This window comes from Nicotiana sylvestris, chromosome 2 (assembly GCF_000393655.2).
Source record: "Nicotiana sylvestris chromosome 2, ASM39365v2, whole genome shotgun sequence".
Lineage (NCBI taxonomy): Eukaryota > Viridiplantae > Streptophyta > Magnoliopsida > Solanales > Solanaceae > Nicotiana > Nicotiana sylvestris.
In genome coordinates this window covers 151,631,854-151,703,942 of record NC_091058.1, presented here as the reverse complement: position 1 = coordinate 151,703,942, position 72,089 = coordinate 151,631,854, and the positions used below count along the sequence as shown (strand labels likewise).

At 37.5% G+C, this 72,089-nt stretch overlaps 2 protein-coding genes and 1 non-coding gene across 3 annotated transcripts; 1 reads left to right on the top strand and 2 right to left on the bottom strand.

The window, feature by feature from the left end:
• The first annotated feature begins 34,323 nt into the window (after positions 1 to 34,323).
• Positions 34,324 to 38,179, top strand: LOC104249814 (lipid phosphate phosphatase epsilon 2, chloroplastic-like). The gene is made up of 4 exons (XM_009806311.2): positions 34,324 to 34,701; positions 35,885 to 36,110; positions 37,471 to 37,544; positions 37,715 to 38,179. The coding sequence occupies exons 1-4, from the start codon at positions 34,426 to 34,428 to the stop codon at positions 37,940 to 37,942; spliced, it is 804 nt and encodes a 267-aa protein (XP_009804613.1). The 5' UTR covers positions 34,324 to 34,425; the 3' UTR covers positions 37,943 to 38,179.
• Positions 38,180 to 46,753: 8,574 nt separating this feature from the next.
• Positions 46,754 to 51,391, bottom strand: LOC104249815 (galactinol synthase 2-like). Its single transcript, XM_009806313.2, has 3 exons — positions 51,020 to 51,391; positions 49,907 to 50,227; positions 46,754 to 47,335 (listed from the first exon to the last, which is right to left on the bottom strand). The coding sequence occupies exons 1-3, from the start codon at positions 51,350 to 51,352 to the stop codon at positions 47,003 to 47,005; spliced, it is 987 nt and encodes a 328-aa protein (XP_009804615.1). The 5' UTR covers positions 51,353 to 51,391; the 3' UTR covers positions 46,754 to 47,002.
• Positions 51,392 to 54,889: 3,498 nt separating this feature from the next.
• LOC138886696 (small nucleolar RNA R71) lies at positions 54,890 to 54,995 on the bottom strand. The gene has a single exon (XR_011405739.1). It is a non-coding gene; the product is annotated as a small nucleolar RNA R71 (small nucleolar RNA).
• Between the last annotated feature and the right edge of the window lie 17,094 nt (positions 54,996 to 72,089).

Sequence of the window (72,089 nt, the reverse complement as noted above, 5' to 3'; positions counted from 1 at the left end):
TTTGTCAACATCAGTATTTTTATCGAGGTTTGTATTCTCCTTCAGTTGTTGATTCTCTTCGCAAGTTATTTTTTGCTCAAAAAAATACTTCTGCTGAGATTTTCACTGTACTTCCTTTTCTTTTTGTTTGCTTTGCTTCTTCCTTTGACAGTGGTATTTAGTTAAAATTTTGATTACAAAGGGGGTAATCTTTTATGAATGGGTATGGGTCTCTTTATTTGTGTCCATCTGACTAATTTGTGATGTTAATAATTTCATGTTTTCTTCATTAATGGTATCTTGAGTTTATATTGGTAGCAGTGGAATTTTTTTTAAAGATTGTTCGAACTCTATCTAAGTTGTTCCACCGATAAGAAGCTAAATGTTTTTACATTCTCGAGGAATTAGTACACCAGGAGAAAATTCATTAGAACAACTCTCGAATTAGGTTTTCCATTGTTTGGTTACCTTCTGGTAATGACTCCATCGAAAAATAAATGATAAAACACGACTTGTTAATAGTGAAGGGAGAGGCAACGAGATAGATCTACTTTGATTAAAGGTGAAGGGATGGCGAGATGACAAAATCAACAAGTAGGCTTGATTAGGTGGCCTTGAAACCTCAAAGCATAACCAAAGATTTGAAGATTATAGGTTTGACGTGTCACTAAACAACATTGACTATTTATGTTATTGGGTTCGGAATTCAATATTTATATATATTTAAGAGATATTTTAATACATATACAAGGTTCGGTCAAAAGCCACTAGGTTCGACCAAATCCATAGCTTATATCTTGTCCCGCCTTTGAGATCTCACAATGCATTCAAAGAGAACCAACAAGTTTTGTGTCAATTTCATTAGTTAGAAGCTACATAAGTTAATTTAAGCTCCAATACTTCGAGGAGACAAATCATGAAGCAATTACAAAATACACATAATTAAGCACTAGAACATGACTTTCTAGCAGGAAGTATTAATTTCTGAGTGCTATCATAAATAGAATGCTTTTTAAAGTAATTAGTTTCAGATTTCATTTTATAGCTTCCTTCTGCCCATTTCTTGAACTTCTGTATTAATTTTCTCCTTTTGGAATGATCATTTGAATGACCTCCATTAATAGGGGACTTAAGCAGGTCCCACTGATGAACTCCTCCTCATGATTAAGTCATTTACTTCTGGTACAAATTCTGTGATAATTTCTGTATATTCTTCTCCCAAATTCATTTCTTGATCTTGGTTTTTCTCTTATTCTATATGTTCTTCATTCCTCCTCATTAATTCATCTTTAAGCATGCATTATACCACCTTAAGTATATTAGCTCTTTGTCTTCAGTAATAATCAGTGATATTCTTTAGTATTCAGTCGGACAAAATATTAACTATTATAAACAAGTAACTAAATGTATTCTATACCACAAATTATTTACATAAGACTAATTCTTAAATACTACTATGCCTTTTTGGTTAGAGCAGAACATCTGATGAAATATTCTTGTGTAGATTCTTTTAGATAAGCGTAAGAGCTAAGGTATATGATAAACAATTGAGTATCTGAAATGGTTGTACTTTGAAAGTTATACATGACCTCGTTTATATCATTCCAAGCAAATGGCTACCACTGTGAGGCGGATACAAACAAATGCTTTTAAGCTTTGCTTTGAACGCAATGTTAAAAACATCGAAAAATTGGTCAAATCAAAATCAGATTCTAAAGCTTTTATGTGAAGCACTTTGCAAGTATCATTAAAACAATTAATTGTATACATCATGTTGGGCCTATGATGAGTAGTTTTGCTGTTATTTTTCTTTTCCTTTTGGGAAGGGCCTTAGGGATTTCCTGTTTGCCGATTCAATATGTTCAAGTGGATGTAGTTGGTGCTTCTTTTTCCCCTCTTAGAGTTACCGCTATTGACTTCCATGATTATCGTTAGGCAAAGTTATATGATTTTAATCTTTAATTTTTTTAATATTGAATCCTCTTTCTCGCTTACTACGAATGTTACGAGGGATTACGAAGTCTTTGTGGGTAGATATAGTTGAATGTATGATATAGGTATACTGACGCATAAGATCTACTGACCAAAAAGTGATCTAAAGCTTCTCTCAATTACATAGCTAAAGTTAAGATGAGTCTTCAGTAGAAGTGATTGTCTCCTCAAAGTTAATATAGGCTCTGAGCAGATTTTTTCAGAAGTGGAACAAACTTTTTTCCCTTTCATGTTATTTGCAGTATTTATTGATCTAATATTCTTCTTTTTGTTTAATGTGCAGTAGGTGTTATTTATAGTTGTATAAAGATGAAATTACGTTCTCATCTATAATTTGGTTATGTAGGATAAACTATACGAAAATATGTATCATTATCTGTCACTTAACTCGTGCTACTTTCAACTACGTGTGCACATTTTATTTTCAACATGCACATTGTTTTGCATGCTTTTACCTGGATAAAAAGAACAAAAAATCAAGTCATTTTGTCTCTTACCCACTAAGTTTTCCTATTGTTTCTCAGTGTTATCCAGTTTTGGTGCCTTAATTATGCAAAGTGTCTTTTCGTAATTGCATTCGGCATCAACTGATCATTATTCAGGTTACATTGGTTCTAATATGATAAGAGGAACGGGGAAACTGCTTATATAAATAGAATAACTTTGCTAGAACTTAATATCTTATTAAAGTAGCTCTCAAGTTTATCTGTTTTAAAGATTGCTAAACTACTGAAATTGCAGATGCCGACCGATAAAACAACCATAGCGTCAACAAGCTGCCCATCTAAAAAGAAGCGTCAATACTCAACAGAAACAATATCTAAAATGAAGCTTCGGCGATGTGAGCTGTACAAACAACTATCATTTGATAAAAAAGAATCGCTTTTATCACAACGACAATCAAAAGAGTTTGAATCAAAAAGTTAATGCCTACTGCTTGATTCCACTAAAAAAGGGTCATCCTTCAAAGATGAGGTTGACTTGCATTGGAAAAGAACTCTCATAATACGCGAGCCATGTTCTGTTTCTGAGACGGGTAGGAAACCAAAAAGATATAATTTTTACATGATACAGACTAAGTACAAAGACACAGTTATACGTTCACATAGTCTTTGTATATACAAATATATGAATGCAAATACGTGTTCTTTTTCATGACGCTACTTAGATATCATTTTCTAATGCTTTATATGTTTTGATACTATATTAGTCAATATATCTTCAGTTGCTGAGGCGGTTGTTGGGCCGACTGGTGGCTCTGGCAAAGGAAAGAATCTTACTGACCATTTTTCCGCGTTTGAACTTGGTAATTCGAAGGAAATATCTTATTTAAATTTGAATGTACTCTTTTCTATTATATTAATTATAATTATTTGTATATTAGGTTCAACATCTGCTGCAACCCATGAACGACATGATACACAAACATTGGCTATTACAAACAAAGGTTCATCTCAATTAAATCTTATACGAACACCCACTACTATCTTGTCAACAATAATGGTATCTCTAACGCTACTTAGATATCATTTACGAACGCTTTATATGTTTTGATACTATATTAGCCGATATATCTTCAGCTGCTGAGGTGGCTACTGGGTCGACTAGTGGCTCTGGCAAAGGAAAGAGTCTTACTGACTACTTTTTTGTGTTTGAACTTGGTAAGTTGGAGGAAATATCTTGTTTAAATTTGAATATACTCTCTTATAATATATTAATTATAATTATTTGTATATTAGGTTCAACATTTGTTGTACCCAGAGGCGGATCTAGGATTTTCGAAGAATGGGTTCACCATTACTTTAAAAAAAATATTGGTAGGGGATTCGATCCCCTGACCTTAAGGCTATTGGAAATAATAGACCAAAACCAGTGCACCACTTTATCTCTTTTGACCATGGGTTCCATCAAATGTATATATCTATTTTTGTCAAATTATGTATATCATATCGATACTTTAACCCGAGAACCACGAGTTCACGTGAACCACTTTTTAGATTGTAGATCCGCCTCTGGCTGCACCCCCATGAACGGCATGATCCACAGACATTGGCTATCCCAAACAAAGGTTCGTCTCAACTAAATCTTATACCAACGCCCACTACTAATCTCTTCTCAACAGTAATGTTATAGTTGTTTCAACTAATATAAACAAGTTATAGATCAACAAGAATATGTTTGAACGTTAAACAACTGCCCAGTAGTGCAAGTTTTTTAAAAACGGTACCAAACTGCAAATATTGTGGTATAAAAAGATTTGAATATGAGCTGCCAGCATTTTGCTGTAGTAATGGTTCGGTTAAGTTGACATCACATGAAATGTCTACTGAATTGTTGAATCTCTATTTAGGAAATACTGAAGAATCTGAACACTTTCGCACCTACCATAGAATGTACAACAACCTGTTTGTATTTACTTCACTTGGAGTGAAGTATGACAAAGTTCTAGCAAAAAGGAACCATGGAATTTACACATTTAAAGTACAGGGGAAAATGTATCACTTCATAAATGATTTGATTTCGCCAAATCAACAACCACAACATTTACAGTTGTATTTTTACGATGATAACATAGAAATATTGAATCGAATAGCTTCCTCGAGTATACTTAGACAGTCAGTTGTTGAGAAGCTTATGAATATATTAAAGATAAATCCTTATTGTATATTCTTGAAATCTCTGATACATATCCCAGATATATCAAACTTTTATATTGCGTTGAGGTGCGGTCCTAGCTTAGATCAACGAGTATATAACCTGCCCAGTGTATCAGATGTAGCAGCATTATGGCTAGAACAAGAAACAAACAATAATAGTTCTGCACCGCATATTCGAATTCACACTCATAGTAACAAGAGCCAGTTAGTAAATTATTATTAAGGTTGCTATGATCCTTTGTAATACCCACTTTTATTTTCGTATGGTCAAATTGGATGGCACTACGGTATTCAAAAGATTACACAACCTGGACATAAACTGAAAAAAAAGAGCTTACTATGAAAATGAACAACTTTCAAGTGTATCGAATATGTGTTCAATTGATGGACTACTTGAGATGGAAGCTGAAGTTCTACAAAAGGGTAAACAAAAAAGGGATATTGTTTCTTGTCGTGAATACTACTGTTACAAACTTTAAATGATAGATAATGAGGAAAACAGAGTTTTACATTCTGGTACATTATTTCAACAATATTCAGTTGATGAATTCATAAAAGTAGAAACTCAAAGGTTAGATTTTGCCTCATTTAACCAAGATTTATTTCGAATTGATGTATTGCAAGGTCTTTTGGATATCCTAAGACTTGGCAAAAGAGAAGCTTCCAAGATAGGAAAAAAGAATCTTCTTCCGACAAGTTTTACGGGTGGTCCGAGAGATATGTGTCAACATTATATGGATGCTATTGCATTAGTGCAATATTTTGGAAAGCCTTATATATTTTTAACAATGACATGCAACCCATGTTGGCCAGAAATAAAAGAACATTTGCTCCCAATGGATGAAACTCAAAATAGGCCTGCTTTAATTAGTTGGGTATTTAGAGCAAAGGTAGAAGAGATGAAAACAGATATATTAAAAAGAAACATATTTGGAAAAGTTGCAGATTTTATGTACACTATAGAATTTCAAAAACGTGGTCTTCCACATGCTCATTTTCTTCTTATACTTGCTGATGACTACAAATTATTAATACCTGAAGCTTACGATAAATTTGTTTCTACTGAGCTGCCTGATGCTGATAAAAACTCGTACTTACATAAGCTTGTTATTAAACATATGATGCATGGGCCTTGTGGTCATTTGAATCCTACGAATTCATGTATGAAGAAGAAAGAGTGCAAATTTAAGTATCCAAAGAGCTTCGCCACTAAAACAACAAAAGGTAAGGACTCATATCCAATTTATAGAAGACGAAACACTAGTAAATATGTGAAAGTTAGAAAATAATTTCTTGATAACTCATGGGTTGTTCCTTACAATCCTTATCTCTTGGGCAAATATAATTGTCATATAAACGTAGAGGTTTGCGCTGATATTAAAGTTGTCGAATATATACATATATATTTGTAAAGGACATGATAAGATTTCATTTGGCTTACATGAAAATAACACAAATATAGAAATAGATGAGATACAAGAGTATCAATCTGCTAGATGGGTATCACCTCCAGAAGCTATGTGGCGGTTATTTGCCTTTCCTATCAGTGAAATGACTCCAAGTGTTTATCATCTCCAGTTATATCTTAATGGGCTACAATTTGTCTCTTTTAGAAAAACAGACACAATAAATAGTATTGTGAAAAACCTTATGATTAAGAAAACGATGTTGTAGAATTCTTCCTGATGAATGAAACAAACAAAGATGCTAAAAAGCTTAAGTTGTTGTATAAAGATTTTTCACAATATTTTGTATGGTCATCTACTTACAAAATATGGACTCAACGACAACGAGGAAATGTTATCGAGTGTGTTGTAACGTGTCATCCAACAGAAGGAGAAAGAAATTACCTTAGATTATTACTAATGAATGTAAGAGGACCAAAATCATATAAAGATCTTTTGACAGTAAATGGGATATGTTGTGACACATTTAGAGAATCTGCATAAAAAAAAGGATTGTTGCATTGTGACAACAACTTAGTTGAATGTATGTCTGAGGTTGCCTGCTATCAAATGCCTTATAGTTTAAGACATTTATTTGCTACAATATTAGTATATTGCAGCCCTAGCATTCCAAGAGAACTGTGGGAACAATTTGAAAATTCAATTTCTGAAGACATTAAGAGCTTAGCCAATATAACGGCAAAAGATATCCACTTTGCTATATTGAATCACATTAATAATATACTACATTCTATGGGACGTGATATTAATGAATTTAACCTTGTTCTAGAAACTATCAAATCTTCAAAAATAGTAACTGAAGCAAAGGAAGTGTATTTTGAAAGAAATATCATTGTGAGCGATGAAGATTTACTGTTACATACAAAATTAAATACTGAACAAAAGAAGGCATATGACATCATACTCCAGAAAGTATTTTCTAACAAATCTGGAGCATTTTTTATTGATGGTCCTGGAGGAAGTGGTAAGACATTCTTATATTGTGCATTATTAGCAACTGTAAGATCTAAAGGGTTTGTAGCATTAGAAATGGCAACTTCTGGAGTTGCAGCTTCGATCCTTCCAGGAGGACGAACAACTCATTCACGTTATAAAATTCCGATTAATATCGTTGAAAAATTCACTTGTAATATCAGCAAGCAAAGCTCACTGGAATCTTTAATTCGTGATGCAAAATTGATTGTTTGGGATGAAGTGTCGATGGCAAAAAAGAATATGATTGAAGCTTTAGATTCTCTTCTAAAAGATATAATGGACACAAATACGCTTTTTGACGGAAAATTAGTTGTATTTGAAGGATATTTTAGACAAACTCTTCATGTGGTTCGAAGTGGAAAAAAGGAAGATTTCATTCAGGCAAGTATTTGAACTCTGAAATATAGAATGAGCTTGAAAAACTACGATTATCAGAAAATATGCGTGCAAGAATTGATCCTTCTTTCTGTGAATATTTGATGCAAATAGGAAATGGAATAGAAAAGACAAATATGGATAACAAAATAGAAATTTCGAAATCTTTTATTGCTCATTATATTACTGAAAGACAATCGTTAGACATGTTATTCAAAATAATATATCCCGATTTACATACATCTTTTCAAAATTCTTCTTTTTTAACTTCCCCTGTTATTTTGATGACACAAAATGACTTTGTTGATGAAATATGATAGACTTATAACTCAATTTCCTAAAGATGCTAAGACATTTGTTGCAACTGATGAAACTATTGAACTGAATGATTAAAGTCAGTTTGAGGATTTCTTTACATTCATTGAACCCTACTGGTTTACCTCCTTACAAGCTAATATTGAAAGAAAATTGTTCCATCATGTTATTGCGAAATTTAAATCCTTGTGAAGGTTTATGCAATGGTACACGATTGATATGTTGCGATTTTAAGAGTCGTGTTATAAGCGCTCGAATTGCAAATAGTGATTTTAAGAATACACATGTATTTATTCCTAGAATACCATTACTATATTCAGATGATGAAAAGTTACCTATCCCATTTAAAAGAACACAATTTCCTGTACGTCTGTGTTTCGCTATGACAGTAAATAAAGCAAAAGGACAAACATTAGATTATGCTGGAATTTATTTGTGTGAACCAGTATTTTCTCATGGCCAGTTATATGCTACTTTATCGAGGGCAAAGAGTTCAAACTATATAAAAATATTAATTCGGCCACCTACCACAGATAACGATGATGATCAATCTATATATAACATAGTGTATGAAGAAATTATTCAAAAATCCCTTCTATAACTTTGTGTCTTTGTTGTTTATGTTCCTTCCATGACTAGAATTTGTTTTAGTGAATGTTACTTCTTATTTATTAGGTCTTGGAAAAAAAGGAAAACAATTCTATTAGGCTCGAATTAACTTTTTGCGATTTGGTATGCAGAAGAGTTAACTTGATTACTTGCAAATCTTGGCTAAGCTTTTATCCTTCTGGTATAGTTTTCTCATGCGCAATATATGAATAAAACTATTGACATTATGAAATTTTTTCGGACGAGCAATCAATGAAAGCATTAGTGTCTGCAATTCTCAATATACAACGACCTATTACATATTTCTATGATTTTCGTTCAACTCTGTTAAGTTGACTTATCTAATCCATGCCTCAAGAAAAAAACTATTTTTAACTCTGCCTGTGTTCAAGTTATACTGTGACACAGCCGGTCCCAAGCCCGGACAAAGGAGGAGGGTTTGTTATTTATTAGCAATAACACTTCTGTTTTTTATTTTTTTATTCGACTGTGCTTACTGTGAATTGATGATGTTAATATCAATGGACTCTTTGCCATTTATTAAAAAACGATTCTTCGAATTTGTTATATGCTTTCCTCGGTCTTAATTATCTTTCAGGACATCATAACCAAAAAAAAACATATAGAGATTTACCGCTACAAAGGAGGAAGCATAACACTTCAGAAGGCAGGATTTGGAGCATGAAATACCCGCAAATAACGTAAGTATATTTGAATCAAGATTACTTGACTTAAACCCTTCTAATAAATGTTTAACTTGTTTCCAGCGAGACAACAAAGACTACTGCTGTAAACTAATGAAAATGGAGACAACTGATTGAATAAGTTAAAATTCTTTGCCAAAAACTCATGTTCATACTAGCTGTAATTTTTGAAACAAAGTTTTAAGCTCTATTGTTCGAAACTGCGGATTTAAAGAGATAATACTATGTTAGATACTTTTACTGTCAAATAATTGTTGCTTCATAAATCCAAATAGAAATAATGATACTCATGTCTCTATTTAAAATGTTAGAAGAAATTTCTGTGTTTCCATTCAGCTGGAACTGTTTGTAGCTACTGTTGTTTTACTTACATTTAGTTTGACTCCTAATGTATATTAAAATATTTTATTTGACAGGTAACTTATCCAAACATGATGGAATTTTTTTACTTCCTTGGAGTTGATATGGAAATCTTTGATATGCCATTTTCAATGAGTTTGGACAAAGGCCATAGTTATTGTCTGGTTTGTTTGGATAGAAAATGAATGTTTAGAATCCATACTTTCCTCAAATAGATGGAAAAATCATCATGTTCAAGCAGGATGTCATAAGGTACTACTACATCCTTTAAAATGTTATGTCATATAGGTGTATAGATGTTATTTGAATTATTCACGACCAAATTTTTTCTGCTTTATTTGGTTAAAGACTTTGAGAATTTTGGTTCATATCAGGCACATGTTAAGCGACATTGTGGTACCAGTCTATTTATTGAAATGTAGAAAAATATATATCTTTATGTTATCAGTAGTAGAGCTCTATTTTTAAATTCTTCTTTGATTTGTTCAACCATAGCTGAGACATTAAGAAATCATACGACTTTTAACTTTTGGTGCATGTATTCTCTTATAGTTTTGTTGTTCAAGGAAGATTATCTTGGTGATCCAGTTTGCTTCTCTGTCATCCAATTTTCCACCGCCTCTTTTGTTTTCCTCTCCGTTTTTATGGAGATCTTTTGTTGTTATTAGGCACTTGAAAATCTTTAACATGTACCATCAAATAGTACATATATCAATTAGACCATACACGAGGGGCTACAAAGAACAGGAGATGCCAAGGAGTATGAGTGTATGTTTATTGTGCTAATGGTGTCAAAATTATGGTTTCAGCTAATGGCAGGCAATCATTTTTTTCTCATTTATAACTTCTGATATATGCTTGGAATTTTTAATTTCTAATATACTTTAGAAGTTTGAGTGTAACCCTTAGTAAGGTACCAAACTGTACTTAGAAAGTCTTTTATTGTGGCTTGGGATGAGCATACACAACATAGAGGCAAATGGGTTGTGGCACAGGATGGCTAGAGCAGCTATATGGCAGATAGGCAGATCATTTGTACAGGTAGCATGTGCAGCTGTGGTATATCACATATGAAAGGCCAAATGAAGCTCTATGGTTGCAAATAGTGCCAAGACCACAGAAGATATTGGAACGGATCAAGTACGAGTGTAAATATAGATGCATTGATATTATTGTCACACCTCCTTTTTTCACTACACCCCCGAGAAGGAGTGTAAGGGAGTTTTTCCAATTAAAGGACAATCGAAATGGGATTACTTACATTAAATTCAGAGTCGCCACTTGGGAGATTTATGGTGTCCCAAGTCACCGGTTAGAATCTCGAATCGAGAAAAATATTGACTTTGTAACACAGTCCGCAAACCAGAAATCCAGGTAAGGAATTCTGTTAACCCGGGAGAAGGTGTTAGGCATTCCCGAGTTCCGTGGTTCTAGCACAGTCGCTCTACTGTTATGTCCGGATTAATTATCTGATTTAGAACAATTTGAACCTACGTGCAATTTTAACTTTAACCGCTTTTTAATTAAGAAAATTATCTTGAGACGGGTCACGCGTACGTGTACCCCTTTGTTTGGCGCGTCAAAAATCATGTCACGCAAACGTATCCACAATTAATAACGCATTATTATTATTATTAAGAGAATTTGGTTGAAGTTGCGCGAACGCATACTTCGGTTTTATTTTCAAAATCGTAATTATGTCACGCGAACGTGTACACAATCACGGTTATAGATTAAATCGAGCCTAAAGCAAGCTACGAACATTCATTTTGGAAACCGTAATCATGTCATGCGAATGTGTACATAATCACGATAATAAATTCAAAACTTGCCTAAAGGTTTGCCTACGTATGTGTGGCCAGCCTAATCATGCTCCGATCGATCCGAACAATTAAAAGAGAAATGGAACAAGAACAGCAGAGACTTTCTTAAGTTTAAATTCTTCCTCGTATTTATCTAAGACCCAAATTCCCCTAACATTACACTAAACTAAAGTTTAAAGCTAGGATCTGATTCATGGTTACTAATTAAATAGGATTAGACTTTGTTTCTGCTTTTCTTTGCAGGTAATAATCGAAACATCCTTTTGTCCCTTGGATAAAAATACTGATGATATGAATGTTACCAACCCCTTTTCCCCTCTATGAAACAGAGGCAATCCAATAATTTTAAATTGGTGAGCGTGATTAGCGCTGCACCCGCTACTAAAAGCTTTTTTTTAAATGTAAATCTAATTAAGTACTAGAAATCTCTCTGTGAACCTATATATATAGCATCTGATTCATATATCGTGGTGCGTTCACAACATTATTATAAAAGGATCATGGTTTATTTCAGTAGCAATGAGGAGAAAACTATTAAAAAGAACATACACGGAATTTCTTAACCGAACTAGTCCAATTCTGATTAGAACAAACAGATGCAAATATCAATAGGAAAATCACAAATATATTAGCACAAACGTTTCCTCCTCAATTCAATAACTTCATAACCAACAGTAGTCTACACAAAAATTGCATTCCAACAGCATATAAGAATTAATATGTAACAAAATTAAAAGAGAAGAAGAAATTGGCCTCTGTTATCTCAGTAGAACTCGACTATGCCACATGACCGAAGAATAGAACCTCAGACACAGACCGGCGACAACCGAACAAACCCGTCAACCAAAGACCACGCCAGAAAACTCGACCTCTACGACTCGAACTCACAAACGACCCCAAAACTTTAGCTGCCTTACGTTCGCTCCCTCACTCCGTTCATGTGCGTGACTGTGTGCGTGCGAAGGTGAAGCTCGCCGGATATGGAATTTTTTTCGGCCAGATCTATCACCAAAGTGTTAGCAATGACATAGGGTGAGGAAGAACCAGGGATGAGGTCGTTTCGACCATGGCTGGACGCCGGAGCTTCTGTTTTAATCCATTTCCCGCCTTGTTGTTTTCGTGTATGTCTGTGTGTTCGAATGGTATAGCCAAGATGAAGCTCGGGGTAGTCGTCTGTGGACTGGTTTCCGACGAGGGGTCGCAAAATGGAGAAGCAGCAGCAACTCCTTGTTATGGTGTTGCTGGTGACGAAAAGTAGTGGAGAGAGGGGTGTTTAGAGGAGACAGACGCGAGGGGGGTGGGGGTCGTTCTCTGGTGTCGAGTTTCTAAAGAAGACGATGCGCAACTTCTGCGTCTTTGCCTTCAGCCCTTTTTCGTTCTTATTCTTTTTTTTTTTGTGTTATCTCTTTCGTTTTTCAGATATCCACTAGAGAGGAGGGTCGTTTTTAGAGGTAGGGTCGTTTGGAGAAGATGACTCGCAGAGGGGTGGGGGTCATGAAGAAGACGACGCAGGGGGGTGGGGTTTGTTCCCTGCGCAGCTTCTATGTATCTTCTTGTTCTCCTTTCTCCGTTTTAAGCTCTGATGATCAGCCCTTTAAAGGGCACTAATTAGTGTTATTTCCACTACCAAATTATCATTTCCATTCTTTAATTGTCCATTAACTTAGTGCTTTTATCTAAATAGCTAGTGCACCACTATTATTTGTGAGCAACCCCTATTCAATCATTGATGTTCAATTCCCAAATTATCCTCAAAATACTAACTAACTCTAAGTAGTAATTATCACAAATAATTAAATACCAAACTAAAAGAAAATCACAAAATTTTGACATTAAACACTAAAATGCAAAAATACGTTATTTTTTGTGATTTTTCATTTTGTAAAACAACAATTTACTAAATTAAGCCGAAAAATATAAAAAATCAAATCCTAAGTGCAGATGCTATATTTTTATATTTTTTTAATGCATTAATAAAATTAAACATGCACATAAAAACATACAAACAATCAGGAAAATCGCAGAGTAATTCCTAGAATAACACATAATTAAAGAAAAGACCTAATTTTGGGAATTCTTTTGGAGTAATTTGTGTGAGGCAAAAATCACGTGCTCAGAGCTGCCCCTCTTTGTCTGGAAACACGAAGAGTTTTCGTGCAAAGATAAAGTGAGCGGATACGAGCGATTTTTGCCTGTTTGAACACTCCGTGGGAAGCATTTTTTGAAAGATTTGACCGAACCTCTGCTTCAAAGGTTTCTTACATATCCTTGTCTATAAAAGAATCAGGTCAATGTAGTTCGGGAAGTTTGGTAGATGGGACTACCATGAAGCTGCGGTTTTACTGTTACTGCAGTTTTTGCTGCTGATACTGCCTACTGACCTCCTTGTTACACCATGACAAAAATAAAGAAGCTAGACTAAGCTATAATCTATGCTTTACAAAGATTTATTTTCAAACTTGATCTTGTGACTGATGTTGCCTCGTTGACTTGTATTTTCCTCAGAAGTTCCTTGGTGGCTGACTTGAATGGTATTCTTTGAAATGCTTTCCCTTCTTCTCCAGGCAGGCACCTGACTGCTGAACCCCTTTAAATGTCTTCCTTTGACTATTGTTTCCTTTCCACTATTCTCCATACGGGCTCCTGATTATTTGAAATTTGAATTGCTTCTTCCCTTCGTTCTCCAGGCGGGCTCCTGACTACTTGAAATTTGAATTGTATTCCCTTGTTCTCCAGGTGGGCTCCTGATTGCTGAGACTCGAAATGTATTCCCTTGTTCTCCAGGTGGGCTCCTGATTGCTGAAACTTGAATTGTATTCCCTTGTTCTCCAGGTGGGCTCTGATTGCTGAGACTCGAAATGTATTCTCTTGTTCTCCAGGTGGGCTCCTGATTTCAACAAAATGGACAAAAGCAAAGAAAATTTCTGCCCCAATTTGGTAGCTGGGTATATATATATATATATGAGTGTAAACTAAATCATGTTACCAAACATCAGTAAGAACTTGAAAGCGGAAACTTGAATTGTACTCCCTTGTTCTCCAATTGGGCGCCTGATTGCTAAAACTTGAATTGTTGTTCCTTGTTCTTCAGATGGACGCCTGATTACTGAATCTTTAACGGTTGTTCCTTGTTCTCCAGAAGGACGCCTGATTGCTGATACTTCGACTATTTTTCCTTGTTCTCCAGGTGGACGCCTGATTGTTGATACTTCAACTGTTGTTCCTTGTTCTCCAGGTGGACGCCTGATTTCAACAAAAATAGCCAAAACAAAAGAAAATTTTCTGCCCCAGTTTGGTAGCTGGGCGCATTTGTGAGTGTTAAACTAAAGCATATTACCAAATATTGATAAGTATTTGAAAGCTAGGTCCCATTATCCAGGGGGGTCCTGACAACTCTTAACTAAACGACAATTTTAAATCTAAGCTATATCTTTTAAAGGCATGACTTCTGCTAAATCTTGTTATCTAAGCCAGTTTTAAACTATGTCCCATTATCCAGGAGGGTCCTAACAACTCTTAATTAACGACAATTTAAAGGCTAAATTATATTACCCTATAACAGAACTTATGCTAAATCTTGTTATCTAATGAAAATTTTAAAGCTAGGTCTCATTATTCAGGAGGGTCCTGAAAACTCCTAATTGAATTCTATCTTAAACATGCAAACTTTGAAATCAACTTATATTCCTTGGGGTACATTTATGCTAGATTTTGCTACTTATGACTGTTTCGATTTTTAAACTGTGTCCCATTTTCCAGGAGGGTCCTGAAAATTTATACAGTCAAACTTGCATGGTACTTGATTCCCTCATAGGGTGCTTCCTGAAACAAATGCCATCTTTGCCCCTGTTTCAAATCAAAGAAAATCTTGTCAGTTTAAAATATGGTGGTTAGTTGTGGCATTCTTGATGGGGGTGGTTTTCTCTTCGCCATGCTTTGCTTCGTCAGACTGCCTTGAACTGGTCAAAAAAACTATTTTAACCTTCAGACTGATCCCTGACTGCGGGGTCCCCCAACTGTTATTTTTCACTTCTGACCCTTTTATTCGTAACCATACATCTCTCATTACATTACTGAACCATTCCACCGATTTAACCTTTGCTTACACCCTAAGTCCCACTTTTCATAATACTATCTCCATTATGTCCTGGCCGTATTTTGCTTTGTGCAATTTTGAATCTGGCAGTACACTTTGACATTCCTTCTTATTTGTTGGAACCAGGCTAACTTTGGAATAACTTTAGGGGAGTAAAAATTAACAGCAATGAAATGCGATGATTTTGCGAATTAAGAATAAAGAAGAAAATCCAGATTTGGATGACTGTTGGAGATAGGAAAAAGGAACTTATCTGAGTAGAGTCACTGGCACCAATGATCATGGTATGCATTTTGGATTAATTAGCCCAATCTATTTAACCAATCTCCTTTCCAATTGTTTTACTTTGTTCTCCAAGATTTCCACAACCCAATTTTACTTTCCGCCAACTTACGGACTTTGTTCGACTTGCAGTGCCCTGAAGGGTTTTCACCGACAAACCTCTCTTATTCTTTTGTTCCTCAATTCCTTGTCACCTTATGGTGCCCGCGAAGGTTTTCACCGATAAGACTCTTATTTTTTACTTTCTCTCAGCTTTCATCACCTCATGGTGCCCGTGAAGGTTTTCACCGATAAGACTCTCTCATTTTTACTTTCTCTCAGCTTTCGTCACCTCATGGTGCCCATGAGGGTTTTCACCAATAAGACTTTCTCATTTTCATTACTTTTCCTGCTTGGACCAGAGTGTTATCCTGATATGAATCACCTCTATTTGCTCAACTTGGCATCTCTCGAAGACTGTTCAGAAGGTCTTTCTTTGGATCGTAATGTGGGCTTTTGGATGGGGTTAGAAAGAAAGGGTATCAAAGACTCAAAACAATTTGACATGGGTTTAAAATTACAACTCATGGAATCACATTTCTTATTACAAGTACAACTTTTGCCCCAGTTTCTTTGCTTGGGGATCTTTTGATATTTTATTTTACTATGACCGAACCGTGAGGCTGCCTACGTATCCTTAACATGAATCAGGTCAAACGTAGTTCACATCTGAATTTCCTTGTTGTTATACTTTCTCTTTTCACTTCTTTTCTTTTCTCTTTTTCTTTCTTTTACTTTTCTTTTTGTTATTGATTCCAAAATAGGGGTATGAAAGAAACAAATGCGGCTCAAAAGGGGGAACAAAGGGTAAAGTGTTTAGATAGCAGAACAAATTGCCTTCGTCATTCCAATATTTGAAATAATGCCAAGTACAAACAATCAACAATTATAACAAAGAAATCATACATAATATCTCTTGACCGCGTCGGAATTGATGGCCATGTCTATGCATTTTCCTTCGATATCTGTTAAACATAGAGCGACATTGGATAATACTCTGGTCACAATAAATGGCCCTTGACAATTCGGGGCGAACTTGCCTTTTGCTTCAACCTGATGTGGAAGAATACGTTTTAGCACTTGCTGACCCACTTCAAACTTTCAGGGACGCACCCTTTTGTTGTATGATCTTGCCATTATTTTTTGATATAACTGGCTATGACATACTGCTGCCAATCTTTTTTCATCAATCAAGTTCAACTTCTCCAAACGGGTTTCGACCCACTCATCATCATCAATCTTAGCCTTAGCGACAATCCGAAGGGAAGGGATTTCAACTTCTGCAGGTATTACTGCTTCAGTGCCATATACCAACAAATAAGGAGTTCCACCTACCGAAGTTCGAACAGTAGTGCGATATCCCAACAATGCAAATGGTAATATTTCGTGCCATTGCCTCGAACCTTCTACCATTTTCCGAAGTATCTTCTTTATATTTTTGTTGGCTGCTTCAACTGCTCCATTCGCCTTAGGACGATATGGGGTAGAATTGCGATGTGTAATCTTAAACTGTTGACATACCTCTTCCATCAAGTTACTATTAAGATTAGCACCATTATCTGTGATGATCACCTTTGGGATTCCGAATCGACATATGATATTTGAGTGAACAAAATCGACCACTTCTTTCTTGATCACTGATTTGAAAGTTTTGGCCTCAACCCACTTGGTGAAATAATCAATGGCTACCAGAATGAACCTGTGCCCGTTGGATGCTGCTGGCTCAATTGGTCCAATGACATCCATGCCCCAAGCAATGAAGGGCCATGGTACCGACATTGTGTGCAATTCCGATGGTGGAGAATGAATCAAATCTTCGTGTATCTGGCACTGATGACATTTGCGTACAAAGTGATACAATCTCACTCCATGGTAAGCCAATAATAACCTGCTCGGAGAATTTTCTTTGCCAGCACATATCCGCTCATATGTGGTCCGCAGACTCCTGAATGTACTTCGGACATAACAGCCATAGCTTATCTAGCATTTATGCATCTTAATAATCCAAGGTCTGGTGTTCTCTTATACAAAACTCCTCCACTTAAGAAGAATCCATTTGCCAACCGTCGAATTGTTCTCTTTTGATCCCCCGTGGCTTGCACTGGATATATCCATATTCTGATGTACTCTTTGATATCGTGGAACCATGGTTCGCCATCAAGTTCTTCTTCAATCATGTTACAGTAAGCATGCTGCTCTCGGACTTGAATATGCAGATGATCGACATAAGCTTTGATAGGATGGTGCAACATTGATGACAGGGTAGCCAAAGCATCGGCGACCTCATTATGGACCCTTGGAATATGCCTGAACTCCACTAATCGAAACCGTTGACAAAGATCATGTAAACATTGTCGGTACGGTATGAGCTTCAAGTCTCGCATTTCCCATTCTCCTTGAATTTTATGTACCAGAAGATCCGAGTCTCCCAAGACCAAGATTTCCTGGATATCCATGTCTGCAGCCAGTCTTAGACCCAAAATACAGGCTTCATACTCAGCCATATTGTTGGTGCAATAAAACCGAAGTTGAGCTGTAACAGGATAGTGATGCCCTATTTCAGAAATAAGCACAGCTCCTATCCCGACTCCCTTCATGTTGGCAGCCCCATCAAAGAAAAGTTTCCAGCCTGGTTTTTCAATTTGCTCTAATTCATCGATATGCATCACTTTTTCATCGGGAAAATAAGTTCTCAATGGCTCGTAATATTCATCAACCGGGTTTTCAGCCAAATGGCCGGCCAATGCTTGGGCTTTCATCGTAGTCCGAGTCACATAGATGATGCCAAACTCTATGAGCAATATCTGCCACTTTGCAAGTCTCCCTGTCGGCATAGGCTTTTGAAAGATATACTTCAACGGATCAAAATGTGAAATGATGTAAGTAGTGTAGGATGACAAATAATGTTTCAATTTCTGAGCCACTCAAGTTAGGGCGCAACATGTCCTTTCCAGATGAGTGTACTTAACCTCATAAACCATGAACTTCTTGCTAAGATAGTAAATGGCCTGTTCCTTTCTGCCGGTGATGTCATGCTGCCCTAGTACACAACAAAATGAATTTTCCAAGACTGTCAAGTAAAGAATCAAAGGTCTTCTTGGTTCTGGCGGAACCAGTACGGGTGGGTTTGACAAGTATCCTTTTATCTTATCAAATGCTTCTTGATATTCATCAGTCCACTTGACCGCAACATCCTTCTTCAACAATTTGAAAATAGGCTCACAAGTTGTCGTGAGCTGAGCAATAAACCTGCTGATGTAGTTCAACCTCCCTAATAGACTCATCACTTTAGTCTTGTTCCTCGGAGGTGGCAATTCTTTGATGGCTTTGATCTTTGATGGGTCCAACTCGATGCCTCGCTGGCTGACTATGAATCCTAACATCTTTCCGGATGGAACACCAAACACGCACTTGGTAGGGTTAAGCTTGAGGTTGTACCTGCGAAGTCTCAGGAAGAATTTCCTCAAATCCCCAACATGGTTGGCCTGATGCTTTGATTTTATGATCACATCATCCACATATACATCAATCTCCTTATGTATTATGTCATGAAACATTGTATTCATTGCTCTCATGTAAGTTGCCCCGACGTTCTTAAAACCAAATGGCATTACTCGGTAGCAATAAGTTCCCCACGGCGTGATGAATACCATCTTTTCTGCATATTCTTCATCCATCAAAATCTGATGATACCCGGCATAGCAATCCACAAAAGATCCTATCTCATGTTTGGCGCAATTATCGATCAAAATGTGGATATTGGGTAGTGGGAAGTTATCCTTCGGACTTGCTTTGTTGAGATTGCGGTAATCAATGTATACTCTAATCTTCCCGTCCTTCTTTGGCACAGGTACGACATTAGCCAACCAAACAGGATATCGAGTGACCCGAATGACCTTTGCATCCAACTGCTTGGTGATTTCTTCTTTAATCTTCACACTCATATCAGTTTTGAATTGACTCAACTTTTGCTTGACGGGAGGAAACATTGGATCGGTGGGCAATTTGTGGATCACTAAATTAGTGCTCAAGCCCGGCATGTCATCATATGACCATGCAAAAACATCTTTGAATTTGATGAGTGCTTTGATTAACTCTTCCCGGATCTTTGGCTCGGACACTTATTTTAGTCTCTCGGATATTATCTGTCTCCTAAATTGACGGCTTCTGTATCATTCAGGTTGGGTTTGGGTTTTTCTTCGAAGTGAATTAAATCCTTACTAATCTCTTCGAAGGCCTCATCTTCATCGTATTCTGATTCGTAATCACAATCTACTTCTTGAACTATTATTTCGAAATCAGATTGATTTTTAAGACTGGGCTGAGGATTCCTTATGCATGCCATATCACTAGAGCCAACGTAAAAAGAACTGTACAGAAAATAAAAGAAAAATAAAAGAAAAACTATCAGGAATGATAAAGAAGGGGAAACTGCATTTCATTGAATGAAACAAGGTTTGCACACTTCAAACAGACTGAAAGATAAAAATCTGGATTACAACCCTGGAATGATCCAGACAAACTGAAGGAAAATCAAAATAAACTACCAAGACTCCTTTCGAATGGGGAGATGAGTGGCTTTCCAATTATTAAGCTTTGTTTCTGGCCCAACGAATTGAATTTCTGCGTTGCTAGGACCTTCACCACTTTCCACCATGTTCACACTATCAAACAATTTTTCAAATCTTTCAATTAACTCCTCGTCAGGATTAAACATAGTACTGGGAATTGTTGTTACCGGGCAACTTCTGGTACCGGACTTGACAAATGATTTGGAAAGACGTAGGACTAGCTTTGGAAGGACCCATGCCTTCTGTTTTAGCTTTCTGGTCTTTCTTATGTCGGTGGCGGTGGGCTTGAATCCCAAACCAAATGTTCCCAAGTTTTCAGGAAGAAACACCGGCTGTATGATGCCTTGCAAAGATGAGCCCAAACCTTTACCAAGTACAAAACCATTCTTCAACATCTCATAGGCTACCATGACTGATGCGGCGGTTATCTTTGGATTTGGAATGTATTTCCCCTCCGGAACTCTCTCTACCAACATCATGTTAGAAACCCGGTAGACCCATGGTCCCTGGTCATCTTCCACCTCAATGACTGGTACGATGGCATTGCTGCGAACACATAAACTGTCTTCCCCATGCACAACTATTTCTTGTCTATCCCATTCAAATTTGACTACCTGGTGTAGTGTTGATGGGACTACTTTAGCGGCGTGGATCCAGGGTCGACCCAGCAGTAAGTTATAGGAAACAGCTATACCCAGCACCTGAAACTCCATTGTGAACTGAACTGGCCCTATCATCAGTTCCAGCACTATGTCCCCAACTGAATCTTTACCTCCGCCGTCAAATCCCCGCACGCAAATACTGTTCTTATGGATCCTCTCATCTTCTATTTTCAACTTGCTTAGAGTGGAGAGAGGACAGATATTTGCGCTTGACCCGTTGTCAACCAATACCCGGGTCACCACAGAGTTCTCACATTTTAATGTGAGGTAAAGAGCTCTGTTGTGCTTAGTACCTTCTACAGGCAATTCATCATCAGAAAACGTGACTCTGTTTACTTTGAAGATTTTGTTGGCTATTTTTTCCAAGTGATTCACGGAGATCTTATCGGGAACGTGTGCCTCATTCAATATCTTTATTAAAGCTTGACGGTGCTCGTTCGAATGGATCAATAATGACAATAGGGAAATTTGAGAGGGCATCTTTCTTAACTGTTCCACGATAGAGTAGTCATGTAGCTTCATCTTCCTCATGAATTCTTCTGCTTCTTCTTCAGTTAAGGCTTTCTTTATTAGTGCTGGATTATTTTTAGCTCTTCTTAACTCCTCGAGAGTAAAACACCTTTCCGAGCGAGTCAAACCTTGTACTTCACAGATTTCTTCTTTGACTTCCTTCCCTTTGTACATCGTCGTTACCCGTTCATAATTCCATGGAATAGCCTTGCTGTTGATTATTGGTAACTGGGTTACTGGCTTGATAATAACCCGATCTACGCGGGCTCCTTCCATGATTATGATGGGTTTGCTGGCTGCTCCCGGTACAATCACCTTTACCCCTCCCTGTTTCATTGTAACTTTGCTTAAAGACCCCTTCTCTACTGCCACAGATGGCTCAACACTCTTTTTGCTCTGCTTGAGCACCAACTTCTCATTTGCTGATTGTTTATCTGTCTTGACTCCACTGGATTGAATCATCATGACAGTCTGTGATGGATTCTTGGGTTCCCCCTCTGCATGCACTATTTCGATCATATTTGCCTCCTGATGGGCTGGCATCGGATTCCTGTTGATATTGGGTGCTTCGGGAGCTTGAACTTCAATTATATTGGTATCAATAAGTTCATGTATCGCACTTTTCAAGTGCCAGCACTTTTCTGTATCATGACCCGGAGTACCAAAACAATACTCACAGCTGACAGTATAGTCAAGATTCTTTGGAGGAGGATTTGGCAGTTTGGACTGTATCGGCCTTAGCATATCTAGCTGTTTTAGCCTGTGGAACAGACTGGTGTATGATTCTCCCAATGGATTAAAGGTTTTCTTTTTCTTTAACCTTTCACCCTTGAGTACTTGGCTAGGCATGAAACTTGGTCCGGGAGTGTTTTGGTAGGCTCGTGGATGTGGATAAGTATTTGGTAGGACAGGAGCACGCCATTGTACGTGGGCAGGAGGTTGGTTGTATGCTTGTGCATGGTGGACGGAAAAATGAGGTTCTAGTGGGTGATAGTAGTGTTGGGGTGGATTGTGGTGATAAGTTTGTTGGTGGGGTCGAGGTTGATTGTAGTGGTAAGTTACCTCTGGATCCGGACCAAGTTCCTGAATCAACCATTGTCTCTTCCTCTCTTTTCTTCTTCCCAATCCCTCATATGCCGCCTTGAATAGCCTGAGTAGTCGCTTTGATAGCCGAATAGCTCATGATTTTATTCGACTTGAGGCCTTCTTCTACCATGCCCCCCGTCTTTACTACTTCGTTGAATGACTTTCCCACAGCTGAGACCAAATGGCCATAGTAAGTAGGTTCCAAAGCCTGTAGGAAGTAATCTACTATCTCACTTTCCTTCATTGGGGGATCTACCCTTGCTGCTTGTTCCCTCCACCGGAAACCATATTCTCTAAAACTTTCACTGTGCTTCTTCTCAAGTTTAGTCAAGGATAGTCGATCTGGAATGATCTCAAGATTGTATTGGAAGTGACAAGCAAATGCTTGCGCCAGATCATCCCATGTGTACCATATCTTATGGTCTTGGCGAGTATACCATTCTAATACTGATCCACTCAAACTCTGACTGAAGTAAGCCATTAATAATTTGTCTTTTCCTCTAGCTCCCCTCATCTTGCTGCAAAAACCCCTCAAGTGTGCTACTGGATCGCCGTGCCCGTTGTATAGATCGAACTTGGGCATCTTGAAACCTACCGGTAATTGCACATTTGGGAACAGACATAGGTCCTTGTAGGCCACGCTGACTTGCCCTCCTAACCCCCACATGTCTCGGAACGATTGTTCTAAGCTTTTAACTTTCCTGAACATCTCCTGTTATTTGGTATTTTTGACTGGTTTATTAGCTTCTATTGGGAGGTTAAAGCGAGGAGTATATGAATGGGTTTCTGAAGCTTTGAAAGTGGGCTCCGAAGGGTAGTATTGGTTGTCCTGGACCTGGAACATAGGCTCGCTAGGAGATTTGTGGAGTGTAGCTGGTGGAGGTGCTACGAAGACATGAGTTACTGGTGGAGGAGGGTATGGAATTGGTTTGGGGGTGGCGATTGTGGTGTATGAGACGTGGTGCCCCGGTAGTGCTGGTAAATGGGAAAGCTCGGGGATAGAACGGTGGCAGGATGATCTTGAGTATGAGCTGGTGGTGGGGTGGAAGCAGGGTTAGCAGGGTAAGCTGGGGGTGATTGTCCTTTAGACTAGGCCTGATACATCTCGGCCATTTTTTGCTTAAGTTTGAGCATCCCCTCTTTCATTTTACTGACGTCCAACTCTTCTACCTCAACACTTGTGTCAACAACCGGTATAGACATGATTTCTGGTATTGGTACTTTTGATCTGGTTTGGTAATGATAATGTGCCAGTATACTCTAGATAAACTAACTGCTTGAATTCTCTGGAAAACAACAAACTTGTTAGTTTTTAGAGGTTAACACATATGCAATTACATGTTGGGATGCAATGCACCTAGGCAATTAACCATTTTTCTATCATGTATTTGCTCGGTTGCTTATGTCATCCCAGCTTTTCCTGACCTTTCCCTTTTATTGTCACTCACGCCTATCTTTATTTCCCTCCCCTTTTTTCATTTTATTCTTTTCTTTTGGTTGTGGTCTAATCTTATGAAGATTGTCTACGTATCATGACCCTGCATGAATCAGACCAAACGTAGTTCTGGCGGACACAATTATTTATTGTTTTTAACAAGCGCAACAGTACAAAGACAGAAATGACATTACATTTGGACAAAACTTTAAGAAAATGGTTTAAAAGACTCAACATGGACTTAAACTAAAACACGACTATTATATGAAAAGTTCCAACAACTATGACTATGCTTCACTCCACAATCTTTTGCTTTTAATCACTGGAACATCTGCTCACGGTGGGGCTTAACCCGACTGACCTTCTAGTGTACGGTACATCCTCTCTAACTCCATTGCAAGATGACGGGCAAAAGTAGGTGCATGCTCTAGAAACCTTTCATAATTCATCCCTTGGCAGTTCACGTAACTTTGAGAAGTATAAACGGCCAAATCATGGATTTGTGCTCTGAAATCTTGGAGATTTTGGTCTTGGTTTTGCAATTGCTGTTGGCGACTGGTGGATATATCTCTTATGCGGTCTTCGTGATCTAAAGCTAACTACAATTGAGCTCGAAGTTTGGCCTGATCGAGTCTTTCCTGTGCTCTCTCCCTATCAATATCTGCGTGCTGATGTTCTCTATTGTACCTTCTCATTTCTTCCAACTATGCATGGAGTTGAGCTTCTGAATGTATCTAATGGTCCCTCTCTCTTTTGAATTGAGCCATGTCTTCTTCGAATCTTATTACTTGGCGTTCCTTACTAGATTTGGCCTCCTCATTTAACTGTATGATTTTTTTCCTTAGCTTTGTCTAATGCCTTTTCAGTCTTTGTCAAGATGGAGTCATAATCTTGCATTTTTCCATCAGATTGGCAATGATTTTCTGATCTTTCCAACTTCTCACTGGCGCTTCAGAGGCTTTCTTCATCTGCTGAAACTGAGCGCGGAGAGTTTTATTCTCGCTAATCAGACTCTTCTTTTCACCTTCTGCTTCTTGTGCTTGTAAGTCTTTCTCAAAATTGAGGTTCCTCCGGCTTTCTTCTAAGGCATGAATAGTTGCTTTGTACCCCCTTTCCTTTTCTCCCCAAGCTAACCGTTCTTGGATTTTGTCATCAAAGGCTTGAACATGTGGTCTTTTTATGGGCCTTCTAGGATCAGGTTCTGGTGCATCATCCACGCGGGAACTTTTCTCAAACCACCTAGCGTAACCTAGATTTATCTCGCCTTTTGCAGGATCTAAAATTTGGGTATCATCTTTCAAGTATCGACAACCATTCCAAATCTGTTGTATTAAAGCCTCAGGGAGAGTGGCTTCGGGGTGTAACTCAATCACTTGTACACTCAAATCTTCATCATCAGGCACCACTTGGTATCTCCCTAGTTGTCTTAGAACTCTCTGTGGTGCATACGGCTGGACGCTTCTTAAACCCAACAACAACAAATAACTCTTGAAGGTTGACATGTGTATCACCTCTCTTACCGGGAGCCATCCCAAAGTCCACTCAATTTGACTCGCCATTAAAGATCTTAAATGGGATATCTAGGCTTCCACCCCTTCTGGAGATTTATAATCTTTTATTCTTTCTTCATAACTCTCGATGAAATTGTCCTTGCTTGGACCATACTGCACGAACTTGGGGTGATGACGGAGATGTTCAGTCAACCACATTTGCAACAAAATATTGCAACCTTCGAAGAATTTTGCCCCGGATTTACACAAAGTCAACGCCCGATAAATGTCTGAGAGAATGATTGGGGCAGGAGTGTGATGTTCTTTGGTAGTGAGGACTTGTACGACTCTGGCTATGCGAATATCAATCGTCCGCTCTTTGTTTGGGAAGACCATGATTCCCAGAAAAGCCACCATGAAAGCGAAGCGACGGTGAATCTGCTAGGTGTCCTTGTTTTGTTTGTTAGTGAGGCCCTTTTCATGAATTTCAAATCCATCCGGCCTTCCGAACCTTGAATATAGGAAGTTGAAGGAACAACACTCTTTGACAACGTTGCTTTTTTTTATTTGATTACTGATATTTAGAAGACCAAAGAATCGGTGTACTAAGGAAGCCTTTGGGAATATAAGATTCTGGTTTCTCAAATCTCCGTCAAAACCGGAATATCCAGCTATTTCTTCTAGTGTGGGAGTAAGCTCGAAATCAGAGAAGCGAAAGACATTGTGAACAGGGTCCCAAAAAGTCACTAGCGTCGTAATCAAATCATCGCGTGGTTTAACTTTCACAATATCTGTGAGAGCTCCCAAATACTTAATGACCCATTTCTGACCATCTCCTCCTAACTCATGCCACCACATCTGAAGCCGAAATAGAAACTCATTTACATCTGTGAACGGTGGGTTTTGGATGGTGCTCATTTTGTACCTGTGAGTGATTTTAATTTTAAAAAAAAAATAAAATCAAGACTCATTTTGAAAAAATCATTAATATTTCTAAAAAAAAATTTTAAAAAAAAAAACACTTCGATGAAGAAGATTTAAAGGCTGTGTTTGCTAATCGGCAAAATTTTTTTTTTTAAGAAAAAAAACGGCCAAAGGCGGCTGTTCTTGCAAAAACAGCTTTCCGGCACCCTTTTGGGGACATTCGGCATATTTCGGACAAGAATGGCATCTCCTTACTTATGACAACACAATGACATTTATGTACCTATATTTTAAATTATTTATTATCTATATTTTATTTATTTTTCATTTTTTTTAAATAGTTGGGCCCGATGTGGGTTGCCTACGTATCTCACATCCGGCGAGAATCAAACTTACGTAGTTCGTAATAATAAAACTATTTTTTAAAAGAAACACAACATTTCCTTTTCTTTTCAAGAATTTCAAAATATTTTGGAAATTATTTTTTTTTTCGAAAACAGCCAATTTTCTGTTCTCACATTGATTCTCCCTTTCTAACTTTTCCCTATAAGCTGGTCAACATGCAAATCCGAAACAAATGAATGCACAAGTAGCAAGTAAGATGCATCAGGATGGTCTTTTCATTTTGGGTGCACCTGTCCTAGACAGACCCAACCCCTGTGTTGAGCCTCCGAAGTCAAATGCACATGATGCAAACAAACGTTCCTACTAGGGATCCGGCATGAAGCTGAGTTATTCTAAGTGTAAAACCTGGGGTATACTGTTCTAGACCTTGCTTACCCAAGCAGACAGCTTGAGCCGAAGTGGGGGCAACGTACCGGGAGCACGAAAGTCTACCCGACCTAGTTACTTGGCCCAACTTCGTTCTATTTGGTATGACTTCTAACAGAAAGGTGGGCCACACGCACGTGTGCACCATAAATTCAGAAGACTCAGAAAGAAGAAGGGATTCATAACAGTTTAATATACAGTTCAGATAATATCAAAGCGGTAAAAAGCAACATTTAGCACATTAGGCCCAAACATGTGAATAAAACAGATAATAAATAAATCCAAATATAACAATTATTCTAAGCTCAAATTCTTGAACCCTGAACCAGAGATTCTGGGTTCGGTCTCCAGCAGAGTCGCCAGAGCTGTCACACCTCCTTTTTTCACTATACCCCCGGGAAGGAGTGTAAGGGAGTTTTTCCAATTAAAGGACAATCGAAACGGGATTACTTACATTAAATTCAGAATCGCCACTTGGGAGATTTATGGTGTTCCAAGTCACCGGTTAGAATCCCGAATCGACGAAAATATTAACTCTGTAATACAGTCCGCGAACCAGAAATCCAGGTAAGGATTTCTGTTAACCCAGGAGAAGGTGTTAGGCATTCCCAAGTTCCGTGGTTCTAGCACGGTCGCTCTACTGTTGTGTCCGGCTTAATTATCTGATTTAGAACAATTTGAAACTACATGCAATTTTAACTTTAACCGCTTTTTAATTAAGAAAATTATCTTGAGACGGGTCACGCATACGTGTACCCCTTTGTTTGGTGCATCAAAAATCATGTCACGCGAACGTGTCCACAATTAATAACGCATTATTATTATTAAGAGAATTTGGTTGAAGTTGCGCGAACGCATACTTCGGTTTTATTTTCAAAATCGTAATTATGTCACGCGAACGTGTACATAATCACGATAATAAATTCAAAACTTGCCTAAAGGTTCACCTACGTTTGTGTGGCCGGCCTAATCATGCTCCGATCGATCCGAACAATTAAAAGAGAAATGGAACAAGAACAACAGAGACTTTCTTAAGTTTAAATTCTTCCTCATATTTATCTAAGACCCAAATTCCCCTAACATTACACTAAACTAAAGTTTAAAGCTAGGATCTGATTCATGGTTACTAATTAAATAGGATTAGACTTTGTTTATGCTTTTCTTTGCAGGTAATAATCGAAACATCCTTTTATCCCTTGGATAAAAATACTGATGATATGAATGTTACCAATCCCTTTTCCCCTCTATGAAACAGAGGCAATCCAATAATTTTAAATTGGTGAGCGTGATTAGCGCTGCACCCGCTACTAAAAGTTTTTTTTTTGAAATGTAAATCTAATTAAGTACTAGAAATCTCTCTGTGAACCTATATATATAGCATCTGATTCATATATCGTGGTGCGTTCGCAACATTATTATAAAATGATCATGGTTTATTTCAGCAGCAATGAGGAGAAAACTATTAAAAAGAACATACACGGAATTTCTTAACTGAACTAGTCCAATTCTGATTAGAACAAACAGATGCAAAGATCACTAGGAAAATCACAAACATATTAGCACAAACGTTTCCTCCTCAATTCAATAACTTCATAACCAACAGTAGTCTACACAAAAATTGCATTCCAACAGCATATAAGAATTAATATGAAACAAAATTAAAAGAGAAGAAGAAATTGACCTCTGTTATCTCAGTAGAACTCGACTATGCCACATGACCGAAGAATAGAACCTCAAACACAGACCGACGACAACCCCGAACAAACCCGTCAACCAAACACCACGCCCGAAAACTCGACCTCGACGACTCGAACTCACAAACGACCCCAAAACTTTATCTGCCTTACGCTCGCTCCATCACTCCATTCATGTGCGTGACTGTGTGTGTGCGAAGGTGAAGCTCGCCGGATATGGCATTTTTTTCCGGCCAGATCTCTCACCAAACTGTTAGCAATGACATAGGGTGAGGAAGAACGAGGGATGAGGTCGTTTCGACCATGGCTGGATGCCGGAGCTTCTAATTCAATCCCTTTACCGCCTTGTTGTTTTCGTGTATGTCTGTGTGTTCGAATGGTATAGCCAAGATGAAGCTCGGGGTGGTCGTTTGTGGACTGGTTTCCGGCGAGGGGTCGCAAGATAGAGAAGCAGCAGCAGCGCCTTGTTATGATATTGATGTTGACGAAAAGCAGTGAAGAGAGGGGTGTTTAGAGGAGACAGACGCGAGGGGGGTGGGGGTCGTTCTCTGGTGTCGAGTTTCTAAAGAAGACGATGCGCAGCTTCTGCGTCTTTGTTGCCTTCAGCCCTTTTTCGTTCTTATTTTTTTTTGTGTTATCTCTTTCATTTTTCAGATTTCCGCTTGAGAGGAGGGTCGTTTTTAGAGGTAGGGTCGTTTAGAGAAGATAACTCGCAGGGGGGTGGGGGGTCGTGAAGAAGACGACGCAGGGGGGTGGGGTTCGTTCCCTACGCAGCTTCTACGTATCTTCTTGTTCTCCTTTCTCCGTTTTAAGCTCTGATGATCAGCCCTTTAAAGGGCACTAATTAGTGTTATTTCCACTACCAAATTATCCTTTCCATTCTTTAATTGTCCATTAACTTAGTGCTTTTATCTAAAAGCTAGTGCACCACTATTATTTGTTAGCAACCCCTATTCAATCATTGATGTTCAATTCCCAAATTATCCTAAAAATACTAACTAACTCTAAGTAGTAATTATCACAAATAATTAGATACCAAACTAAAAGAAAATCACAAAATTTTGACATTAAACACTAAAATGCAAAAATACGTTATTTTTTGTGATTTTTCATTTTGTAAAACAACAATTTACTAAATTAACCCGAAAAATATAAAAAATCAAATCCTAAGTGCAGATGCTATATTTTTGTATTTTTTTAGTGCATTAATAAAATTAAACATGCACATAAAAACATGCAAACAATCAGGAAAATCGCACAGTAATTCCTAGAATAACACATAATTAAAGAAAAGACCTAATTTTGGGAATTCTTTTGGAGTAATTCGTGTGAGGCAAAAATCACGTACTCACAGTTATAAAGAGAGGAAAACATAGCAATGGCACAAACTGGATAGAACTCTTGTATAAACAGGCAAAGTGCAGTAGTATAGATTCAAAATGTATAGATAAATGAAGGGGATGAGAGATACAGATTCATAAGATGGGATTGACTGGCTGGGTTCTGTTATGGAGTTTTGATGACTGTTTGATAGATGTAAATATATTTGTTTCGTGGTGATTAATTAAACTTTTATTTCCACAAAAAAAGTCTATGATGTCTGTATATGCTTCTTAGTGTTAGTTGATGACAATATACTCTTTCATGCATCAGTTGTGCTTATAAAAAGTGAGACCTCTCTCATGAATTAGTGATAAATTTTATTTTCCCAGAAAAGAAAGTTACAACAGGCGTGACACTTATTTAAATAAGAATTATTCATCAATTCTCAAATGCTAGCAGCCTGAGTATGGAGTTATTGGCTGCACACTATCTTTGGAAAAATTAGGAATTAGAACTTCCTACTGCTACAATTCCACTAAATTACAGTACTTGTGTTTTATGAAAGATTTGCACACAGTAATAAACCAGACACATAATCTGATCCACAACCATTACATTACATGAGATTAAAGAAGATCATAACAACGTGTACACAAACACCACTTGACAAATATTTAGTAATAAAACGTCTTAGTATATATACAATTTTCCCTTGTGCTTGAGTTTTGATATTCATATAATATTTGTCAAAATAAAATACAGTATAATATAAAATGTTGGGCCCGGGCTTGCATGGGCCTACCCCATCTAGTTCCTTAATATACCTCATAAATATTACCCATATTACTCCCTATACATCGTCATGTTTTTCCTTTCATTTTCTTTTTCTCCTAGTCTTTTATGAGTATTAACTTCTTCTCTTAGGTATGGGAAACTTTTGTTTGAACTTTTTTATTTTTTATTTTCCTTATACGATCCATTTCAAATTGTTTCATATCTTTTCTTAATTATATTCATTTCTATTTGAAAGAATTACAAGAAAATACACGTGACTTCACACAATAATAGAAAATGGCCAATATTTTTAAGTTTTACCCGACCTAAGCCATATTGTGCATATTTTGAAAGCATTAGCAAATTCAAAATATGTGTTCTAACAACCATTGCTTATAAAACCTATGGAGTTAAATTTGTGTTCTCACAACCATTGTTTTCACTCTCTCTTCTTCTCACGTCTTCTACATATGCTTCAAGGGGCCATGTATTTTCTGCTTCTTCCACTGTGTCACCTGGTTACAATATAAGAAATTAAAGAGTAGAAGTCTACCATTGAAAGTTATTCAAAGTTTTGCTTTCGAAAATAGGATTTTTTGAGTTTGTTAGTTGTTTGGATTGGGCGTTGTTCCAATTGATCGAAAATATCAAAAGGAGTTCAAAAATTAAATTTGAAGTGATTTAGAGTATATTTGAGCAAGATTTGAGTTAATATTAGAAAAAACGCAAGGAATAAGGCGAAGTTAGTTTTTTGTATAATTATGTATAATCTTGTATAATAGTGTATATAAATGTATAAACACATCTTATACACTTTTATACAAGCGTCTGCAACGAACTTCTTCCACGATTTTCAGTTGCAATTCTTGTTCAAAACTAGTCCAAATCTCCACTAAATGACTTCAAATTTTATATACAACCTCCCTATACTATTTCTAACAAGTCTAAATAACACTCACTCCTAATTTCTTACAAAATCAAATTCGAAATTTAAACTCACATACTTAAGCTTGTTAAAAATCTAATTTTCACTACCCAAATAGATTTGGTTTGTTAAACTGATATTTGAGTCATAGTTACTGATTCGAAAATTAACTTAAAAGCTTGAGCAATATTTTTAAAAATGTAAATAGTAATTTCGAGAACCTATTGGAGTTAGATGTTGAATCTTAGCCTATTATTTTTGAGCTAGTTGGTTGTAAATGAAAATATGAGCTATAAAATTAAAAAGTAGGTAGTCCAATTGTTGTTATGTGAAATTTTCCCTTTCTATTTTATATTTTTCTTAATTATATATAAGTAAACATTTACCTGCATAACCTGCTAGCTTCCTGAATTAGAGTCCGGAACCAAAATGTAGTTCTTTTGGACTTAAAGTAGACAAATAGGTGGTGAAAAAAAGTTACATTTTTATGTATAGCGCCACAATTACATGTGTGGGTGGGAATGCATTTACCCCCTTTCCACATACCTGTCTTCTTCTTGGTGCACGCAACATCCAATTACATGGCCAAAACCACTTGCGGCAAACAACCTTGCATACCATCGGACTTGACTCTCATACCTGCATCTCACGACACTCTTTTACGTTGTGCATTTTACAAGCCCTGCTTAAGCGCACTTTATGAGGAAAAAGCATCTCCTTTGCAAGCACCGTTGGTCTAGACTCATCCCACATTGCTGTTCGGATTTCATCAAAATCCCTTGTGAGAGCTTCCACATCTGGCACAGTTGGCAAGTTATCAATGTAAGGAATATCCCTTGAATGAAACGACACTTCGGACTCGTACACTCTTCGTCTAGGAGGGACTCTCTTCAAATCAGGTCCTTCCTCCTCATTCAGCTCATCACCATCCTCACGAAAAAGGGTGTCTCGTCTCCGGATTCATCGGCATTGTTATCGTAATCACTGTTCTGTTCCTCACTCTATGCTTACCAGATCCCGATATAATACATCGTTTTCGGTCAATTGAGTGAGTACGGGTGGTTCAACTTGCTCGTTTTCACTGCACAACCAACAAAAATATAAGCTACTGAATTAATAAATGCTTTTCATATGGCTATATCACTTCACTTACAAGTCGTAATGTGATGAAATTCTATGATGGACGTTTTCAATTAGGTGATTACTACCGGATGTGCCACTTGTAAAATTCATATCCGGCCGGTACCCCCTATTAAATATATGAGCGTTAATACAAATTCAATACGCCAAAAATATACATAATTAACACAAATGAAAATTGAAGTTTACCACTCGTCTTGTGAATTATGGAAAGCAGGGTATAAATTATTTTCTCGTTGCTCATTCGCCGGCGGTGATAAGTTTAAATCAAGGAAAACTCTTTCATTCGGAACCTGTCCGGCAAAAACTGCTCTAGAATAACCACCCGATGACTGTGGGTTATCTCTACTACGCACAACCTCGTTTTTTGGAACGACTTCAACCTTCACTTACATCTTCAACATTGTGATTACAAGAAATTCCCGGCATTCGTCCGGAGTCCTCAGAAAATCACTCAAAGTTTCATCATCGTCGATGTAAAACTCTGAGTAAAAAGCAACCCCTTGCGGAGTGACGGAATACGGATATCTTCCAGTTACTTTAAGTATCACTAAACGTTTCCTCACACTCATTTTTTTGCATAACAACGATATCAATTTATCGTACTCTATTGTAAGTGGCAATTTAACATGACACTGAGCAGGTAAACTATAGTCCACAGAGTTATTCTCCATCACAACCTCCCCCCCCCCCCCCAATATAATGAAACTCTTATTCTACGCTCTTCAGACATAATGAAAAAATATTGGAGAATTTAACAACAATAAACGTTTCAACAAGAGTTAAAATTTTTTTGAATGAATTTCTATACAATCCTAACCTCTTTATATAGGAAATGGCTAGCCGGGATTTTTATATATATATATATATAGCGCCCAAAAAGTTGGCACTATATGCTTTTGAATTATTGAAGTCAGGAATTGTTAGTGGGGCCAGAAAAAAGGAGTATAGCGCCAAAATACCAGGCGCTATATATAAAATTTATGTATAGCGCCAGGTATTGTGGCGCTATACCTGGGCGTGTCAGCTTTTTCAGTATAGCGCCACAATACTTGGCGCTATACAGTAACGGCACAGTTAACGTTACTGTATAGCGCCAAGTATTGTGGCGCTATACATAAAAATGTCACTTTTTTCCCCCACCTATTTATATATTTTGAGTCCAAAAGAACCACAATTGGGTTCCGAACGCGCTCAATTATATCATGAGTGCTATGCGCCAAACTCTAGAATCGTACCAACAAAATGGGATTCCATTTATTTGAGGAACTAACGATTGCCACTTGTTATTAATTTCTTTTTTTTTCTTTTTCCTTCTACTACTTAAATTCTCAAAACCTTGTATTTTCTTCGTGTACGTTGAGAACTCGTCCCATTATATTTCTGCCAGTGCCAGTGGGGCTCTCTGCTTTCAACTTAAAAAAATATACAACACAAAATCCTCAAAAATGTCTACCATAACTACCCTTGTTTTTTCACCCTTAATTCAATTCCCTAAACCCAAATCATTTTCCACGTCTAAATTGAATTTCCGTAGTAAATTCACTTTCTTATCCCGTGATAAAAAATACCCATATCCAAATATGGCGGATTTAGTTAGAAGTCAAGCCAGTGTAGGTGATGATGGAGTGGGTGTAAAAATTGGAGGTTTTGAACAAGAAGCTTTCATTGATGGGCCCTCAATTTCTGCTACTGGTGGACTCAACGCCACTCTCAATAAGTTGGTTGGTTTACTTTCTTACCATTTTAACCGTTCGTACCGTTTCTTGATTTATTTTGTGCTTACAATGTTAATTTTAAAAAGAAAAGAGGGAAATATTGTTCTTTAATTTGAATATTCAATTGAGGTGAATTCTTGTCATTTGTAGCTGATAAATGTTTGAATTAAATGTTTCTAAGATAAAGCTATAGTCTGATATAGGATAGTGTTGATTATACCTAGATTTACCTGATATGTTACAGAAAAGAGTTGAAGTCTTATGTAGAAGTTGATGTGTTTTGTAGTACCTTCTGGCTACTAGCTCTAATAAATTGCCTTACATTTAGCCAAAAAAATAAAATAATTTTAGTTTAATGTTTAGGTACCCAGGCTACAAAGTAGTGAGTTCTCATTATTCATCTTTTTTTGCTTGTCCACGCGAAGTTTAAGCTGAAACTGGAATTAGTGTGGCCTTATGGAGCATGTTTGATGCTGAATTTTGCTTTAACATCTGGAGTTGTATAAAATTAGAAGACCTTGTAAAATTACCCTGATAGAGTCCTGCATCTGCAACCATATTGTTGGTTCATTTTATTACAAGCCCTTGATTCTCAAGACGAGTTACTCATTAAGTTTTGGAATAACTGAACTTGAGAATATTATAATGTATCTATTCTCGTGATAACATAAAATTTTAAATCTTTTAAATAGAATCTGCCTGCATCCTAGGGAGTAGACTACTACTAGTTTACCATTTTGTTGTTTGGTTGGGTTTTGGTCCTACAAACTCGCACATATTTTCAGCTAATGTTAAGCTTGTAATTTGAAGTCATCGAGGGTGCTATCTAATATTCTCTGACCCTCTATATGTGCTTACTGAAAGAATACCTTCCATGAAGCTGTGATCTTTCCTGTAATGTCGTGTAAAAGACTTTCAAATTTAACTCTATCGTTTGAATCATCATACTTTCTGGAAATTGCACTATAAATTTATGATATGTTCCCTCACAAAAATCAGATTGGTGCAGCAGACCTGCTTGCTTGACCTGAAGTTTTGGGAACTCCTTTTGGTTATGACTTGATCTAATTTTTTTTTTTTTGCAAGAATGTAACTGATTATATCCATCTCTGACATTTCTGCTTAAACTTTTGAGGTTGGAGAAAAATCTTGTAAAGCATTCTAATTTCGTAATTACCTTAAAATGCAGAGTAAGTGGCTGGTGGCTGCAGTTTTTGGTATAATCTTCCTTTGGAGGCATGACGCAGAAGCACTTTGGGCTGCTTCTGGTTCTGTTCTGAATGCCTGGCTCTCAACTGTACTGAAGAGAATACTGAACCAAGAGCGACCCGTTTCTACGCTAAGATCAGACCCTGGAATGCCATCTTCTCATGCACAGTCTATCATCTATGCAGCAACATTCTGTATTGTCTCAAGTAATTTTCTTAGCCAATTGCTTAGATGGAGAGATTATACTTGATTTTAGATATTCTTCATATCTATCACATATTCCCTGTCAGAACTTCCTAGAAGATTTTAAGCAATCAATTAACTGATCTGTACGACTTTTCTCCTTTGATCATGGATATAATAGAATGTGAATTGCGTCTAGAAAGGGACTCATCCACGGTTATAGATCATTACATAGATTTTTAGGCAATAGTTAGATGTAAGTGAGAACCTAAGTTGCTCGGACACTGGGTGCGGGTGTCCGACACGGGCGAGATCTAGAGGTCGGATTCTTCGAAATGTAAATTATAAGATTCGGGGATACGGATCCTGGTACGGGTGCGAGGATCCAGCTAAAAATAATTCAAAAAAATAAAAACATAAAAATATTTCTAAATTATGAGAAATTTTGTGGAATATTTACGTATAGCTCGTAAAGTGGATTTCTTCTTTATTCTCAAGTTGTACATAAGTAAAGGATTGATTTCCTAGATAAGGTATGCTATTTTTCTGCACCTAAACTGCCGTGTCAGAGCAACTTAGGTGGGAACTGTTCAATCATTATTGAATCTATAGAATAAATCTGCTGTAAAGTTCAATATCTCTTGCAATACATACCAGTTCTAAAGCCTGAAGAGCTAAGCTACAACAAAATAGTGCTCAAAATCTTCTCATCTGTTTAATCTACATGCATGCTTAAAGTTTCTCTAGTAATACACTGAAACTCTTGTAAAGAGTGTCGAAGATGCACAATCCAAACGGCTTGACAGGGAACTCTATGTTAATAATGTAAGGTGAGTAAGATACTAAGGTTTCCAGGCAGTCCACAAGCTTTTAACCTAGCAAATTGTAATCCTAATTTGGCCTTAAACAGTGAGACGCAGTGCTGAATTTGCACTCTTTCTTCCCTTTATGTGATAGTTCTATGTGATTTTGTTGCACATACTTAAACTTTATGACTTATTGACATTGCATACGACTCATTAGCATGTCCAGATAGTACTGTGCCTTTACTTCATTAGCAGTACTAGCATGTCCAAATTAATGGTAGCATGATACGTTAAGTTAACTTCTGAACTTGATTAACCTGTCTGCTACCAATGTTCATGGTCACGAGTGCTCTTCTATTGTCATAGATTCAGATTGAATTTATATCGCCTCAGATATACCTTAGAACAATGTGGTTCTTATTTGATGAATAAGATCACTAGAAAGGACACAGGGAGTTTGCGCCTTGTTTGACAGTTCAAGTTTCCTTTTCTTGTTTCATAAATTTTGTGTGCAGCTATGGCATTAAAACTCTCCATACCTAACCTCTGATACATCTTTTCTTTTTGTTTGTCACAGTGGTAGAATATTTTGGGTTAAACGGAATAACCGCAGTCATTAGCGCACTTATCTTTGCAATTGGCTCCTACTTTGTAAGTGTACAGCCAAACCTTTATTTAGTTTGTTTTTGTCAAATTATTTTCATATGCTTGTAGAGCAGCTGGCTTCTACCTTCTGTCAACCGAGTTTCTGCACGAAACCTTAGTTTAGTTGTAACTGTTGTAGCCATAAACTGATATGCTCGTTGTTTCTGTTTGTGCAGTCATGGCTACGGGTTTCCCAACGGCTTCACACAACCAGCCAAGTAGCCGTAGGTGCTGTGCTAGGATTCTCTTTCTCCGTTTTCTGGTTTTGGTTGTGGGATGCAGTAGTCCTGAAGGCATTTATATCCCACTTGTGGATTCGGCTTATTATCGTTCTTGGCACTGCTGCCATTTGTGTCAGCTTTCTCCTATATGTGGTTCGATACTGGGTTCTTGAGGAAAACTGATTCTTTATAAAGTGAGAAAGGAAACACTAACATTGATCATTCATAGAGCAACTAATCAACCATACAAAGCTTATAATTTCCACGCAAAATTTCTTCTCAACTTTGCTTATAAATGTTCATTTGCTATTTCTGCCCATTGTAGGATTATGGAAATGTCATTTGCTGATACTCAGTTTCCGTTAACTGTAACATAATCAACTAGATACCAACATAGTAATATAATATGTAGTTCAGTTATGTATTCTTCCAATATTCATAGTGAATACAAATTCATTTAAATCACCACATTATACACAAAACCACTGGGCAGCCCAATGGTTGAAGGATAGCTAGAAAGATGGTTTGGTCTGAGGTACAAGGTTCAAATCCCTACACCAAAATTCTTGTATTTTCCTATTTCTTTTTCATTTTTTGTTTCTTTTCATTATTTGGTTTAAGTGTTTAGATATAAATACTTTAATAAAGAAGCCTTTTATTATTTCTTTAAAAAATCAACCAATACTTTTAATAGTTGTTATTTTCTGTTATACATAAAACAAAATTAATTTTTTTCCTTTTATTTTCAAATTAGAATTATAAGTTTTATTTTATAGTTAAAATTTTCATAAGAGAATATAAATATATATATATATATATATATATATATATATATATATATATATATATATAGAGAGAGAGAGAGAGAGAGAGAGAGAGAGCTTAATCTATTGGTTGAATTATTTTATTTTTTGATATCTTTATTTCTAAATTTACTTAGCAAATATATATTATTCAATAGATAAGAAAAGAATACAATCCGAAAAATAAAAAAATATTTGGACTTCTATATTATATTAAAAGGAGAATAGTGAAGCATGTGGTTAAGTCAAGTGACAAGCTAAAAGCTTAAATTTTATCATAAATAAATTATGTTAACTCATTACAGTTTTTATGTCATTGTACTTTATTATTAATTACCAAACTTGATAACACTAGATAATGGAAAATTTTATTTTGTGTCTCATACAACTGACACTAGTTGTATGAGATACTTTTTTTGTCTCACAATTTTGTGGACCCAGATTTTTGTAGACCCAGAAATGTAAGATTGGGGTCCACAAATTTGTAAGACAAAATGGAACCTCACACAACTAATGTCAGTTGTGTGAGGCACACAATAAAACTTCTCATAGATAATAGTCCATCTGGCCCTTCTAACATTTTTTCATTCCTAGATTGCACATAAAATTAACATCTGGATTTCGTTTCTTAATTACTACTCCCTCTGTTTCAGTTTATGTGAACTTATTTCCTTTTTGGTCCGTTTCAAAAGAATGATCTCTTTCTAAATTTGGTAACAATTTAGCTTAAACTTACAATTCTATCCTTAATGAGAAGCTTTTAAATCCACACAAATACTCTGGGGCCCGTTTAGAACCACAAATTTTAAATTTTTTTATTTTTTTTTTAAACTCCGTGTCTAGTCAAACAGACTCACATAGATTGGAACGGAGGGAGTATAAAATAACACCTACTTTCTTTCCTTTTCAAAAAACTAAGCTACTTGTCGAAATCAATTTGTTATGATGGACAATTGGACATCGGCCTTTCTGTTGAAGTAAGCATAGATTAATTCATTGTGCAATGGGGTTGAATATGAGTCAGCATGGTCCTCAAATTAATCATTCGGCCTTTGCCGATGACACTATAGTCTTTTGCAATAGATCCTTAATACATTGGCTTCGTATGAGAGGGTGTCTGGCCAACTGATCAATATATGGCCCTAATACCCCTTATAGAGTAATTACAAGGGTGGGAAGGATCCTTGGAATGAGGTTCGATCAACTTCCAATGAAGTACCTTGGATGTCCATTGTACTCTAATCTTTTTCTGTGATATGGTGACTAAAGTGATTAACAAAATTAAGGGATGGCATTTAAAAATTTTATCCACTGGAGGTAGAGTTGTACTTAATCGACATGTCCTCTCTGCTCTTAACATACACACCCAAGCAACTGTGCATCCTCTTAAGGGGACTATTGATATGATAGAAAAGTATATTGCTAGGTTCTTCTGGACTAGTAATGAAGTTGGAGGGAAGCACCACTGGGTCTCATGGACTAATCCGTGTTTCCCTTATGAAGAAGGAGGGGCCAAGTTCAGAAGCTGCAGGACGTATGTAAAGCTTTTAATGCTAAGCAATAGTGGAATCTGAGAACTACAAACTCTCTCTCTCTGGGCACAATTTGTGAAAGCTAAATATTGCAGGAACTCCCACCCAGTATTCACTCAGCGGAGAGCTGGCCAATCTCATTGTTGGTAAGCCATGTGTGAGGTGAAGGAGAAACTTGAACAAAATATTCACTGGAAAATTGGTAAAGGGCACATCAGCTTCAGTGGGCCAGTGTTGGTCCTCTAGCCAATAGAATGATGCCAGGGTCAGTTGAGGAAATGATCAGTGTTAATGAAGTGTATAAAGATGGGCAATAGAATTGGGAAAGTCTTCAGAATCAACCCTCCACGCAGGTGAAAGATATGCTTTGCTCATTACCCATGACGTTGAGGATTCTCCGTATTGGACCAGTACTATAAGCGGGAAGTTCTCTGTGTCTTCGGCCTGGAACCTCCTCAGACAGAGGAGACAAGTCTATCAGTTGACTCCAAAATTTGGCAAAAAAAGGTGCCGTTCAAGATTCTTGGCCATACACGAAAGAATTCCCACGGATGACAAGCTAACCTTTTTTGGCGCCCTCTAGATGTGCTTGTTGTGTCGGGCCTGATATGAGACCCAATGTGGAAACTAATGAACATCTTTTCTATCAAGGCCAATATGCACAAGCGATAGGGGGGTACTATGCTGGATTACATGGCATCAATTACAAAGATTGAGGAACATGCTTCTTAATTGTTGGAACCATCAAGCCAAGAATTCTGTTGCTGCTTATGTTTTTTAAGATCATGCCTCCAATCATTTTTTGGTAGTTGTGGAGATGTAGATGTAATTCCAGATATGATTCAGAGTGTCCTTCTATTATAAGATTTAAATCTCTAATCAACTTCAATATTGCTCAGGTGATAAGATCTCAGTTTAAAAATGCAAACTTTGGGGACTCTTGGGAAGATATTTGCAGAATGATTGAGTCTCCTATTGATGAGAACTATTCTGTTATGGTTAAATGGTACAAGCCTCCTACTCCGTTTGTCAAACTTAATACGGATGGTTCCTGCAAAGATGGTATTTGTAGTGGGGGAGGGGCAGTAAGGGATAGCATGGGCAAATTAATCATGGCATTTTCTATACCTTTGGGGCATGGATCAAGTAACTGGGCTGAAGCTATGGCATTCTTGTTTGGGCTGAATTGGTGCATAGAGAGAGGACATAATCTAGTAATTGCTGAGACCGGCTCCTTGCTTATTCAGAACTGTATTGTTGCGGAAGCCAAATGTATATAGTGTGAATGAGTCACAATTACTATACCAAAAATTATGGCAGCCACCAAATAATAAAGCAACAATAAAAAAAACACTAGAATTTACGAGGTTCGGACAATTTTTCCTACTTCCTCGGACACAACCAATATTTTATTCCACTCCAAAAATACGAGTGAAATAATACTAAAGAGAGAAGATACAAATGCCTTAAGAAGATAAGAAAGCAAATGAGAGGTGTATTTCAATCCTAAACATTAGGCCTCCTTTTATAGGTGAAATTTCCATAAACATTTTGCCCACAACCGATGTGGCACTTTGGCAATCAACAAATCTCCACCTTGCAAAATTCCACATCTTCAATTTTCTCTCAGTAACAAATTTTGATTGTGTCTTCATCTTCAATCTTCAGTGTTCAACAATGTTGATCAAATCCAAACAATGTTGAAACTTGATCGCAGTCACCACTTTTGTCAGCATATCAGCAGGATTCTCTGTAGTATGAATTTTCTTCACCGTGACTCCATCTTCTTCAATGATTTCTCGTACGAAATGATATCGAACATCAATGTGCTTCGTCCTTGCATGATAAATTTGGTTCTTCGCTAATTGAATAGCACTTTGACTATCACAAAAAATTGTGATACTTTTTTGTTCAACATCAAGCTCCTTTAGCAACCCTTGAAGCCAAATTGCCTCCTTCACAGCCTCTGTAATAGCCATGTACTCTGCCTCTGTTGTAGACAAAGCAACTGTTGACTGCAAAGTAGACTTCCAACTAACTGGTGCCTTTGCAAAAGTAAACACATAACCAGTAGTTGATCTTCGTTTGTCCAGATCACCCGCAAAATCTGAGTCACAATATCCAACTACAGACTGATTGTCTTCCTGCTCAAAAACTAACCCGACATCTACAGTATTATGAATATACCGTAGAATCCACTTCACAGCTTGCCAATGCTCCTTCCCTGGATTGTGCATATATCTGCTAATAACTCCAACAGCTTGTGAAATGTCAGGCCTTGTGCAAACCATTGCATACATCAAGCTACCAACAACATTTTTGCGTATGGTACCTTTGACATATACTCTCGTTCAGCTTCATCTATTGGCGACATAGTAGTACTTAGCTTAAAATGGGGAGCAAGTGGAGTACTAACTGGCTTAGTCTTGTCATCTATGCCAAAACGTTGTAGTACTCTCTTCAAATATTCTTTCTGAGATAAACAGAGTTTCTTTGAACGTCTATCTCTAATTATCTCCATGCCAAGAATTTTCTTTGCCTCACCCAGATCCTTCATCTCGAACTCCTTCTTCAGTTGAATCTTCAACTTATCAATTTCTTCCGAATTCTTGGAAGCTATCAACATATCATCAACATATAGGAGAAGATATACAAAGGAACCATCTTTAAGCTTGCGCAAATACACACAATGATCGTATTTGCTTCTCTTGTACCCTTGCCGCAACATAAACTCGTCAAATCGCTTGTACCATTGTCTAGAAGATTGTTTCAATCCGTACAATGATTTTTCAAGTTTGCACACCATATTTTCTTTTCCAGCAACTTTGAATCCTTCTGGCTGAGTCATGTAGATTTCCTCCTCCAAGTTTCCATGTAAAAATGCAGTTTTTACATCCATCTGAACTAGTTCCAAATCCAATTGTGCTACCAAAGCCAACATAATTCTAATGGAGGAATGTTTTACAACTGGAGAAAATACTTCATTGTAATCAATTCCCTCCTTTTGAGCATATCCTTTGGCCACCAATCTTGCTTTGTAGCGAACATCTTCTTGGTTAGGAAATCCTTCTTTCTTTGCAAATACCCATTTGCACCCAATTGCTTTCTTTCCCTTCGGGAGATTGGCCAATCTCCATGTATAATTCTGATGAAGGGACTGTATTTCATCATTCATGGCAATCCTCTACTTATCTTCTTCTGAACTTTGGACTGCATCTTTATAAGTGGTAGAGACATCATCAGCTACAATTGAGGTGACACAAGCAATTGTCTCTAGGAGATGAACATGTTTTGTTATTGTCCTTTTTGGCCTGCTGGTTGCTATTGATTCAAGTTGTTGTTGAGGTTCCTGAGTTGGAATCTCCCTCTCTACTGGCTCTTCTTCCAGAGGATAATTTTCATTTGTTTCCTCCTCTGCTTCTTGTGTAAGAAAAATAAATTTTTCCTCAAACTCCACCATCTTAGAAGCACCCTCATTTTGTTTGGTATCTTCTGTTACCTTATTTACCATAGAAGATTCATCAAAGGTAACATCCCTGCTGAATATTACTTTCTTTGTCATAGGACACCATAAGCGATATCCTTTGACTCCAGAAGTAATCCCCATAAAAATAGCCTTATTTGCTCTTGGATCTAATTTTGACTCTGTCACATGATAATATGCGGTTGAGCCAAACACGTGCAAAGAGTCATAATCTACAGCAGGCTTTCTATACCATTTTTCAAATGGTATCTTGCCATCAATAGCAGCAGATGGTTGACGATTAATGAGGTGGAATGCATATGTAATTGCCTCAGCCCAAAATTCTTTGCCCAAGCCAACATTGGACAACATACACCGTATCTTCTCCAGCAAGGTCCGGTTCATACGTTCTGCCACTCCATTCTGTTGTGGTGTATGTTTGACAGTGAAGTGTCGGACGATGCCATCATTTTCACAAACCTTATTGAAATGATCATTTTTGTATTCACCTCTATTATCTGTGTGAATACACTTGATCCTCCTGCCTGTTTGATTCTCCACCATCGTCTTCCATTTGAGAAAAATTCTTAGCACTTCATCTTTGCTCTTCATTGTATACACCCACACTCTTCGGGAAAGTTCATCAACAAAGGTTACAAAATAGTGCTCCCCACCCAATGAAGGTGTTTTGGAAGGACCTCAAACATCAGAGTGTACATAATCCAAAATACCTTTAGTATTATGGATCGCTGTACCAAATTTAACCCTTGTCTGTTTTCCTTTGACACAATGCTCACAAAACTCTAAGTTGCAAGTCTTTACTCCTTTTAACAATCCTTGATCTGATAGAGTTTTCAAGGATTTTCCTCTAGCATGTCCCTAGCGCATGTGTCATAGCCTGGTTGCTTCTACCTCTTTGTCGTCACTGGACGTTACTGTTGTTGTCTCAATAACTGTACTACCACAATAGCGGTACATGTTATTGTTCTTCCGATTAGCCTTCATTACCACTAGTGCACCAGAGCATACTCTCATCACTCCATTTTCTGCAATGATTTTGAACCCTTTTGATTCTAGGGCTCCCACAAAGATGAGATTCTTCTTCAAATCCGGTACATATCGAACATCTGTTAATGTTCTGATCATTCCATCTGGTTTCTTAATCGTATTGAACAAATATCATATGAGGTAAGAGGGTTGTTATCCGCTGTGTGGATGACTCCATATTCTCCTTCTTGAAATTCCACAAACCAGTCCTTGTTGGGACACATATGATAGCTACAAGCCGAGTCCATCAACCATGTCTGATGATGTTGATGACTTTGTTGTAACTAATGAGAAGTCTGAATCATCACAATCAGCTACATTTGAATCCATAATGGCCTTTCCATTGTTATGTTTGTCCTTATTCTTCAACTTCGGACAGTCTTTCTTCCAGTGCCCCTTTTCTCGACAAAAGGCACATTCAACTTTGCTGGGTTTAGATCTTGACTTGGATCTTCCCTTCTTTGTCCTCGTTTGATTTTGAGGACGACCCCTCACAACCAGTGCTTCTCCTTCTCCGTCCTTTTGTTTTTCTCCCTTTCTTTGTGCATAGTTGTACAAAGCCGAACAAACTTCTCTGAGAGAAATTTCGTCATTCTCATGGAGTAGAGTAGTTTCAAGGTGCTCGTACTCATCAGGAAGTGACCCCAAGCAACACAGTTGATAATTCTCCAATCTTCTTCTCCAATAACATCTGATCTTTTTTCTTCAATGGAAAGATCTAGCCCTTGTTGAAAAAGGACATCTAGAACCTCGCCTTGCTACATCCTAAAATGTCCTGATCCGTAAAAAATTTCTACCGCAAATTTCGCATTTGACACAATTCTTGTCATAAGCGAAAATGCCAACGATGACGTATTATTGACACTTGATGTAGATTCTTCTTGTTTATTGTCTCCCATTTTGACACGAATATTGTTTAATAGCTGACGACACAAATCAAGATTATTTCCTTTCTGGTGTGGAAGATCAGACTAAGCTGCAACCACAGAGCATACTAAGACAGAACCTTGACACAGTTACCAAGATAAATCTTTTGATGTGGAAGATTAGACTATGCTGCAACCACAGAGCATACTTAGACAGTGTCTTGGCTCTGATACCAATTGTTGTGGAAACCAAATGTATATAGTGTGAATGAGTCACAACTATTATACCAAAAATTATGGCAGCCACCAAATAATAAATAAGACAATAAAGCAACAATAAAAAGAACACTAGAATTTACGAGGTTCGGCCAATTTTGCCTACTTCCTCGGATACAACCAATATTTTATTCCACTCCAAAAATACAAGTGAAATAATACTAAAGAGAGAAGATACAAATGCCTTAAGAAGATAAAAAAGCAAATGAGAGGTGTATTTCAATCCTAAACATTAGCCTTTTATAGGTGAAATTTCCATAAACATTTTGCCCGCAACCGATGTGGGACTTTGGCAATCAACATGTATCACTGATACTTGGACTACTCCATGAAGGATAGAAGACTCAATCCGAAAGATCAAAATACTGCAACCGATAGATTTCTGGTTTTGGTTGTGGGATGCAATAGTCTTGAAGGCATTTATATCCCACTTGTGGGTTCGGCTTATTATCGTTCTTGGCACTGCCGCCATTTCCCATTTGTGTCAGCTTTCTCCTATATGTTGTTCGATACTGGGTTCTTGAGGAAAACTGATTCTTTGTATAGTGAGAAAATGAACACTAACATTGAACTTTCATAGAGCAACCAACCAAAAAAAAAAAAAACTTATAATATTCACGCAAAGTTTCTTCTCAACTTTTCTCAATATTGCTCATTTGCTATTTCTGCCCATTGTAGGATTAAGGCAATGTGATTACTGTTACTCAGTTTCAGTTAATTGTAACATAATCAACTAGCCAGGGGCTTAAGTTATTCATGTAATTTACTTGGGGGCTATAAGGATAGTTTTATTTTGGCCTCCGCTCTTTCTTAAATGTACATTCTGCATCTTATTTGGTTCTATTTGGACTAAGTTTTGGTAGATACCTATGCCTAGGGAAACATCACGCATTGTTTTGAATAAGTATATATGGCAGGACAGCAAACAAAGATACACATTTAAACTCAATCAAGACAACAATTGAACCAGATCCCAGGATCAGTAAATATAATTATATGTAGTTCATTTATGTATTCTTCCAATATTCATAGTGGATACAAATTCAAGGAGAACTTAAAATAGCACGTTCTCCTATCTAAATGCATAGTCTCTTCTAAGCAAAGTGATCAAAGCCAGAAACCGTGCTATATAGTACTATATATAAATTACTTTTTATAGATCCTATACACCTCAATAATGAAAAAGGAAAAATCAAACATCTCTGTTGTTTTTTCGGTCATTCAGAAGTGTATAAGTCATATCGTTTCTACTTTTACTAAGCAGCAGAGGGGGCAGTTACGTAGCGAACAACACCGCCCTCCAGAAGCACTGGCATGAATTTGTTAGTGACACTAGCATTCTTGTAATCCAGCGATTCATCATTGTATATATCCCTCCATTTTTTCACCAGCCTTTTGATGTCTTCTCTGTCCATGTTCTCTTCCTCTCCAGTGTATCTCCATGGCTTGGACCCTGCTGCGCAATAATGAACAACATTCACCTTATCAAGCTCTACATTCTCTGGATGGCGCCACAGCATGGCCAAAACCAAGTTGTAAATATTTGGAATTGGCTTGTAAATGTCCCTGAAGAACATGTTCAAGAAATCCTACAAAAGTTTCACCAAAACAAAATCCAACTTTAGTCATTTTGACAAGAGTTTAAGTTCTACACACCAACAGTACACAATCATGTCTTTTAATAGGCAATTACAGGTAAATTTTTCTAAGAAGCATTTAAAGGAACTTGTTATAACTAGTTAAAATACACTGATGATGTAAACAATTATTGAAGAATAACCTAAATAGTTGTTCACCCTTGATAGGAAGGTGTGGAGGTAGGCCGAAGAAAAAGTCGGGAGAGGTGATTAGGCAAGACATAACGTAGCTTCAGCTGACCGAAGACATGACCCTTGATAGGAAGGAGTGGAGGTCGAGGAATAGGGTAGTAGGGTAGGTGGTAGATTGTTCATACCAGTAGGATTAGTACGCACTCTCGCATTCTGTTGGTAGTAGGTTTCTATGAATACCCGTAATTTTCTTTCATTTTATTATCGATCTTATTATCATGTTGTTTATATACTGCTTTTACATTACTTTTAGTGTTGTCCTTCATTGTCTATCTTTTAATTAATGTGGTGTTTATATTTTCCTTAGCCGATGGACTATTGGAAACAGTCTCTCTACCATTCACAAGGTAGGAATAAGGTCTACGTACACACTACTCTCCCCAAACCCCACGATGTGCGATAATACTAGGTATGCTGTTGTCGTTGTTGTTGTTGTCGTTCACCCAACTGCTTAAACTAAAATTAGCCGACGGGCATATAATATATGTACTGATCCATGTATAATGTAAGTAGAAATTTTTACATTCCTATGCCATATAGGAAACCATATTACCCTTAATGTTTAAGGTTTGATATAATTATATTTAGTATACCTAATTACCAATTATATACCATTGGTGGTTTTTAAGGGTATTAATTACACTCTTAATTAATGGTACCGTATATTCCTTCTAATACCACTCCTCCCACGTTTCTCTCTCCAATTCCTACACCTTCACACACGTTTCCCTCCCACACCCACAATTTCTCTATCAAGATCCCATTATTTCGTCCATAGCCAAGGCATTGTCGGCACCTCTGCAATCTTGTCCCAATGGTTTTGTGCCCAGGGAAGATGAGCACAAGCCTGGTCGATTTGATGGTTATGATTTCGGGTTCCTTCACATTAAGGTTTATCTCCCAGAGTTTGATTCTCAATATGTTCTGAGCTCGAACAGATCTTTTTATCTTTTTCTTTTGATGCTTCAATAGTTGGCAAAGGTCAATTTTCTTGTAACAGTTCATGGGAGGATTTTGCTTAGGAAGATCTATCCCTTCATCATGTTTTTTGGATTCCATATTTAGCATAGCAGTTTCGTAAGAAGTAACAAGAGCATATAGGAGAATCACAGAATTGTAGCATAATTGGGATTTTCGACATAATTGCATTTTTTTGCAGAAGATTTGTAGAAGTTTTAGTCGTTTTTGATTTGTGAAAACAGAAAACAAAGCATCTGGAATCAGAATACAAATAATCTATAATTTATCTACAAAATATTTACAAACTGGTAAATTGAATTTTAATATCCCAATTCTCATTCAATTGTAGCATAATCGGGATTTTCGACATAATTGTGTTTTTTGCAGAAGATTTGTAGAAGTTTTAGTCGTTTTTGATTTGTGAAAACAGAAAACAAAGCATCTACAATCAGAATACAAATAATCTACAATTATCTACAAAATACCTACAAACTGGGTACATTGAATTTTAATATCTCAATTCTCATTCAATTGTAGCATAATTGGGATTTTCAACATAATTGTATTTTTTGCAGAAGATTTGTAGAAGTTTTAGTCGTTTTTTATTTGGAAAAATAGAAAACAAAGCATCTACAATCAGAATACAAATAATCTACAAAATATCTACAAACTGGGTACATTGAATTTTAATATCCCAATTCCCATTCAATTGTAGCATAATTGGGATTTTTGACATAATTGCATTTTTTTCAGAAGATTTGTAGAAGTTTTAGTCGTTTTTTATTTGTGAAAACAGAAAATAAAGCATCTACAATCAGAATACAAATAATCTACAATTTATCTACAAAATATCTACAAACTGGGTACATATTTGGACTCGACATGCTTTCCCTGAAATGTATGTTTCACATTTTAGATACATATTTTTGTCCAAAATAATACTAAATCATCCACTTTTTTCTTACTAACACGCATCTGCAATATTGTTACGTTAGACGTAAGTGTTGACAGCCTAGAACAGCTTGTATATTTTTAATTCTTTCAGTTGAGTTCCAAGTAATTAAATATTTTAAAAAGATGAGATCGAATCCATTAAAACCAGACAATTAATTAAGGAATTCCCAATATTAGCGCGCCTAAATAAGGACGTCTACAACTACAATGATTCCTTATTTAATGAATTATCTATTTTTTGTAGAAAAACTATTAACATGACGGGTAATTTTCATACTATGAACATATTTGGTAATATAGTTTCCTATATGGTATAGGAACGATACCATATATAATCAGTGTACTGTCTGCGTTATAAACTCTTTGGATTTGGACAAAGATAAAATTACAAGAAGAAAAGGCCAAGATTAATGTTACCTGTTCCGCAAAAGATGTTGGAGGGGTAACTTTAAGGGTCTTCAAGAGGTCATCGTAAGTAGGGAGACTGGGCATAAATACAAACATGCCCGCGTTGAAGTAGAGACTGGGCTTTGGGCCTAACTCTTCAGCCCACTGGACCTTATCTGGGCTTTGTTGGCAGTACCCAATATTGTACTGTGGGCTATTGCTCCAAGACTTCTCACAGAAACAGTCCATCACGGCGTAGAAATAGGCATCTGGCAAGTCAAAAAGGTGGTCTACGTTCTCAAACACCTGGATATCCCCATCCAAGTATATCATCTTGCTATACTCCACAAACTGCATTTACTCAACATCAAAATAATAGTATTCAGCAATTAGTGCCAAATCAATCTTTTCTATAGATTGGAAAGAAAAAGGGTGTAACGTATATGAGTCGGTCATATTAAAGGACTAACATGTAGTAATAGAATTCGTACATTGACCGTGTATATTAGACTTAACATATAAATTATATTGTCAATGTTTATAATTTTTATTTAAAAGACTTGACTTATATAATTATATATACTGGCAGTCCATTTTTCATTTCTGTGGTGTTATTGATATTGTCTTTTTGTCTTCTTGAGCCGATGGTCTTTCGGAAACAACCTCTCTACTCCTTCGGGGTAGGGGTAAGGTCTACGTACACATTACCCTCCCAAGACCCCACTCGTGGGATTTCACTGGATCGTTGTTGTTGTTGTTGGTAGTCTAAAAAATTTACAGTATGTGCATTTTAAGTGGTCGAGACTGATCCAACACTTAGACTTGAACCAGTACAACCTTTATTTTCTCACAGTTGGATCACTGCACTTTTGCAATGATCGGTTCAGAATTTCACTGTTATATTTTAGTGACTTTTTCAAGTATATATCTACTCCTATGTTTGATCATGTACAAGTAACTGAGTGTATTAGTTGAACCCGTTGATAATACAATGAATCCACCTACAACATATTTTAGGATATACTAAATTAAGCTTACTATAGATACTTATTGTTGCAGATAATCTTAACCTAATGATGTAAGAAATTCTATACGTATAAAAGTAATAACTCAAATGCAAACATAAAAGGAAACTTATTATACCTCCCAGATGCGGAGTTTAGAGTAGTTGATAACATAATAAGCCATAGCGAACTGTGTCTGGTTCTCAGGAGGATAAACCGGCTCGATCTCCCGGACGATGCAGCCCTGGTTGATGAGTATGTGGCGGTGTTCGTCTGGGACATCAGGTAAAACTGCTACCACAAGAGGGTAAGCAGATTTCACCTTCCTCAACCCTTTAGCCAAACCAACCACGCCTTTCACATAGTCCCCGTTCCCTGCCAAGAATGTCACATAGGCACGGCTAGGCAAACTTGCTGCCTTGGCCAAACCAGTGGCACCCTTGTTTACACGTCCAACAACATTGGGAGTCATCTTGAACTAGGGAAAAAAGTTTGTATTAAGAAGAGAAGATTATTTCTTGTGTTTTGTTGATGAGTTTCTAAGTGTTTTCCTTCTCTTATATAGGCGTTAGGCAATGTAATTAAATTGCATGGGAAACAAAATCCACATAGCTGTGTGCATGAGCACGACGTCGTGTCAATGCTTTTGACTTCGTCGGTTACAAAATAAGCGGTGCAAGTGGCGCCAAAGTGTTAAATTTAATACCTTGTGTTAACTTTTTTCTATCTTTTTTAAAAAATTTCATCAGAAATAAATTATGTTAACTCATTAAAGTTTTTATGTCATTGTATTTTATTATTAATTACCAAACTTGATAACACTAGATAATAGTCCATCTGGTCCTCCTACCATTTTTTCATTCCTAGATTGCACAAAAAATTAACATCTGGATTTCGTTTCTTAATTACTAATAAAATATCACCTACTTTCTTTCCTTTTCAACAAAGATAAGCTACTTTTTGAAATCAATTTGTTGTGATGGACAATTGGACATCGGCCTTTCTGTTGAACTAGGCATACATTAATCTGTTTAGAAACCGATGAGTTTTTAGTTTCCAAATATGCGATAATATCTTATCTTTAGCATTTAATAGGTCGATTATGTCGCCTAATTAAATCTCTTCCTTATTTGGATAATTAGAAATTAAACAATAAGATCATTGTGTAGTTAAGTGTAGCTGTCTGAATGCTACACCTTAGATGGTGAGGAAGTAATAACACTAGCTTATGCTAAAATCTGAGTAGCACTAATACGTGAAATTAAATTACAATTATATCTCATCTTTATTTATAAAAAAAAAGTTACGCTCTTACGTGCCTTCTTATTTGAATTCCACTAATGTCCTCCTTTATTTATAATTTTTAAAACCTCATTTATACTTAAGCTGTTATTTTAAAACTTCCTTAGCTTTGTATAAGTTATATTATACTCAAACAATTATGTGATACTTTTCTGGAGAAAGTTTAAAGTTAAAGTACTTAATTTGATCGTTCAAAGAACTTTATATATATAAGTACATATAAGAACTTTATATATATGTGATACTTTTCTGGAGAAAGTTTAAAGTTAAAGAACTTTATATATATATATATATATATATATATATATATATATATATATATATATATATAGTGAAACTATTTGCTTTCAAATACAGAAACAAATTAAGTAGATTACAAATGCAATCTGTTAAACTTGGAAAGGAAAAAAACGTGGAGAAAAATTTGAAGATAAATATAAGTGTTTGGAAAACGTATATCATGATCATTAAAATTAGAAAGAATAAAAAGAATTTTTTGAATGTAGACAATTATTTTATGCATGTCTCGTGCTTACTGGACAGTATTTATATTGAGTAATCACTGTTCACTACCCATCGATCAATGTCAAAATTCACAACATTTAATTAAGTTCCTATCTAGAAGAAAAAGAGAACTTATTTTGACAAAGTATGAACTCCAATCCAAAATTTTAGAGCTGAATAATACAAGTATAGTCGATTCATAATAGGCTATATTCATGTAATTTAGCGACCATTTACGCCCCAACTTAGCTATGCTTTATTGTTATATGAAGGCTAAATGACAACAAATGGCTCTAATTATGAATTTTGTGCTTTGCAGGAGCAAGTCTTAATTATGAGGATATTGAACAGTGTTTGGAGCTAAATGGAACAAGGAAAGCCAATCGGAGGTGAATGCGCGTGAAAGAAGAAGGAAAAAAAATAGAAAACAGCTGAACTTCATGAGCGCGGGCCAAGCGCGGGCGCGCTCCAGCTGCGCTCGTCATGCAGAATAGAACGCGATATGCGCGGCCCAAGCGCGGCCGCGCTTGTCACTTCGAGGAACATTATTTTCAGGGGTAGTTCCATAAGTTCGGGGGCAACTCTCCTTAACATATAAGAAACCCAGGTCGCCCAAAGAGAAGGTATCAAGGTTTTTGAAGGATTATTGAAGGCAAGAAGAGGCAAGGCGGGAGATTCAACATAGAGTTTTAACTTTCTTCCTCTTGTTTTGATCATTAATGATGAATTATACTGTTGTGATTGTGAAAACGATTATGCGTAGCTAAATATTTAATTTAGGATTTTGATGGAACCTCCTGGAGGATGAATTTTTGATATGTAAATATAGATTTGCCTTAATAATTTCTCTGTTTGTTCAACTATATTGTGATTCTTGTTGATTAAAGGGCCCTCAATCGGCTGTGCCTATTTAATATGCATTACTCGGGAGAGAGTGTATATTTAGGTAGTTATTGAACAACATCACTCCTAACGTATATGAGGGATCAATACGAAGGGTTTAAAGGGGGATTAGGGATAACGAAACCTTGGGTGCGATCTAAGTGAGCTGTAACTAAGGACAGCTAGCGTAATTCAGGAGAATATGTCTAGTATATTGTTGTAATTACTCGGGAGAAAGTTATGACATTCAGAGTGCTCATGATTGATAGAGAAGGTTTAGGCAAATTTATAACAAACATAGCAGAAAGGATTTCGACAAGATAGGAAATCATAACCTTAGATCATTCTCATTCTTGCTTGCAATCAATCTATAGCTAGTCTTAATTTAGTGCATTTTTATTACATAATATTTAGTTAATAAACACCCAAATAAATACATGAATTTATGTGAGTTCAATAGTTGTGATTGATAGGTTAATTTCCTATAGGATTCGACTCCGGACTTGTTAACCGGAATATATTTGCAGCGACCGCTTTGTCCTTTTTATAAGGCATAGTTGGGCGTGATCAAATTTTGACGTTGTTGCCGGGGGATTTAAAGGTGTTATTGATTGCCATTAAAAAAAGTGCAGAAATTTTTAGTGTAGTCAATTTTCTTCAATTTAAACTGATCATTGAAATTCTAACGTTTGTAGTCGTGGTTGTTACAGGTGCATGCCTAGAAACTCCTCAAGAACTTGAGAATTGTTTGAAGCATTATCAGATCCTGAGAAGGTGTTCAAGGCATTGAACCGTGCAAACAGGAAAGGCAAACAACAACAAAACTCAACCGAAAGAATTGAACCAAACATGAAAGACGATAATCTAAACAACAGGGACAACGTGAATGACCCAAACAACAGAAACAACGCAAATGACCCAATCGATCATGGTGTGGCACCTCTTGTGCCAGAAGCAGCACTATATGACTGGGCACAACCCACATCTGACAACTTAGCAACTGCTATTGTAGTCCCTCATATACAAGCAGACTCATTCCAGATCACAAATAACATGCTACATCTGTTGCACAACAAGGGACTATTCTCTGGGTCATACATTGAAGATCCTCAGCAACATCTAAAGAACTTCCTCTCAATCTGTGCCACGCAGAGACAACACAATGTCACACTGGAAGCAATACGTTTGTTGTTGTTTCTATTCTTAGTGACAGGAGCAGCCCAGACTTGGCTTAATTCACTCCCTATCAACTCTATCACTACTTGGGAGGAATTAATCAAGCAATATTTTAGCAAATTTCATCCACGCAACAAGACTGCTCAGCAAATTGATGAGATATTGAGCTTCAAACAGAGACCAACTGAGACGCTACATGAAACGTGGGAGAGATTCAAGGGTTTGCTGGTTACGTGTCCACATCATTTTATTCTGGAAAAGATGTTGGGGCAGAGATTTTACATGGGTTTAGAAGATACTATGAAAGCTAATGTTGATGTTTCAGCAGGTGGAGCATTTTTAAGCAAGACATTCAGAGAGAGCAAGATCTTGCTTGACAAGATGGCACGAAACTCAGGATGGACACAAGGAATGCTCTAATCACTCCTGTGGTTCCTTAGTGGCTCTAGACCTAGCTAAATCCATAGCTGAAAATATGGCTACTTTGATGACACAAATGAGCATCCTCACCAAAAAAGTAGAAAAATCAGGCTAGAAGTAGTAGGTACACATATTTGATGCAACTAATGGGGGTCTATGCACATCATACATTAATCAGCCATATGTCTGCTCATGGAGTGCTGAAGGTGAGAATCAACAATATCAGGAGAACATGAATTATACGGCCAACTACGGGGGAACGAGACCAGGTGGTCAGAATTGGGGTCAGCAAAATCAACAATACGGATTAGCTCAGCAGCAGTACAATAACAACAATAATCATGGGGCTATGCGACCACAGGGGCAAATGGTGCTTTACCAAAGGAAACAAGGGTACAACCAGCAAAATAGCAGCATCCTTATCAACAACCTCCACAACAACAGATTGTGAGACATGAAGTTGGGTTTGTTAAACTCGAGGGTATGATGCAACAAGTGATTTGGTCCACTAGAAAGCTAGCTGACAGAATAGACTCACATGAGTCAGTGATTAAAAATATTGAAATCCAGTTAGGACAGATTTCCACGGCCCTAAATAATCGTCCTCATGGGACGTTACCTGCAGACACCCAAATCAATCCAAAAGAGCAGGGCCCGAAGCAGCTGATGGCAGTGAGTTTCCGAAATGGTAGGGACTTAGATCTGGAGCAAGAAATCACTCGCGAAAGCAGGTCGACTGAGACACTGGTGCCAGTACCCATTAAGATAGATGATTTAGCAGGTTTAAAATGTAAGTATAAATCAAAAAGTATGATATACGCCACAAGGTGGACACCCCATATCATCGACAAAGAAGCGGGCAAGTGGAAGTCTCGAATAGAGAAATAAAGAGTGTGCTGACTAAAACTGTGAATCCAACTAGAATAGATTGGGCAATGAAGTTAGATGATGCACTGCGGGCATATCGAACCGCTTTCAAAACTCCAATTGGCATGTCGCCATACAAGTTGGTATTTGGGAAGGCGTGTCATTTACTAGTAGAGTTAGAGCATATAGCTTGGTAGGCGTTGAGATAGTTTAATCTTGACATTGAAGCTGCAGGAACAAGTAGAGTAACGGAGTTGCATGAGCTTGATGAGTTTAGATATCATGATTTTGAGAGCACAAGATTATACAAGGAGAGAATGAAGATGATGCATGATAGGAATATTATTGAGCGAATTTTTAAACTCGGAGATATGGTATTGCTATATAACTCACGTCTGAGGTTATTTACGGGAAAATTGAAATCACGATGATCAGGGCCTTTTCGTATGGTTGAAATTCACCCCACAGGTGCTGTAGAGATTGATGCGGGTAATGACACTCACACGTTTAGAGTTAATGGGCATAGGTTGAAGCATTATGTGGGCATGGAGGAAGCAAAGAAAGTGTCGGTGACCCACTTGATCGAGCCTCCAAATTTGAGCATACCTTAAATGCGCTTATCTACGTCGTGCCGCGACGTTAAATCAGGCGCTTCATGGGAGGCAACCCATTGATTTGTTGTATTTGTCGTGCCACGACACTAACTAAGAACTGGTTCGGAGGCAACCAACACGTAGTGATTTTAGTGTACTTAGAATTTTTATTTTGATTTTTGTAAGTACTAACAAGTGCAGGTGAGCTTAGGCAAGTGATAAGTCCATCCGATGCTGAAGGGGGAGGTAAAAATTTGAGAAATCTCGAGGCCCAGGTGTGCGGTCGCGCATAAACCGCGCTCAGACCGCACATATTGCATTGTATTCTGCCTCAGGTTTCCGCCCAGGAGCGCAACCGTGCTCAAACCGCGCATATGGCTAAGTGTTCTATTTCGCAAGCGCGGCCGCGCTTGGACCACGCTTGTACCGTTTCGCTTGCCACTTGAGTTTAAGCTATTTTTCTGTTTATTTATTTACTTTTTTTAGTTGTTTTATCCTTTTAATTGTAATATACTAACTTATTCCCCCCAACCTGATATCTCTCTCCCTCTTCTAATCTATTCATGTTTAAACCTAAACCCTCACTCCCAAATCAATACACCCAATTCCTCTATTTCTTCCCAAAGAACCCTAACCTTCATACTCCCCATTCACGATCAAATCACACATAATCGACTCTCTTCTCTTTTCTACCAGTCTCTTCACCTACTCTAACCACATCTCTACCAGGTAAGATCCATTGTTTTAATTCTTGTTAGGATAGTTGAGTTCTTGGTGATGTAGTAGTTTTTTTCTCTTTCTTTCTTTTCTTTAGTAGATTTGTTATTGTAGTGTGCTCTTGTATGCTAGTAGGTCGGTTGAGGTTGTTGTAGATGTAACTCTTGACATATGTGGGTGACATTGGGGCAATTGTGGTGGAGTTTGCTTATAACTTTGTTAATTGGGGACTCCGGTGAATGGTGCATAAAAAGTGTTTGTTAAAATGCCTCATTGAGTTGTTAATGTTAATTGTGACCAATTGTGCGGATGAAGTCTGAGTAACTGCATTTGGTTTACATCTTTTGTGTTTCATTGATGATGTTCTTTATTTCAGGTAGTATGGCACCTTCCAAAAAACGCCAAACTAGCGGTGCTTCATCCAACGGCCAAGCTGGATCCTCCAGAGCATGCACTTTAACTCCTGATCGTCCTTATGATAGTAACAGGTTCGTCTCCACTGTAGCTCAGGATTGTTTTGCTAATAAGGCACCCAAGAAACCAATACCGAAGAAAGGCATGGATATAGGGTCGCTCCAATATGGTTGTACCAACCTGTACAATGGGTTGGTCAGGCGTAGGCTGGAAATTTTCTTTGAAGAATCGGATGAAGGAAATTTGATGGTTGTGCGCGAATTTTACGTTAACGTTAAAGAACATGTGAATGGTGTGATCACAATGTGCAGGACGAATGTGGATGCCTCCGTTGAGGCCATTCCGAGAGCATACCGGTTGCCCGCACCCGTGGTGGAGATGGAGGATGACTATGAAGCCTATGGTAGAAAATATACTTAATGGGAGTTTTTCTTTGAAACAATTTGTGTGTCTGGCAAGGAGATTGTGTGGATGAAACATGGGCGTAAGTTCCATTCAGCGGCACTCATCTTTGAAGGGAAGTGTTGGCTATATGTCATCAACAACCATCTGATCCTGTCCTCCAACACCACGGAAGTGAATGCTCCTCGACCTGCATTGATTTGGTGTTTTATGAATGGCCACAATTTTGACGTGGCCAAACTTATTCACGAGGGATGTTTACTCGTTGTCTAGTGAAGAGGTATGGTTTCTTATTTCCTTCCCTAGTCACTAGGCTATGAGTTGCCCACCCATGAGCATGTTGCGGAAGCCGTAAGACCATTTGGGGTCGGTCGGGTTACTCATTTAGCAGCCTTAGAGTAGGAAATGGCAGGGCTGTGTACTATGGTCACTGACTTGGGGATGCGAGTTGATGCTTTGGCCACCCAGAATGCTAAATCAGAAAAGAAAATCATGGGTTGGCTACATGCGTTTGGGCAGGCGTGTTACCTTGACCCTGGCACTGTCTCCGATCAAGATTGATTTGTCAGGGAAGTTCCTTTACCTCGCATTTATTTATTTTGTATGACATGGGGACATGCCATCTTTTTAAGTATGGGGTGGGGGATACTTCATTTGTATGTTGTATATATGTGGGAACATAGCATGATTTTGGTCTTTAGTTAGTTGTCTAAATATGTGATTCGACTTGGCCCGACGATGGATATCACTCGACGGGTTTCTTGAGGGTCTAAGTCGATATAAAGAAAAAAAACAAGAAAAAGAAAAGAAAAGATTTTCTTTGGTAGGTAGTGTATCAATTTCCCCTTGGTTTTTCTTTGGACCGCGGTTCTTTTCCAAGGGTTTTGTTTGAACCAGGTGCAGTCAGTTTTTTGTTATTTTTTTATTTTTTTTTAGATACTTATGGGCTATGAGCTGAAATGGAAAGAGAATCTCTTAACGTTGTGATGCCTTGAATACAATAGACACTTTAGTGTGACGCTTAGTCTCAGTTGTTGATTCTTGTTAGAGTGCCTTAAATTGTATGTTCTTAACTTGACGTAAGTACTCAGACGAGAGTGTTTTGATAAGCCAATCTGGAGTGAGTCATGTGCCATGTGTGTGTGAGATTTATTGTATTATGTGCAGTGCATTTGATACCTAGAACTTGCCCTGTGTGGTTGCAAAGCGAAATAATAGTTTTATTCAGTCTTGGAAGTGATATAAGCGTTTCTTTGTTGAACCAGATATGTATATTTCCTGCCTAATTGTTATGTACCGTAGTTAACCCCTTTGAGCCTGTAATCCTGGTTCATTGGTTAACCACATTACAAGTCTCACCTAATTGTTTGAATGAATCATTTGTTTGAACGCTTTCACCTCCCGTAAGCACTTGAATGGTGATGAACTGGTAAAAGTTAAAGTGTGCGGTGTTTGGTTTGGCTTTTGAGTGGAACTAACGAAATTAGGAGAAAGGTGCACAGTTTTGAATAAGTAAGAGCCACTTGAATGAAGAAAAAAAATGAGAATAAAATAGTTACATTGTTGTGGAAAAAAATAGTCTTTGATAAATAGTGGCTCTTGATTAAGTGTGCTTAAAGAAGCAGGGAGTTAATATATATTGATGTAAAGGTGGAGTCTTGGTTTGACATAAGTGTGAGGTTATGACTGTGAAAGTATATGTATTAAAGTACTTAGGGAGGTGTAGTCACTCTTATATCCAAATTAATCCTACCCCTCCCTTAGCCTACATTAATACCAAATAAAGTCCTATTTGATCCTAGACTGAATGAGCTCGATTAGTAGAGTAGTACACTACGGGCAAGCCTATGGTGCATCTTTTGTGGCATATGAATGTTCTTTCTGAGAGTGAGTGAATTTTGTCTATTTGAGTTCATAATTGCTCTAAATGTTTATTGCTTGTGGAACTACTCCCGTGTGTGATGTGAGGGCACTTGATTCATGAAGGAAAGGTACATCTTGACCTCTGTGTAGAGTAAGTGAGTACATTAGGAATATTGTGCGGCATGTGAGAGTCAACTCTTGAGGCAAAGATGTTACACTACTAGACTCAATCCTTGTGGTATGTTCTTGGTGTAATACGTTAGAGTAGTTGCTTAGTGAAGGAACCTCTATAGAGTATGGTTGGTTGCTCGGGGACGAGCAATGGTTTAAGTGTGGGGTGATAATAGGCTATATTCATGTAGTTTAGCGACCATTTACGCCCCAACTTAGCTATACTTTATTGTTATATGAAGGCTAAATGACAACAAATTGCTCTAATTATGAATTTTGTGCTTTGCAGGAGCAAGTCTTGATTATGAGGATATTGAACAGTATTTGGAGCAAGGAAAGCCAATCGGAGGTGAATGCGCGTGAAAGAAGAAGGAAAAAAATAGAAAATAGTTGAACTCATGAGCGCAGGGCCAAGCGCGGGCGCGCTCCAGCCACGCTCGTCAGGCAGAATAGAACGAGATATGCGCGGTTCAAGCGTGGCCGCACTCGTCACTTCGAGGAACATTATTTTCAGGGGTAGTTCCGTAAGTTCGGGGGCAACTCTACTTAACATATAAGAAGCCCAGGTCGCCCAAAGAGAAGATATCAAGGTTTTTGAAGGATTATTGAAGGCAAGAAGAGGCAAGGCATGAGATTCGGCATAGAGTTTTACCTTTCTTCCTCTTGATTTGATCATTAATGATGAATTCTACTGTTGTGATTGTGAAAACGATTATGCATAGTTAAACATTTAATCTAGGGTTTTGATGGAACATCTTGGAGGATGAATTTCTAATATGTTAATATAGATTTACCTTAATAATTTCTTTGTTTGTTCAACTATATTGTGATTGTTGTTGATTGAAGGGTCCTCAATCGACTGTGCCTATTTAATATGCATTATTCGGGAGAGAGTGTATATTTAGGTAGTTGTTGAACAACACCACTCCTAACATATATGAGGGATCAATACGAAGGGTTTAAAGGTGAGATTAGGGATAACGAAACCTTGGGTGTGATCTAAGTGAGTTGTAACTAAGGCTAGTTAGCGTAATTCAGGAGAATATGTCTAGTCTATTGTCGTAATTACTCGGGAGAGAGTTACGACAGTCAGAGTGCTCATGATCGATAGAGAAGCTTTAGGCAAATTTATAGCAAACATAGCAGAAAAGATTCCGACAAGAAAGGAAATCATAACCTTATACCGTTCTTATTCTTGCTTACAATCAGTCTATAGCTAGTCTTAATTTACAGCATTTTAATTACATATATTTAGTTTATAAACACCCAAATTGTTAATAAAATATATCTGAAGATTGAATACGTGAATTTCTGTGAGTCCAATAGTCGTGATTGATAGGTTAATTCTCTGTGGGATTCGACTCCGGACTTGTTAACCGAAATATATTTGCAGCGACCGCTTTGTCCTTTTTATAAGGCATAGTTGGGCGTGATCATCGACCCTATAGCAGAGGTAGAATTATGTATACAACCATGGTAATATATATTTTCAATTTTAGGTTACGAGTTCTACTCTATATGACACACACAGATCACAGATTTAATAACTGAATCTACTATATGCGAGCTTTACCGAAAAGGTAATGTGGACTTTGTTAATTTGCTAATTTGAGCAATAAAAAATAACTATATACACAAAATATTAATGTATAGTTTAAATTTCCATTTGCATGACTTTTATTCTATGATGTCATGCATTCAACGTTTTGACCAAAGGGACAATTGAAAGATTTTGAAGATGCAAATATTATTTGATTACTTATTCGAGCTTACGTATAATAAATACAAAATCTTTTTACTAGCAAATGGAGGTATTTGAGATTTGACTAGCGTAACCGTCGCCGACCAAACATCACTTGTTGATGTCAAAATTGCTACAGATTTAGCCACGTGTCCAGAAGCTTCTACGTGGTGCCACAATCTCCAGTGTTAGATTTACTCTATACAAGAAAATTTTAGTTATTAGTGCAAGCTAACAGACTTTAATTAGCGAGTAAATATTATTTATTTTTCATATTGTCATGCTGAGCTTATTTTTTAACATTATCTGTTACTATTAGGTAAATTATCAGTCAAAAAGTGTTGGAAAGTTAAAATATTGGCCCCACAAAGGTTGCCACTTCTCAACAAGATTTGCCACGTTGGCTAATTAAAATGCAACATCCGTGAAAACGAGCAAATAAATAATTACTACTACTTGTTTGTTTGAGCTACTTTTCTAGTCTCAGCGGTTAAGTTTGTTGGTCTTAACAGTTGAAAATCTGAAACCGACCAAAAACATTATCCTCTGGAAATGGTTCAGTTGGACTGCTGACTATGTCCAACACCAACTTTAGCTTTGGGCGAACATTCATATGTAATCCCTTAACTAATTAAGGAGTGTCACGATCCCCACAATTGTGGAGCATGATTTATTGCTATTATTAAGGATTGTAGTAAGACCAGTCATGGTTAAAAATCATGGCATGGTGGCAGTGACGGAGCCAGAATTTATTAAAGGATGGGAAAATATATAAAGGTAAACATACCAGAAAATTAAGGGGAGTCAACACATAGTATATATATACATATAAATATTTTTTAACGTATTTATACAGTGTATATTTTCCTGCGAAGGGGTGTCATTTGACACCCCTTCCTATAAGGTGGCTCCGCCATTGGGTGGTGGTGTCTCGAGTCAGTTTTCATGTACCTTGATTATTCATCGAATATACTATACCTTCCACCAATACAAATTGTATACGGTTAAAACACGGCCTACCCGATTTTACTAATTGATTGAGGCGGGGGAATTGCAACGAAGGTTGACCTCGTCGATGTTAGTTCACACGTCGCCCTAAATGCAAATCTAGGCGTTAACCCTGGAAATAGTGTCCGCAGAGATGCCCGAGCAGTCGATCAGAATGCACAAAGTAGTGGAGAAGGCGAAATTAGCCTTCGCATGACATTCGAAATGTTACAGACTCAACGAGCTGCGATAGCGCAACTGTAAAATCAGAATCGAGCACCAAGTAGAGTTGAGCTCGAAACATCACATTGTTCAAGGAATCGAACCTGTACCGGAGAAATCAAACGCCAATGAATCAGGGGTTGACCCCGCCATTATGAAGATGCTCGAGGAGCTCACTAAGAGAATTGAATCAGGTGAAAAGAAAATCGAGGGTAATGACAAAAAGGTAGAAACATACAACTCACAGGTGTAAACATGTAGTTTTTGACCCTCCCCAAGATCTTTTATATATTAGAGTAAAATATTTAATTTAGGCATAATATAGATAATTTAAGTAATTTTGACTCTTTACTTTATTTTAGTACAAGAAAACAAAAATTACAACAAAAAATAATATAATAATAAGTTCATTAATATTTGTAGTCATTTTTAATCCAAAAAAAATAATATAAAAATAGTATCGTATTTTTATTTTTAATATAATGTTTGAAAATACAAAAATAGATTTGTTTTAATGGTTAGTTTTATTTTAATAATTATTTTAATAGTAGGATTAATTAATAAATGGGCGCGTATTTTTAATCTCATTGGCGGCAAAAGAATAGAGCTGGGGCTCGAGCAACTCATCTTTAGGCCTAATTTTGGACCTAGCCCACAATTGTCAAGCCCATAATTCCTAGGCCCATACCCCTTAACCTAAAACCCTACAACCTAGACTCTACACTATAAAAAGAGGACTAAAGAATAAGAAAAAGGAAGGGAGGAAGAAGCTGGAAAAAAAGCAGCAAAGCTGCGCAACAAAAACGACCCCACCCCACCCGGATCATCTTCTTCGCACCCCACCACCTCCCTGAACCCAAACGACCTTACCTCTAAAAACAACCCCTCCTGACTTCGTCGAAAAAAAGAAGGAAACGAAGAAGGAGCTGCGGAAAAGGCAGAAGTTGTGCATGAAGAAGCAAAGCTTCTTCGTTTAAGAAGCTGGAGAAAAGCAGCCAAGCTGCGCATGGACCCCTAGCACAAAAATGACCCCCCCCCCGTTAATCATCTTCTCCAAACGAGCCCTAGCAGTCGACGAGCAGCAGCTGCTGCCTCGTCCTTCACCGAACACCCAAAGTCCAAACGTCGCTGCTTTCGTCTTCAACCCATCGTCCAGCTTCACGTCGCCCAGCCTCCATTAAACCAACCGAAAAAATTAGAAACCATCCCCAGCCGTCTCTCTTCATCTCCCTCCTCGTCTCAGTTTCTTCTTCTTCACTTCACAACCAAAAGTTCCTTCAACACATCGAACCAACCAAACTTTAACTCCAAATCGTTACTCCCTGTCATGGAGTTTATCGATGTTGTTTTCCGAGTTTAGCTCAAGTTCTCCGGTGAGTTCCGAGGTTGCCGAGGTTCCGGTATCGGTTCAAGGATCAGGTCGTCAGCTCGTTTTGGTCCGCTGCGTCAGAAGCTTTCTTTGTTATATACGTTGAAAATATGCAGAAATAAAGGTCTGTTTTCTATTATTAAATTTGAATCTTCATTTCCAGTTCAAATCTCACAATGAGATTCTCGTTAGATGTATTAGATCTAAAATCACATGCTAAGTTCTTATACTAACTGAAGCAAATTATAGTTAGTTCCATTTTTGCTTTGGTTATTAATGCAAATTGTACATATATGGTCATGTATTGGAGAAATCGCATCTCTAAAATTGTTTGGATTGCTCCAGTCAACAGGTTGTTGTGGTTGCTAAGAGTCAGTCGTGGGGTAATGGTGGAAAAACGATTTGCAAGCTTAATCCGATTTCCTTCTCTTAAACACTAAGGATTCTGTTGTTACTTATTTAATTAGGACATGGGGTTTCCATTTAATTTGCACTACTTTATGGGTTTAATTATTGGGATATAGTTAGATTGGAATGAATATGCATTTCTTATGAGTTTTTCATTGCTTTTGAATTAATTTCTATGCCTGCCTTTGTAGTGCTACTGTTAAAAATTACTAGAGTGATGAATTTGTAATTAAGATATAAGTTTCCATAGATAGTTTACGGTTCGCATGTTGATTCGGAATTGGACTAAAACAAAATGGTGATTTGGTTTAAAATGTCATTAATGTGAATTGTGGCTGGCACCTTAGGTTAATATACGCGAACTTAACTTTTAACAGGCTTAAGTTTGGATTATTGTTTTTACCATGCCAGTTTTGTTCAATAGAGTCATAGTTTAGATTGATATTTTGTTTTCCGTAATTGTTAAAAGTATGCTTAGGCCGTTAACAATCATGAACATGCATAGTTTGTTTTTTTTAGTTAAGTACAATCTTTTGAAATAATTCGAGGTGTCGTGCCAAATAAAATCTCAAAAATGCATGGCCCTCGCTTAATTGACTTGAATCCTTAGAGTTCGAGGCGCGCCGTTTAGTTGAACTTTCATGGCCCTCGCAAATAATAACGCGTAGTTGCTTTAGGCGCGATTTTAATTAAATTACTTTCTTAAACTCGGGTGCGCATTGATGCGACCCAAATCCAAATCTCGATGAAATCGAAATGTGTCAACAACCACGGGTGTATCGATTGCGACGTGGTTCGAAACGCATTTTTACGACGTCGCAATTCTTTTAAAATTAATAATGATAAAAAGCGGTTTACGAATAAAAAGCACATAAGCTAGCATGTATTAAAATCAGATAAAATCAAATACAACAGTTAAGCGACCATGCTAGAACCACGGAACCCGGGAATGCCTAACACCTTCTCCCGGGTTAATAGAATTCCTTACCCGAATTTCTGGTTCGCGGACTGTTAACAGAGTCATATTTTCCTCGGTTCGGGATTCAATCGGTGACTTGGGACACCATTAATCTCTCAAGTGGCGACTCTAAATAATTAATAATTAAATCTCGTTTCGATTGTCCTTTAAATGGGAAAACACCTTTACGCCCTTTTGCGGGTGTAAGTGAAAAAAAAGAGGTGTGACAACAGGTTGACCAAATACCGGGGCACCCCTGATTTTAAAGGGTTTGGATTTGAAGAAGTTCGTGCAGAAGCCTTTCCCTCCAAGTGCGGCTCCGAAGCCTATTCCTAAGAAATTCTGTATGCCAAAATCCCTAAATACAATGGGACCACCTACCCTAACGAGCACGTCACTTCTTACACATGCGCAATAAAGGGGAATGATTTAGAAGATGATGAGATTGAATCTGTTCTATTGAAAAAATTTGGTAAAACTTTATCGAAGGGTGCCATGATGTGGTATCATAACTTACCACCCAACTCTATTGATTTGTTTGCTATGCTCACAGATTTTTTTGGGAAAGCCCACGCTAGAGCCATTAAAGTTGCAATAAGAAAATCGGACCTCTTCAAGGTAAGACAGAAGGATAACGAGATGCTCAGGGAATTGGTATCTCGGTTCCAAATCGAGAGAATGGATTTGCCTCCAGTCACCGACGGCTGGGCTGTTCAAACTTTTACACAAGGTCTCAATGCTCGGAGCTCCATAGCCTCACAATAGTTGAAGCAGAATTTGATCGAATATCCAGCTGTCACTTGGGCCGATGTGCACAATCGGTATCAGTCTAAGATGATCAACTAGGAACTCCAATTTGTTCGATTTATCCCAGCAGGCCCGTGGACAAAGTTAAAAGAGACATCGATCGGGAACCTCGATCAAATAGAGATAGGTATCAGCCTACAATAAAGATCGGAGAAATAACGGGCCCGGATGCAACCCCGTACGGAATGATAGAAGAAATGATCGTGGATAGAGTTCCCTGGGGCTTATGAGCAAAAGCGGTTTCGATAGGGATGTCAGGTCCAAGGAAGCACCTCGACTGTTAGAATACAACTTCAGTGTCGATGCATCGGGTATTGTATCAGCCATCGGTCGGATTAAGGACATTAGATGGCCCAGACCCTTGCAGACTGATCCAGCTCAAAGAAACCCTAATCAAATGTGCAAATATCATGGTACCTTTGGTCATATAACTGAAGACTGCAGACAACTAAGAGAGAAGGTAGCTCGTATATTCAACGAAGGTCACCTTCGAGAATTCTTAAGTGATCGGGCCAAGAATCACTTCAAAAATAGAGATTCGAATAGGCAGAACGAACAGAAAGATCCACAATACGTAATTCATATGATCGTTGGTGAGGTCGATATCCCTCAAGAACCCGGTATTCAAACGCACTAAGGTGACGATCATGAGGGAAAAGCAAACCCAGGACTACTTACCAAACGATACCTTGTCTTTCAACGATGAGGATACATAAGGGATCGAATAGCCTCACAACGATGCACTGGTAATATCTATCCTAATGAATAAATTAAAATTCAAGTTAAATGTGTGTTGATTGATCCAGGTAGCTCGGCAAACATCATTCGATCGAGGGTCGTAGAGCAACTCGGCCTCCAGGATCAAATCGTGCCTGCAGCTCGAGTACTCAACAGCTTCAACATGGAAAGTGAAACCACCAAAGGGGAAATCATTTTTCTAGTAACGGCAGCCGGGACTATCCAGGAAACAAAGTTACATGTAATCGAAGGTGATATGAGATACAACGCGCTGCTTAAAAGACCTTGGATTCATAATATGAGGGCATTACCTTTGACACTTTATCAAGTCTTGAAATTCCCAACATCAGAAGGAATCAAAACGGTGTACAGCAAGCAACCAGCCGCCAAAGAGATGTTTGCAATCGACGAAATAGTACCAGTATCGGCACTTTCGTCAACAAAGGGATCGGAGTCAAAAGGAAAACAAGAAGTCAAATAGCAACCATAGGTATCGGCCTCGGCCCCATCGGAGGAGTAGGAGATCTTCGAGGATCAAGATTATATGATACCTCGAACCTTCATAACCCCCGATGATTCTAATGCAACGAAGTCAACAGTAGAGGAGCTGGAACAACTCATACTGATCGAACATCCTCTAGCCCCGAAAGGTATACCTGGTCACGGCGTTAACTCCCGAGCTCAAGAAAAAACTTGTTCAATTCCTTTTAAATAGCATGGATTATTTTTCTTAGTCCTACCTAGATATGATAGGGATCCCACCGGAGATCACAACACATCGATTGAGCCTGGACCCGAAGCTCAGATCGGTAAAACAAAAGAGAAGGCCCAAGTTCGAGGTAAAACATGCATTCATCAAGGACGAGGTAACCAAACTTCTCAAAATAGGATCCATTTGGGAAGTATAATATCCTGAATGGTTAGCAAACGTAGTTGTAGTCCCCAAAAAGGGGAACAAGCTTAGAATGTGGATAGATTATAAAGATTTAAACAAAGCATGTCCCAAAGACTCTTTTTCTCTATCGAATATTGATCGTGATCAATGTCATGGCCGACCACAAGATCCTTAGTTTTCTCGATGCTTATTCTGGGTACAATCAAATTCAAACGAACCCGGAGGATTAGGAAAAGATTTCATTCATCAATAAGTATGGCACCTACTGTTATAATGTAATGTCGTTTGGGCTAAAAAATGCTGGTGCTACTTACCAAGGCCTAGTGAATCGAACGTTTGAAGAACAAATAGGTAAATGAATGGATGTATTTATTGACAATATGTTAGTTAAGTCCCTACGCACAGAGGAACATTTAACACATTTGCAGGAAACCTTCAACATATTGAGAAAATACAATATGAAACTCAATCCTGAGAAATGTGCATTCGGGGTCGGTTTGGGAAAGTTCCTCGACTTTATGTCAAATTGGGGATCAAGATCAACCCTGATAAAATCAAGGCAATAGAAGACATCACAGTCGTAGACAGCGTTAATGTTGTACAAACATTAATAGGGCGGATAGCCACCTTAGGTCGATTCATCTCAAGGTCTTCAGATCGAAGTCATAGGTTCTTCTCACTGCTTAAAAAGAAGAACAATTTTGCTTGGACCCCGAAATGCCAACATGCATTGGAAGAGTTAAAGTGGTATCGTTCGAGCCCACCATTACTTCATACTCCGAAAGTGAATGAGCAACTCTACTTATATTTGGTAGTTTCAGAAGTTGCGGTAAGTGGTGTCCTAGTTCGAAAGGATCAAGGTACACAATTTTCTGTTTACTATGTTAGTTGAACTTTAGGTGAAGTCTAGACCTGGTACCCACACTTAGAAAAATTAGCGCTTGCTCTAATAAGAGCTTCAAGGAAATTAAAACCATATTTTCACTGCCACCTAATTTGTATGGTGACCACGTACCCTCTTTATAATATTCTTCACAAGCCCGAGCTCTCGGGCCAATTGGCTAAATGGGCCGTCAAAATCAGTGGGTATGATATCGAGTATCAACCCCGAACGACCATCAAGTCTCAAATCTTAGCAGACTTCGTGGCCGACTTCACGCCAGCCTCCTACCCGGGGTTGAAAAGGAACTTTTGTTAAAAACGGGTACATCTTCGGGGGTGTGGAACCTTTTCACAGATGGTGCTTCAAATCTAAAGGGGTCCGGGCTAGGCACCGTTTTGAAGCCACCCACAGGCAATACAATCAGATAATCTATCAAAACCTGTAAGTTGACTAACAATAAGGCCGAGTATGAGGCCATGATTGCCGGTCTCGAGCTGGCTAAAACCTTGGGAGTAAAGGTTATCAAGGCCAAATGTGACTCCCTACTTGTGGTTAACCAAGTCAACAAGACATTCGAGGTTGGCACACCTCCTTTTTACCTACACCCCGCAAAGGGGCATAAAGAGAGTTTTTCCAATTAAAGGACAATCGAAACGGGATTTATTTATTTATTTCAGAGTCGCCACTTAGGAGATTGATGGTGTCCCAAGTCACCGGTTGAATCCCTAATCGAGGAAAAGATTGACTCTGTATTACAGTCCGCGAACCAGAAGTCCAAGTAAGGAATTCTGTTAACCCGGGAGAAGGTGTTAGGCATTCCCGAGTTCCGTGGTTCTAGCACGGTCGCTCAACTGTCATATTCGGCTTATTTATCTGATTTTAATACATGTTGAACCTATGTGCAAATTTTAACTGTGTACCGCTTTTATTATTATTATTTTTACCGAGAATTGCAACATCGTGAAAATACATCTCGAACCAGGTCACATCAGTGCACCCGTGGTTATTGACACATTTCGACTCTATTGAGATTTGGATTTGGGTCACATAAATGTACACCCGAGTTTAAGAAGATAACATTATTAAATACGCACCTAAAGCGACTAGCGTATCATTATTTTGGGTAGGGCCGTGAAATTTTGCTAAACGGCCCATCCCGAAATCTAAGTAATTTTACCAACACGTATAAAGGGCCCTGCAGCTTATGTATTTTTGTTTGTCGAGGCTCGTCTCATTCATTATTTTTAAAAGGAATCTGCAACGTCGTGGAAATGCATCTAGAACCACGTCACAATCAATGTACCCATGGTTAGCGACATATTTCGACTTTCGTTGAGATTTGGATTTGGGTCACATAAATGTGCACCCGAGTTTAGGGAGGTAATGTTATTAAAATACGCGCCTAAAGAGACTAACACGTTGTTATTTTGGACGGGGCCGTGAAATTCGCTAAACGGCCTGGACCGGAATCTAAGTATTTAATATATACATTTAACGAGGGCCCCGCCATTTATGTGTTTATTCAGCGAGGCTCATCTCATTTTACTATCTTTAAAGGGCAAACCTAAAGTAATCTATAGTGTTCTACTTAGTTCGTTTCTAAAATAAAAGGAGGAGTCCTAGTTAATTATATGGTTTAAGAACTATTATAATTGGGTAATGAACACCACCCGTTTAAAATGAAAACCTAAGTACGCAGACGGGCATGTCTATTCACCAACCTAATAGCGACTATCAGCAATTAATTGATTTTTTACAAAGTAAACAGTTCAACTCCATATAACCATGGCAAATGGTATTACTTTCATGCAGTCCTTATGATTAATATACTGAAATGGCCTAGAATGTTCAAATCTTACATGTCTACCATTATTTCAAAATTAACTACAAGTCGTATCATTAATAATTTGAGAATCAGATTTTTACTACTAACTATCACAAACCTCTCATGCTAAACTATCATAGGCCAAATATCAAATTTAACTACAACACGAATTAAGGAGTAAACCAGATTAAAACTGGTGTTTCAATTCTTCACACAAATCAAATGAGTTAAGAATCCTGCACGACCTCAAACAGTCCAATTATACAAATGATATGAAATTCGAATAAACATAATTGCACTACACTTTTGAACTAAAATAAAACATGAGAAGTCAGAAATCATCTCAAGCAGCATTTCATTTCATGTCCACAAGCTTGAAGGTTACAGGATATGTACCTGGATGTTTGAAATATAAGAAGCAGAAGAAGAAGAAGAAGAAGAAGAAGAAGAAGAAGAAGAAGAAGAAGAAGAAGAAGAAATCAGCAGCAGCAATAACCAGCAACAACCAGTAAACAGAACACCCAGTGACAGATTTGAAAACCAACAGGGTTCCAGCACACTCAATGAAACAGCACCAACACAAACCAACGCACACTAGAAATAACAAACTCAAAAAAACCACTTAAAACCTCAGTGAAATCCCAGAAATAACCAGCCAGCAACACCAATGAGATAGCAACAGTACTAGTTCTGATATTCAGCAGCAAAGAAAAGACCTCACTTTTCAGTTTCTTATCTCTCAAACACTGAACCTTTTAGGATTAAAAAACCAGCCTGCTTTTTACACTCAAATTACTGAACTTTTAAATGTTAAAAATCCAGCCTAAACTCTCTGAAAAAAATTGAAAGAGAACTCCCCTTTTTCTTCCAAAAACCACCCCTTTTCTGTCTTGAAATGACCCTATTTATAACCCAAAAATAGGTATGGGCAACATATTTTAATCAATCCTTTTTAAGCTTTTCATACCATTATGTTTTGTTCCCCACACTTGCATGCCTTGTTCCCCACTAGCAAATGTCTTGTCCCCCACTATGTATTAAACAATGCCTTATTTTAATATTATT

Excerpts from the sequence above, each read along its gene's own strand:
- LOC104249814 (XM_009806311.2), top strand. The coding sequence starts at position 34,426 with ATGTCTACCATAACTACCCTTGTTTTTTCACCCTTAATTCAATTCCCT. Across the intron at positions 34,702-35,884 it reads ACGCCACTCTCAATAAGTTG|AGTAAGTGGCTGGTGGCTGC; the intron begins GTTGGTTTACTT and ends CTTAAAATGCAG. Across the intron at positions 37,545-37,714 it reads TTGCAATTGGCTCCTACTTT|TCATGGCTACGGGTTTCCCA; the intron begins GTAAGTGTACAG and ends CTGTTTGTGCAG.
- LOC104249815 (XM_009806313.2), bottom strand. The coding sequence starts at position 51,352 with ATGACTCCCAATGTTGTTGGACGTGTAAACAAGGGTGCCACTGGTTTG. Across the intron at positions 50,228-51,019 it reads CTAAACTCCGCATCTGGGAG|TTTGTGGAGTATAGCAAGAT; the intron begins GTATAATAAGTT and ends GAGTAAATGCAG. Across the intron at positions 47,336-49,906 it reads CAACATCTTTTGCGGAACAG|GATTTCTTGAACATGTTCTT; the intron begins GTAACATTAATC and ends AAACTTTTGTAG.